The sequence below is a fragment of the Pseudorca crassidens genome, chromosome 7 (genome assembly GCF_039906515.1).
Source record: "Pseudorca crassidens isolate mPseCra1 chromosome 7, mPseCra1.hap1, whole genome shotgun sequence".
NCBI lineage: Eukaryota > Metazoa > Chordata > Mammalia > Artiodactyla > Delphinidae > Pseudorca > Pseudorca crassidens.
Window position 1 is genome coordinate 19,313,374 of NC_090302.1, and position 72,089 is coordinate 19,385,462.

Sequence of the window (72,089 nt, forward strand, 5' to 3'; positions counted from 1 at the left end):
GGCAGGGGCCTCGAGGGACAGGAAGGATCTGAAGCGGTGGAAGAGTGAGGAGAACACGGCAAGAAGCCAGAGTGTGCCTAGAATACCAGCAGAGAGGGGATAAGAATGAGCACAGGGACTTCTAAGTATGTCTCTACCCCTCCCCAAGGAAACTCCCCCGAGTCATTTCCATTCCTTTGTCTCTGTTTCCTGATTTGAGGATTGAGGGCTTTGAGCTAAATCACAAGTTTCCAAATTTTGTTCCATCTTAGAGAGATCCCAGGTTATTAAATGGTAAATGAGCAGTCTGTGCTCAGCCCTTGTCATCCTGCTTCTGCTTCAGCCAGAGAACTCCACTTTCCTGCACTGTTACACTCATTGTACAGTTTCACTTCCAGGAAGGATTTGAAAATCACTGAGCAAGAAACTCTGTAAAAGCTCTTTCCATTTGTACACGGGGTGGCTGGAGAGAGAGGAGAAAGCAGCCAGTCAGCACAAGGGATGGGACCACTAGGTGGGCCGGGCTAGCTTCCGGTACAGCTTGACAGCAGAGAGGAGTTCAGGCCAATGGAGGTTAGAATTAGGAAACCATTGATGGTTCATGGGTAGAGGAGTAGCACAGGGAGAGGAGTGGAATTGCGCCCACAAGCAGCCAGGGAAGCAAAATCTCAACTGCTCAGAAGGCTCTGAGTAAAAAAAAACAAAAGGGTGATTTTTCCCCCTTGTCAGCCTTCCCTCCCAGGACATTGTACTGTATGCAAAACGTGTAACTGTAAGACAAACATTTTTTTCCACTGCCCTTCTGAGCCCCACGGGCCTTCAGGAAGACCTGCACTTCAAGCAAAGCCTTTTTATTTTTCAACACCCACAGCTTCCATTCAACAATCAGAAGTTTTCCACTTTCATCAAAGAGACTGCAGAGAAAGGTCGAGGGAGCAGTCTGTTCTCAGCAGCTCTGGGAAGGTTACAGAGCCCCCTGCTACCCACTCACTGCTTATGCCCACCAGAGGACACAGTCTTCTCCCCGAATCAGCCGGGCGCATACCCCACAGAACACTGGCTTGCTTCATTCCCACCTCAGCCACAGATCAAATGAAGGTGTGCACCTACTTCTTCCAAAACCGAGTCCGATGTGGGATCAAGGGAACCTCAGCTTCCTTGACTATAAAATGGGTACACTTTACACCACTCTATTTAGCCCCCCCAGAGTTACCTCTTGATGGCTCTTTCATCTCCAGAATCTATGATCTTATGGATTCACTCGGAAGGAGTATCCAGACCAATTCCTAGAGTGACCCAACTTAGGTTACGGTCAGCAGTGGGATCTCTGCAAAGGTGGCAGTGGTAATAATCCAAGCTTGGCTTTGGACACGGGACCTTTCCTTGGGGGGATCTGTGATTTCTGCTTGCTCTCAGAGATATATGGCAGCCAAACAGTGAGCAGAAAGGGGAGGGGTGCTACAAAGACCTGGGTACTTCCAAATGAAGTTTTCGAAGAGCGACATCCGGAGGCGCCAATTATGCAGTGATTCATTTTTTAAATGGTATTTTGAAGTGGAGATCATTAGTAACCACAGATGTGACGCAGCTCTGCCCCCCAGAGAATCTATCTTCTCTATCTGTCTAAATTCCAGACTATTTGGAACGTTGAACCAGAATGGTCCAATACCATCGGCCAAGTCTATTCCCGTTCATGAAGTACTCTTACATCACCATCTCATTTATCTTCACGGTGGCTGTCAATGCAGATGGGGAAAAGAGAGGGGCATAAGGATTTGTACAAGGTCCCAAGACCATTATGGGGTTGGGCTGAGACAAGACCTCAGGTTTTCAGCCTTCAAGTGCAATGAGAGTTGAACGATTTAGCATGGGTTCAGGGGCCAGACAGGTATAGCTATGCACTCAAGTTATCTTGCAACTTTGACTGAGGCAGTGTTCATCCTCTCTGCTCCTCAATTTTCCCATCTGTAAAAAAGAAATATTAGCTGCCTCAGAGGGCAGAGGTGAGGATGAAGTGAGGGATTGTGTAAATCTCCTAGCACTGTGCCTGAGACAGAAGAGGTTCAACTGTAGTGGTCACATACACACACAGCACACACAACACACACGTATGCACACATCATGCACCACACAATATGCACCACACGTCATAAAGGCACACCACACATGCACACACCATACAGAACACACACACCCCCTGCATTCCGCACCATACCACTTCCCGACACCCACCCTCACCACCAATTCCTTCCCCTTTTTCTGAGTTTTATGGCAGGCCCAAGTTTATATGCAAATTTAACAGATCCCAATACACTCTGCAGGAATTTTTGTTCAGAAGATCAGTGTCTCCAGATTCCTGCTCTCAAACAGTATCTTTGGACCTGTCACCAAATTGCATACTGCCATGAGCTTGTCTCCCTTTGGCTCAATCTCCACATTTGTGGGCTCTTCCTTCCCAGATATCTGGTAGCATTTCCAGTTTTTAGCAGGAGCCAATATTATCAACCTTTTGAGTCATTCTACCACAGTCCAAGGGATCCAGCCTCCCCAAGGCCCAGCAAAGAGACATTTTTCTGATGAGGACTTCTGAGCCACAGGCCTTGCTAAAGAGAACGCGCAGCTTCTCAGGCCGGAAGGCGTTTTGTGGCTGAGTGTGATTGAAACAGAAGTTGCTTTGTGCGCGCGCACGCACACACACACACACACGCACACACACACGTACACATCAGAGTAGGGAAACCGTCATTTTCCTACTCACCCTCTGATATCAGCCACCTTCTCTGTAGCTACAGTTTCTCTTCACTCACATTAATCCCTGGCGATGAAAAATGAACCTCTCCCCCACCCGCGCTGCTGCCTTTCGCCTCCCGCCCCCAGAGAAGCATTTCTTCATGAGGCAGACGGTGAAGGTTTTTTTCCAAGTCACGTGATCCGGGATGCAGGGGGAGAATCCTTCTTGGAACAGAGACGGGCCCAGAACCAAATCAGATGAGGAGAGATAAGGTGTGATGTGGGGAAGACTATATAAGAATGGACGCAGGGCTGCAGCGAGCACTCAACCCACTGGCCCCTTCTCAAGACACAGCCATGCATGTGCCCGCAGGCTCCGTCACCAGCCACTTGGGAACCACTAGCCGCAGTTACTTCTATTTCACCACGGCCTCACTGGCTCTGTGTCTCGTCTTTGCTGTGGCAACCATTATGGTGCTGGTAGTTCAGAAGACGGTAAGTGGACTTCTCTTCTTTGCCTTTCCTTTCTGATTTATGTTCAGTTTTCTCCAGAGAGAGACTTGGAAATAAACTTAAAAAAGAACCTGTATCACGCAGAGAAAGGGAGCAAAGAAATGGGAACTTAACTCTCTCAAATAGTTTGGCTTTTGGAGAGAAAATTTTGTTGAGCCATCATCTCCAAACTTTCCAGGCTCCCAGGAGCCAAAAGAAGGGAGAGGAGCTCTTAGCCTTGAGAAATTAATAGTTAAATGTTGCTGAGCCAGAGCAACATTCCTATCAAGGAAGGAAGTGATAAGGAAACTTGGTAACACATTTGTACAACTTGGTGTCATGTCTTCAATGCCTTCAGACCAGATTCCAAGGTTCTCTATTCTCTGTCTAAATGTTCCTGAGACTTCGGAGGCCTCATCCAATGCTAAGAGCTTTTTTTAACCTGGAGCTAAGTTTCAGAGGCCAAAGTCTATAAGGGAAAGAGGCAAGAGAGAAGACCAGGGCTTCTTAGAGCTTGGGCATTTCAGCGTTAAAGCTCACAAGACAGACTGAAAGCTTCCTCCTGAGCCACTGCTTTGAAGAGCTTAGCTCTTCCACAAAAACATAAAGCACAGAGGCAGAACCTAGAGATGTTTTTCACATCTGTTCCCTTGAGACTGCTCAGAATTCTAAAACTACAAGCAATTACGGGTACACACTGTGAGGCCAAAGGGTCTCAGGAAATTCACCTTTTTTTGAAGTAAATGGTGAGATTTATTGTGAAACCAGAAGAGATGAAGGAGGAAGCTTCTTTATATTTTAGGAAATTGGTGTTTACAGAGAATCCACCAGCATGTATTTTATAGAAAATACTGTACTGATAGGATATATTGCTCATGAATTTTTTTAATGAAATAATTTTGATAGTTTATGAACTGTACCCCCCACCAACCTGCCAGAGTAAGTACATTTCTATTATTCCTTCAAAGCTCCCATTTTGTATGGTATTATAATCCTGCAGAATTTGTTCTGGTTTCCTTCAGTTGTCTTAGGCTGAACGCTCTTTAACTTATTGATTGCTAAAAAGAACAGGGCTTTAACAGGCTTTGGTATCTGTTTCTCAAGTGTCATCAAGCTTGGAAATTTAAATGAAACTTTGAGGCTCATATCTCCACAAAAGTGAAAGAAAACAGAATTGCTAGCATTTGAGATTTAGACTGTAGAATTTATGAAGGTCATCATTTAATGGGCTCATCTACATCTACTAGGAATAATACTCTTGAAAACATTCTAGGACACTTTTTTTTTCTGTAGAGGCTCTATAATTTCTATAATTCCAATCTGAAGTAAACCAGAGGTGTAACATTTTATAGCAACAGCCAGAGCAAAGAAATTAAAGTGGTCTTTGAAAAGTTCTGTAGTTAAAGGTTGCAGCTAGAACTGCTATGAGACAGAGAGAGAGAAAAGGAAGGAAGGAAGGAAGGGAGGAAGGAAGGAAGGAAGGAAGGAAGGAAGGAAGGAAGGAAGGAAGGAAGGAAGGAAGGAAGGAAGGAAGGAAAAGAGAAAGAGATGATGGGGGTATAAGGTGTGGTGGTAACATATAAAGCTAGAGAGAGCTCCAGAATGGTCCTTATTCAAATCCCACCTTTGTATGAACTGATTCTTTCCATGAAGGAACGAGAGTGGATCTTTCTCCCTCATTTTTGTAAATGTGGAAAATGAGGAACAGAAAGGGGACAGGGCTTGACCTAAGTCGTCCTGAGAAAGTGGTAAAGACTGCTTGATTATTTAATCAGGACACCATTCCCTTTGATGATACAGCCAGCCACAGAAGCACTAAGAAACTCTGTTCCTGCTCTTCTCTTGGGAGCGCTATCTTCTTGGCATCCATCTCCTTGACTTAGCCTCACGTTGGGATATGAAAAGATCCACTTCAAAGTCTGATTGTTGGCTTTGGTGTACTGTGATTTCTTAGCCCGAGAAATGTCAGTTACTTGCGTAAAAGAACTGCGACATTAAAAGTGAAGTGTTTTACACATACCATTTCCGATAATTTGTTCAGATATTAACTGTTAGAAGAGCTAAGAAGAGAGAGTTATCCCCTTGAGCCTGAGTTATCAGGAAAGGCTTCCTACAGGAGGAGGGAATGCAGGCTGGCTTTAGGACAGGTACAAATGACAGTGAAGAGACTCTAACAGGATTTCTGATAAAGAAGTCAATGGGAGATAACCAAGGACCTTAAACTCATATCCCAATTATTAACAATGGAATGGATTGGTGGCCACATAGCACTCTGCTGTGAGGGTGGATCGGGGCAGGGGTGAGAACCATGAGAATGGTTCTGTTGGCCTAAGAGGTCACAGCTCTAAATGAAAAGGCACATGCACAGACAAAATTTAAAACACGCTTAACTCATAATATATAATAAGCGATGGAAGGTAGGCACATAGGGCTACCATGAGACCACAAGTTAAGGAGACAGAACATTTTCCCAGGCAGAGCTAAGAAAAACTTCACTGGAGATTGACATTTCAGTTTGGCTTGAGAAATGTGCACAGTTTCAAATGGGTGAAGGGAGATTAGAGGAGAGAGCTTTCCTGGCCAGTGGAACAGTGTGAGAAAAGTGATGGAGAAGAAAAGTGAAAGGCATGTAGGAAAATCAACAAAGATCGCCTTGAGATTTGGCTTGAAGACCAAATAACTCCAAGGCCAAATTCCTTGGCAGAGGCAAAGAAAGAATTAGGTTTCAACCTCAAATACTTGTTGAGCATCTGCTGTGTACAGGACATTGTTCTAAGTAATGGGTACAGAGCCTTGATCAAAGCCAACAAAATCCCTGCTTTCCTGTTACTTATGGAACTTATTGCCTACTGATGTCTTAAGTCTCTGTGGTGGCTGTATTTTATTTACCTTTAAACTATTATATTTATTTAAAATATTCTATTCTTGTGGTTTAAGAAAAGTAAATAGTAAACAAGGGAAAAGAAAGAAAAATAGAAATCTCTCACACTCTCCCCACCCAACCAGCAATCCCTCTTCCCTGAGATAATGACCATTAACAGATTCTTCCATGTCCTTCCAAAAATCTCTGCTTCTACAAATATATAGTATACACAGGTCATTATAGTAAACTCATAAATTTGCACCTTGCTTTATTGACTTGACAGTATATCTTGGAGATCCTTCCATGCCAGTACATGGAAGTCCATCTCATTCTTTTGAAGAGTCACATAGCATTTTATTGTACTTCATATTTCACCGTGCCTAGTGAAGGACACTCAGGTTTTCCTCTAGAAGTTTTGCCCACTGTGCACATCTGCAAGTATATCTGTGGGACAAATTCCTAGTGGTGGTAATATAATGTGTTTTTCATTTCTATAAATTATGTAAATCAGCTTCCAAAGAGATTGTACCAATATACTACTCTTGAGGAAGTAAAAGTCCTACCAACAAAGAGACAGATCTTCATGAGAAAGACAGAAAATGGATTTCTTACTGAGTAAGCACAACAGAGTACCTGCATATGTGTCAGGATGAAATTTCACACAATTCATACAGCAAAGAATGAAAAACAACAAAAAAAGAAAAATAATAAAATTTCTCATATCTCCTCCAGAGACAAAGGGTTATATATAGATTTATATAGGCTACAAGGTTGACACCAAAAGTGTTTACAGTTCAAGTGGCTCTGAGGTCTTCAATCTTAGAGACACCTCTGTTACAAACCAGGAGCCTGGACTTATCCAACCCCTAGAGAGATCCATTTACAGTCCACACGGTTAGCAAGGGCTCATTATGTCCTCTAGAAAGAAGAGAAAGCAGCTGCCTTCTTTCCCTTTATCAGCAAAGAAAATTCCTTTTTAAAAAAATTTATCCTTACAATACCACTCTACTTCCCCACCAAGAGTGGAGTATAGGGGTAGTGACTGGTGGTCATGGTGGTAAGGTTTTCTGGTTTGCTTTTCAGCCCAATAAAATATAGGGGAGAATTGAAATGCCCTGTGATTCTTCTCTCTACCCATGTTACTCTCTCCAATGCATTCAATTTATCAATCCAAAAAAGGCCACTGAAAATCTTCTCCAGGGAAAGCCCTATGCTGGGCTGTGAGGGAAGGACCCAAGTGGGTAAGGCAGGACCCTTTTCTCTGAGAATCTCTAAGTTGGAGAAATGAGGCCCAAACACTCAAGAGACTGAATTTGGGGCAGAATGGCACTGAATGCCATACCAGAGGAGAGGAAGACAATTTCTGCTTGGGATGAGGGAAGGCTTTGCAGAAGAGCTTAGAAGGGAAGCTGAGCCTCCTCCAAGAATTAAAAGGATCATGTCTTATGCCCAAAGTTTTATTTTGAAAAACTTTAAACCTACAGAAAAATAGAATGGTAAACACCCATATAACCTTTCACCTAAATTCACTGTGTTAATATTTTGCCATATTTCTGCTCTTTCTATATATGTGAAAGTAAGTTTCAGATAGTGTGACCTTTCACCTGCATGTATTTCAGCACCCATTTCCTACTTACTGCAGTGCCATTATCATAGCCAAGAGAGTTAATGTTAATTTGGCAATATCACCTTATTATAATATGTAGTCCATATTTTAATTTCCTCCACTTGGTCAAAAATGTCTTCTACAGCTGTTGTGCCTTGTTTTGTTTGTTGACCCAGAATCCACTCTCAGGTTATCTGTTCCAATCTAGAATGTTACTATTTAAAAGGTGGTCCTGGGAGCTTGTTAGAAATGCCAAGCCCCATTCTAGACCTGCTTTTTAATAAGGTCCCTGGTGATCTATACACACGTTAAGTTTGAGAAGCGCAGATCTAACAATCTCCTCTGCTCTTTGTTGCTTTTCACGGCATTGACTTTTTCAAAGGGTCAGTTCTGTTGTAGAATAGCTTACGTTTTGGAACTGTCTTAGTGTTTACTCATGATTATATTCAGATGAAACATTTTTGGCAAGAACAGTACACAGGCGATGTTATATACTTCTTACTGCAGCAGAGCTAGAGGCATATATGTCAGGTTGCCCCATCATTGGCAATAATGTCTAGTCCCTTCATTCAGGCGGAGACCACTGGCTATCTCTTTAGTAGAACACTTTGTTCTTTCTTATTAATAAGTCATCTATGGGGTAATACTTTGAAGACATACCAATATCCTTCACTCCACATTTTTGGCATTCTTTGATGATGACCCTCATCTGAGTCAGCTAATGTACTGAGGGTTGAAGAATGATAATTGCCTAATTCTATCATTCTTTGTGCGTTTATTAGCTGACATTCTTCAATGGAGAAGAGCTCTCCATTGGAAGGATGGTGGCAGGTGGAGATGGTGCCGGGCATTCCAGGTGAGGCAAGAGTGAGGAGACGCACAGCCTGGGAGAAGGCGAGCCCAAGTGTGAGGACAGGAGTTGCAGGGCCAGAACAGAGGTCAGTCCAGACTGCACGGGGGAGCAGCAGGACTTAGAGCTAGGTGGCAAGAAGCATTGATAGAGGAAGATGAGAGGATAGGAAGCCACCCTATCAACAGACTAGGAAGATTTCCTAAACCCATGCATGAGCTCAGCTCCGCACTCAGCCTCCAGAAGCCATTCCCCATTCCTCGGGGAAGGAAGGCCTCAGTATCCTGATTGCCTGTTGAGTAACGTCTTTAAGCCCTTGTTTTTCAAAGTGTGGACCCTGGCCCAGCAGCACAAGAATCATCTGGAAGCTCATTAGAAATGCAAAACCTAAGGGCCCATCTCACACCTACAGAATCAGAATTAGCATTTTAACTAGATTCCCCAGGGGGAGAAGCACTGCTTTAAGCCACTGTATTCCAATGACCACTTTCACTAACATTACCAAAACAAAGGCTGTCAAGGAAATTTTTCTATGACCTCCAACCACTTTCTCATGGAGTCTCAGGAGAATTTCCTGCGCCAGCTTCATCCTGCCCTACCCTAGAGAGGCAACGTGGCTTGGCATTGAAGAGCATTGCCTTCCAAGTCAACACGCCAGAGTTTGAACACTTTCCTTGCTATTCACCATCTATGGGACCTTCTATAATCATTAAGTCACTTCTCTAAGTCTTAGTCAATCACTAACTCTTGGGGTAAAGATCAAATAAGATAATGCATGTAAAGCATATAGCCCCCAAGGATTAAGCACCCTCATTGAGTGCTTAATCACGTTCACTGGAAAATAAGAGAGGCATTCCTGGCAAAGGTCTCCATGGCCCACCTTACAAGATGGGAGGCCACCTGGCATATTCCAAATATTAGTTCCTTTTGGCCACTTTCCATCAGAGAGGGTATCTTTTTTCAAAGTAAATTTGAGAGCTGACTCCCCTGCTTTTCAGCCCAGATAAAATATAGGGGTGAATTGAAATGCCCTGTGATACTTTGCTCTGCAAAAAAGAAATAAGACTTTCAAGGTATTGAGGCAAATTAAGCACCTCATTAGGAGTAACCAAAATAACTACAGTTTTCAAGTACTTGCTAACACTCTATGTATAATATCTTATTATGTCCACAACAACCCAGCGGAGGGAAGCATTATTAGCCCTGTAATCACAGTGATGAAAGGAAATGGGAAAACAGACTCCTAGGCAGGGAAGATGATTGGAACAGGCCATTCCACCTGGAAACAAACAAGTTAAATGTGACAGCTCCTCCCTCCACACACAGAAACATTGTTGAGGATACCCGTTAGACACACAGATTCTGGGGAAAAAAAGAGAGAGAGAGAAGTACACTTAATGAAATGTACCTGGTTGGTAACCTCGGAGATGAAGTTTCCTGAGCTACTCAATGGAGCTGAGAATGCCAACTTGGGAGGGTCCATTTGCTTGTGTCTATGTCTAGCCTATGTACTGTTTACCACAAAGCCAAGTTGCTAAGCAAGGTAGTTCACATTTCCCCAGCCAAGACCCGGATCCCCAGGCTAGGTATGGGAAAGAATTCTAAGACTGGGAGGTACCTCACTAAAGAGGAATAGATAGATGAACAGCACTGAGCATAGCACAGAAAGGGTCCTCAGCAAAATTTAAGTCGTCATCTCTTCATACCCTACTTCTGCACCTCCAAAAACAAGGACTACTAAGGGCCGGGGGGCCGGGGAAGAATGAGCTTTTCTATCCTTGGCTTCTGAAGACAGCATCTCTCCTGGGGCATAGAGCCAGGGAAAGAGCACTGGAGAATTTCAGTCTGGGATCTGGGATTCCACTGACTCATGAGTGTCTCAGTCTCCTTGCCTGTGAAACTTAGCTTGATGGACTAAAGGATGTCTTGGTTCCCCACTGGCCCTGATTCTCTGATCTCATCTACCATGGGTAGCCAAGGGAAGCTATGGAGACCTGTCCTCATCCCAGGAGCTCTTCAAGATAGGAATAGTCACACTTCTGTCTTGGATATCATGGGTCCTGGGTGAAGGTTCAAGCAAAAGGATTCTTTCCTGTACTATGAAGCTTTGTTTCTGACATCCTCCTGTCTGAAGCTAGAAAACCAGAAAGCCCTCAAATGGCAGAGACTCCCCCTGTACCCCCAACCCCCCATGTAAATTAGGTCTCCTTCCAGATATTATCTCTTACAACCTTTCTACTCAAATTGTGTCCTGTGGGCCAGGAGCACCGATGTCACCTGGGAGCTTGTCAGAAATAGACTCTCAGGCTCCACCCACACGTGCTGAATCAGCACTTGCATTTTAATGAGCTCCCCAAGTGATTCATACACATGCTAAAGTTCAAGACGTTCTATTTTGAAAAACTCTGCCTCTCTCCTGGCAGCTCTTGCCGCAACTTGCAATTCTAATTAGATATTTACTTGTATATCTTAAATGACTGCTTTAATGATCGAGCCATAAAATCCACAGGATGTCTTCCAATGACTAACTTAGAGCCTGGCACATACCAGGTGCCCAATTCAACATGTGCTGAATGTATGATTCTCTGGTATTTCCCAACTGCCAGTGGCCGCTGCGATGGCTCCGCGGGGACTGCCGCTCTGGCAGTCTCTCACTGTCCCTGGACATGTTCCTGGGCAGCCAATGAATTCAACGGTCTTAGCACCACATTTAAACGTAGATGTTCTTCTTCACGTATTTGCACATCACTCTAATCGACGGACATGCTTGGCAGTAAACTAGGTGTTTATTATAAATTATGAAATGCTGTTTGTTGTCTCACAGAGGCAACCGGGAGGGGAATTTTGTGACATCAGGTTCTCCTTTGAACTACATGTGCAACTGAGAGACCACAAGTGTACAGCATTGTTAATTAGGTTAAGAGCTTTCAACTAAAGCAACAAAATCATAGGCTGTTAGAGCAGGGAGGAAAGGACCTTCGAGCCAAGTTCACTTCTTCTCCCTGATAAGCTGAAGCTCCCAAATCTATACTGACTTCCATCGCCACAAGAGTGCTCTGCCGGGGCGCTGCCTCAGGAGTCTCCCTCGGACTCACTGCCACACACCTGGGCTGGAGCAGAGAGTCACTGATCAGGAGAGCTGGCAATGGAAGGCAAAGGACAGAGCCCCTAGAGCGACGGTAGAATAAAGAGAGGACTCCAGATGGTCCTAGGTGTTCATACAGGACACTAAGAAAATAAGGTGTGGGAAGCTGCACACTTCTTGCTCCGTTAGAAGTTGGGAAGTTGTTTTCATCCTTGTAAATGCTCACATTCCTCTAGGTCTTTATTAATATTTCAATCCAATGCACTATAGGAGATCCTGACCAGGAGAGGTCAAAAGATAAATAAGACACTTCATTCCTTATTGGCAGGACAACAGAGGGGTGTCTCTAATGGCTGAGGTGGGGAGAAATTGGGGGGAGACCGGGGAGGAAGCTAGTCTCTGAAGAACTAGGGGTGAAGAACTATGCCCACCTGCTTCTGTTGCTCAGAGCACCTGAGTAAGACCTCCTTTCATCCCCTCCACTCCCCAGCCTGGAGGCCCTCCTTCAGAAGACAATCCGCTATCAGAGTATCTGCTATCAACCTCTTACTTAACTATGTAAATATTTATGCATATATTTACGCTTATTATAGAATAACATAAAACATGAGACTATTAAAATAAATAATATACATTTATGCTTTTTATGTTATATATTTATAAGTATTTAGATGTTGTAGTCAAATATAAACTTGTAATAAATCCATGAGAGCAGGGACCCAATTTAATTATGTTTGGTATCTTCGCAATGCTTGGCACGTAAACGTTCTATTAACTCAGTATTTCCAACCACAGGAGAAATAGAAACGTACCTTCCCAGGTATGTTTACAACACACTTTCACTGTTTGCTGAATCAAACATAGAAAAAAAACCCACATATATTTATATAATACACTTGTTTGCTCTTATGTTAATCAAAGTAGGAAAAAATAACACATGTGGTGGTGAAAACAAAAAGCTCTGGACTGAAAGCTGAGTTGCAGATTCTAGTCCCTGAACTGCCATAAACTTTACCTCTCGGCCCCCCGTTCCTCACATGTGAAATGAGGATAGCAATCCTCCAGTTGTGTTTCTGATAAGCAGGTTGTAAAGCAAATGATGAGAAAGCCCACTGTAAACTAAGTCAGTGAATGAATTTTTTTTAAATCTAAGAGTCAGATGGAACATGAATTCTAAATTGCATAATACTTTGAGGACAACCAAAATGGAAAAGAAAAAGAATAGCTGTTTCAATCTGATGACATTCTCATGCTGCTTTTTTTTTTTTCCTCTTTCTTCTCTTCCAGGACTCCATTCCCAACCCGCCGGGCAAATTCCACCTTAAAGGAGGTAAGACTTTGGAATTAGGAATAAATGTGCAGGGACGCATGCATATCACATCACAGATGGTTACCAACCAGAAACATCACGATAGTGTCCAACAGGAGAGTGGGCGGAGGGGGGCCGTCAGGGCAGAGCTGATGCTTCTCCATTCATCCGAGCAGCCTCTGAGCTGCACTCACCTCCCCACAAGTTCTCCCACCAGCCCTCAACTCTCCCACTAGTGAAAACTGTACCTCTGGCATAGGCTGTCACACGGACACAGAGAGGAACACAAGGCAGCGTTGTGTTAAGAGCTTAAAATCTGGAGTCAGGCAATGTGGGTGTGAATCTAGGCTCTACACCCCACCTGAGAAACTCAGGTCCTCATCTGTGAAATAGGACTAATCATACCCACCTCATGAAGGTATTGGAGAAGCTGTCAGATCTCTTCCAGATATTGCTTGGCACGGTGACCAACACATAGTAATCATTAAATAACCGGTAACAGACAAAATGCATAATGAAGCTGAGGGCTTGTGAAACAGACCTCCCCACCCCTCATATTTCCTATCACTGAAGTCACTAATTAATGCATTGTCTCTACTAGCCCCAGACTGGTGATATGCAGAGTTAGGTTAACATGGAAAATGAAAAACTTTGGGATCATCTGATGAATGTTTTCATTGCACAGAAGAGGAAAAGTAAGACCAAGTGAAGGGTCTTGTTCAGAGTCATATGAAGTCAAACCTAGAACCCAGATGTCCTCATCTCTAATCCAGTGTTCTTTCAACCCAAAATCTTTAGCCCCATCTCAGTCCTGTAACCCTCAGAACCTAGCTAGCAACTGGATCACCAGACAGCTCAGAGAAAAAAAAGTAAAAGAGAAAGAGTGGGTCATTACAGGCACCTGGATAGAGACACCAGGTCATGCTTGGGGCCAGAGGACGTAAGTGTCTGGACACAGCTTCTCACAGCAGCAGCCACCACACTTGGAGTTTCCTTCAGGACACCCGTAGTCATGCTTCTCCTGCTATTTGTCATCCAGAGACTTAGAAAGTAAGGGCAAAATCCCCTAAAAGGAGCAGCATTCTGGATCTTTCAAGGCAGACTAGTAAATACAGCTTTGTCAACAATAGCTTAACTTTGGCTGGAATTACTTAGCATGTGACCTCAGTTCCCACAATGCCTCTGTAGACAGTCACATTGAGGTAAAAAGGAGATGGCATAATGCAGAGGTAAGCAAATTTTTTCTGTAAAGGGCCAGAGAGTAAACATTCTAGGCTTTGCAGGACATAAGAGTCCCTGTGGCGAGTCCGCTCCACTGCCGTGGTGCAGAAGCAGCAAATGAGCAGGCATGGCTGCGGGCCCACAAGACTTCATGCGCAGAATGAGGCGGTGGTCCGGATCTCACCCACAGACCAGGGTGTGCTGCCCCCCATCATGGAAACAGTACCGGCTTTGGATTCAGAACACGGAAGCTTGCAAGAAACCAAACACACTGAGTAAATGTCATTTTCCCTTCCCCAGTCCCACTGTTCCACATCCATCCAGATTTTCCAAGTTTTGACGAGAACTTCATTTTTCAAGACGGGGAGATGATCTTTAGGGAGAACATGACCCCAACGACAAGGACAATTTTGATCAGGCAACACGACCTCAGCCATTCTGGGTCTCAGTTTCTGCACTTCCATCGTAGGTCACCAACTACAGAGGTTCTAACCTGATCCCCCTTTTCCCATGGCCAACTATGCTTTCCTCTGAGAGCACCTCCTTTTCCACAGTTTTTTTTTATTTTTGGCTGTGTTGGGTCTTCGTTGCTGCACGTGGGCTTCCTCTAGTTGCGGCGAGCAGGGTCTACTCTTCGTTGTGGTGCGCAGGCTTCTCATTGCGGTGGCTTCTCTTGTTGAGGAGGATGGGCTCTAGGCATGCAGGCTTCAGTAGTTGTGGCACGTGGGCTCAGTAGTTGTGGCTCACGGGCTCTAGAGCACAGGCTCAGTAGTTGTGGCGCATGGGCTTAGTTGCTCCGCGGCATGTGGGATCTTCCCGGACCAGGGCTTGAACCCGTGTCCCCTGCACTGGCAGGCGGATTCTTAATCACTGAGCCACCAGGGAAGTCCTCTACAGTTTTCTGGTATTAAAATGTCCTTTCTTTTACAACATGAAGCTGATATAGATGGGAATTAAGTTGGTTTGCTTTTAGTCAGAGTTATTTTGTTTGTTTGTTTGAATGGTCACAAGGCAAAATAATAAGCTGCCCATTGTATACTGGTAACTGAATTTACATTTTGGAGTAATTATTTTGGTCCATAAAATTCAAAGTTTTGGAAGCTGTGGACTAGATCAGTTACCAGATCGCTTCTTAAATGGGCCATCACTGTAGATATCAGAACACAAACTAATCCAAAACTGACTGCAGTTTACAATTCAATGTTTCTGCAACCAGGTAGAAAATGCTAATAATTCTCACCAGGGCCATGAAACTTTCGTTAAAGACCTTCCCACACCTCCCCTGGATTTATATTAGCCTCCAACCTGTAAGCAAACAACACGGGGATTAATAGTCCCATTTTGCAGATAATGAGCTGAGGCCCAGGGAATCAAGGTGACTTGCCCAAGGTCATCTAGGGAGTGGATGGCAGAGCACGGATCAGAATCCAGGGCTCCTCTCTAGCCCCCACATGACATGCTTCAGCCATAAAATGTCAGTGACCTACTGTGCGTGGTCCCTAGCTTTCTCCTGCTTTTAATGCAAGTTTCCACTTCTCTTAACTTGGCAAACTACAGACACAGTAGCAGGGTGAGGTGGAAAGAACACTACCTTGGAGCAAGGCCTGGGCTCCAGAACTGACCTTCACACCAGCAGGCTGTGCTTCTCTGGGCAAGTCTTTCCTCCTCTTTGGGTCTCGTCTATAACATAACAACAATGTACTGAATGAACTGGAAGGGCCCTTCCAACTTTGATGCTTTATGATACTCCAATCTTTCATTCATTATGGAAATATAGAAAAGTCTAAAAAGATTATTCCTAATAGCCTTGAGGAAGTCTGCATACACAGCCTTCTCCCCCAACAAACCCCTCTTAAACAGGCAGAAACAGCAAACTCCCTTTTGAAAAGCCATTGCAAGACATTCCAGGCAGAGAGGCATCGTCCCCCAGAAACTCCAGGGAGGAAGCCCCAGGGGTCAGCATGTGGTTTGTCACGGGGCTGGAGAAGAGCAGAAGCCAGACACTTCCCAGGGAGACCTCTGCCACCAACTGATGGAAACTGCCCACCATCAGCAGGAAGCCAGCAGCAGCCCAGAGGCTGGAAAACAGGGCCATGTCCGTACACTAAAGTAATGTAACACAGGATGACACTTAGCTGCAGGGAAACCACCGAAAGCCAAGCCTTTTTTTGTAATGAAAAGATGTCTGAGTCTCAACACAAGCTTCCCGCTCCCAACCAGGAGACTTGTCACTGGCAGACTGCTACCTCACACACACTCCATCGTGCCTAGGACTCAGTGGCCCATGCGGGGGCCCAGCCGGGACTAAGGGTAGGAAGGGCAATGGGAGGAGAACATTTTCCCACACGCTTCTCCTCTTCTCTGGCAAATGCAGCCATGAAGGACTCCTGCACAGAGCTACTACGAGGGTGAAATGGGACAGCAGATACGACCCTTGTCTGCCACATGGTCGAGCATGAGTCCTCTGGACACAGAGTCCAGGCGGGCTGGGCGAGGGAGGCTTGTACTGCTTCTCGTCACTTCTTGTTCCAGTCTCCTGCCTCCACAGCGTTTTGACTCTCACCTATGCTCGTGTATGTGCCTTACTTCCCCAAACCCTGGAACACAGCCCCCTATGCCTGAGGTCCCCAGAGTTCCAGAAGCACCCGCAGCTGTGTGTAGCAAAGCTGACAGTAGCATTTAGGGTACGTGGAGAAGGCGGCGGGGCAGTGCCTTCCATCATGGAGGATGAGGCAGACTTGAGTTGCAGACCCCTCTGTGCTCGTGAGGCTTCTGCGCCCCAGCCACCAGGGCCTTCTGGAGGGACTGCACTGCTCCCTGAGGTTCAGCCCTGTGGCCATGCTCTCCTTCTTCCCATTTTCACCACGCCTTCACTTCCCCTCACAAACTCTGCAGAAACTCAAATTCTACTGCTTTTACTGCAAAATAATTTTGGTCACCTTGGTCTCAGCCCCAGGCCTTCCTAACTTCCCAACAACAAAATATCAATTCTTAGCTGTACTGGAGGAATTCTGTAGACAACCTGTAAGTCAGTTTTTCTCTTATTCCCTTACTAGGTATGTGTGAGGATCTGGTGAAGTGAAAATAATAAACACTGATGGGTCACTCACTCCGTGCCACGCACTGAGCTGAGTGCTTCGTGATTCACGCGTACAGTCTCACAACAAGTCCGGGGGATAATCAGTAGCCCCTTATTATTTATAAGTGGGGAAACTAGAGCACAGAGAGGTTTACCGACTTGACTTGCCTAAGACTGCACAGCTAGCATGGAGTGGGGAGACCTCAGAAGGCAGGCTGACCTCCTTGGAGCCCTTTTGCCGAACCAGGATTGTATGGTCAGATGCTGAGTACAACACAACTGTGCTTCCTTCCGGTGCCCCTACCAGTCCTCCAAGGCTAGGAATCCTTCCAAGGCTCTCTGCCACTTCCTGAGCACCTGCTCCTGCAGCTGTCTTTCTTCTTGGCACTGAAGTATGCTCTCTGCTGTCGAGCTTTGAGACAGACAGGGCCACTAGCACAACCACACACGTGGGTTTGCACAAGAGGTGAGGTGGTAGGGGGCATGAAGGGCCCACGGCAGGGGATCTAGAGGCCAAATTCAAGCCCCAGGAGTCATGAGACCTGGGATGATTCCTTCCTCCCCACAGCCTGCCAGTTAGAAGAGTTTGTCTTTCCTGTGAATGCCACATGGCCCCTAATATCCCAAGGTTCCCTGGAGGCCCTGAGGAAGTGGGAACAGTGGACAGACCACATGAAGTGGTCCTGTACCCCTTCTTGCATTCCCCACCCTCAGCCTGAATTCAGTCTCCAGCTGGGGATGAGGTACAAAAGGCAGAGAATTGGGTTGAACTTCGGAATACCTAGACTCCAGTCCTATGACTTGAACTCCCAGGGACTGGAGTTTCCTGTTTTTGAAAATATCAGGCATGAGGTGGGCAAGCCAGCTGTCCTGACCTAGCATGGATTTTGCTCTGAATATAACATTCCAGGAATCAAATATCTTAGGATTCTTTGACCATGTCACCATTCTAACAATTTGTAATTTGTGCATGGCTTGGCAAGCTACCTTTCTCCCCGTTTCCCCGCTAAAAAGAAAATGTGGGCATTAAAAGAGATCAAGTAAGTTAGCTCTCTAGTTGTAACCAGTGAACCCACCCCCAGGGAAATGATACAAGCTGCCCATCGAAGGCAGTGAAACTAAACCAAGGAGCTAGCTACTCACCAATGCCCCGCTAGCCCTGGTGTCACACACCTGGGATCTGGATGGCTGCAGCCGCACCAGGATGCTGCACTGGCAGCAAAAGAGGCAGGTAGAGAAGCAGCAGCCTCCTCCCCTAGAAAGAATGAAAAACAGCAGAGACCTCACTTCCATCAGGTGGACTGATCTGGATCTAGATTGCCCAGTCTACAAGTTGTTGTAGTTTATTTTTCCACAGTAAGTGGGGATACCCCTGCTCATGGGGTAACTGCTTTTCAGATAGTCACAGGCCTCAAAGAGCTTATTGGCTTCTCCATTCACTTTAAACCCATTCACTTAAAGCCCACTCTTAACCTGTCTTTTGGGTTTTTTTTGGCCTCACTGTGAGGCACGCAGCATCTTAGTTCCCTGACCAGGGATCGAACCGGGGCCCACAGCAGTGAAAGCACAGAATCCTAACCACTGGACCGCCAGGGAATTCCCTTGGAGTCTTTTCAATCCTGACCTGTTGCAGTATGTAAGGTAAAACTATCTGACTTGATAGTTTTATCAAGCCTTGCCATGTGGCTAAAAAAAAAAAAAAAAAAAAAAAAGACCTCAAAATCCTAAGTAACCTTCAAGGGATTCAAATGAATTTCAGCTTGATCCCAATTTGTACTTACTGGTGGCTTTCTATGTGCTTAACGCTGAGCATGCCGTAATGGCTATTCCCCAAATGCTCTTTGTAAATCCAGGGTCACCTAGTTGTCCTTTGTTTAACAAATAGCGCATCCTGGAGTTTCTCTGTTACTAGCTGGCCTGGTGGCATTGAGAAAACGGCTGAAATGACCCTTAGGTTAAGGATTCATTTTGATTCTGAATTCGACTGATAGCGGACTCTCCCCTAGATGTCACTGTTGGGACTCTCCTAGATATTCCGCCAAAGGGAGGAACTAAGAAGCCAGGACATGGTAGATGCAGAGTCATGAGGATGATTCCTCTCTTTCTTGGAAGCATTAAAATATTTTCAGCAGATGGGAGGAGGATTATTCACACTTCCCTGGGAGCATCAGATGGCTTCAAACACTTATGTACATAACTGAGAAACTTCAATCCATCAGATAATGCCATGAGCTCTGGTTTAATGAGCATTTCATCAGCCAGATCACTTCATCAGCTAAGCAGCACTGCTAAACTGTGCCACTGTAACAACTAGGGAAAGAGGAGTGGGGGAGGAAGGGGCTACCATGTGCTGTGCCGGCCACTTGATATCCATAATCTCATTGCATCTTTGCAACATCCATATACGTTTGGGTTGTTACCATCCCCACTTCACAGATGCAGTCATTGAGGGTCAGTAAGGGAAAGTGACAGGTCTGAAGTTAAAAGCCTTGACTAGAACCCAGGTGCTCTCTTTGAGATGCACTGTGTTTGTTTTGCCCTGGTATCAACCTGGAAGGTGCCTGGCACTCAGACCACATACTTTCTGGCTGGAATGATAAGTGTGGTTTGTTTTGCCCCCTTGGGCATTGCTGTATCTTAATGGAGCTCTGATTGCCCCTGACTTACAACTTGGCAGTGTTCAGCACACCCGCCTGAAGTCACCTGCTGCCATTCTCCCAGGAAGAGGGAGCCCAGAAGGCTCATTTGTGCTTGTTTTCCCAGCACCACCAGCTGTCTCATCAGTTTTCAGTCCAGCGTGTATGGTGGCCACAAACCCACTTCTTCCTACATTTAACCCTTCCTGCTACATGGAAAGACTGAAAAATGGGACTGAGCCCTGGACTAGGAGTCAGGAACTCTGTGCTCTGAACCCAGCTCTGCCACTAGCCTACGGTGGGGTCTTGAGCCAGACCTTCAGTCCCTCTGGGTTCAGTCTCCCCACTCATAAATCTAGGGTCTTGGTTAACTTGGCATCTAATGGTCCTCTTGGGTCTAATGTTTTGAGATCTCAAGGTGGGTTCCCATCTTCAGGTTGCCATTATTCTGACCTCTAGAACATGACCCTTTCAATCACCTTAGGCAACATCTCTCTCCCTATCTCTGTCTTACGTGCGCCTGTCCAGGATGGTTTCATTGGCACATATTTCTCCCCAGGCTTCCAAAAAAAGCCCAAGGAAGTTCCATGATCCCCCTAGAGGAGGCCAAAGCTTGGGAGAACGCTTACAAATCTTGCCCATCTGAAGGCCTTGGTCCTCAGAATTATTCACAGAGTACTTGGGTTGTCCAAAAGATGGAATGCCCCACAGAAGCACGGAGTCCTGCGTTTTGGCCCTGCCTCTGTCACTGACTCATGGGGTGACCTAGGACAAGTCTGCTGGGTGGGGGGTAACATTGAGGAACACACGTGTTACATAGTTACCAAGCCTGGACCAGATGAGTTCTCAGGGAACTTCCATTTCTATGAGCCATGGAAACCGCTAACAGAACAAGGCTCTTCATAACTTCGATTGTCCCCAGACCTAAAATGCTCTGTTCTACTGATACAGCTACCTGGAAATCTTACTATGTGAAGACAGATTCCTAGCTGGGGTAGAGCAACATGCCTCAAAAGACAGACAGTTGGAGCTGGGACTGACTTTTGGTCCCCACAGCAAGCCTGGTGGTGTAAAGCTGGGTCTACACAGCCTGCTACAATCAGCTAGAAGGGCCCTTCTAGATCATCAGATTCATACTGCTCTTCATCTAGCTAGGGACATGACAGCCCAGAGAGGGACAATTCCTAGATTCTAACTCCCAGGCCATCTACTCTGCCATGATTTGCAGATTGTTCTCATTTCCCCACCCTAGTGTTTAGTTCTTCAAACTAAACCCCTCGAGACAGCAAATCTGGTTGGGAAGTGAATGAAACGGGTGTGTTTTGCTCCCAATGTTCCCCAAATTCAAAATTCCAGGAATACTATAGGATTCCTGTCTCATAACCAAAAAAGAAAGTCAGAGCATGGATTCACAGGGTGATGAGAAGCCTCAAGCCACATGACTAATGACCCCTGAGACATTCATCTAGGTCTTGACAAGAGCCTCCCGACCCTCACATCAGTCCAACACAACTTTGAACAGCACTAACTGGTCAAATATTTGAGCTGCCAGCACTGTGACTTACAGTGTGAGTTGTGTGTCCTTAATGAACGTCTTCCCACTGCCTCATCTGAGAAATGGGAACAGGAGTGGTGTTAACCATTAGCTGAGTGCATCACCTCCTTAAACGTTCACGGAGCCTTCGTGTTTGGGCCCCAGAGAGCCGGCCCCCCTCAGCTCTGGCCCTCCTAACAGCCTCGGCAGCTGCGAAAGGCCACCAGTGTGCCCTCCCCTGGGCTCCTCTCCAAGTTCAGCGGCCCCATTCCACCAAGAGCTCCTCCGGTGTCCTGGTTTCCCAGCCCCTTCATTGAGCCGGCTCTAGCGATGTCATTCTTCAAGGGAGTTGCCTCTGTTTTCCCTCTCTCTTGAAACATCTAAAAGATTCTTAAAGAAAAACTAAGATACGCCATGGCATTTGACTTCAGGAAATGCAAATGCTTCAAAATAAGGTGTTTTTTTTTTCCATCCTTGGGTTTCTCAGAATTACAACTGAGGTCAACCCAGCAAACATGCAAAGACCAAAGGGGAAATAAAAAAACAAGAACATGCATGTGTGAGAGTCAACCCAACCCCAGGCTTGTACTTCTACAGACACCCATTTACAGAAGCTCATCTGACAGATGCCACCACAAGTGACAGGGTGTGAGGGGGTCTTCAGCCACGGAGTAGAGCCTGTTCCTGGTGCGATGTGCTGGCTTCCGCCAAGGGCTTGAATCTTAACCTCCCGTTTAATCTAACCTAACCTGCAGAACCAATGGTAGACTGAGGCCAGGTGCTATTCCAGCCCAGAAGGGAAAGCAGGCCAAGACTCTGCATTCATCCCACTCAAGCCTTGAGAGCTTAGCTGACACCCACAGAGGGGAGTAAGAGAGACACACTAGATGATCCAATTCAACATTTGCAGAGCAGCTTCTGAGCTGGCAGTGGGGATAGTTAAACAGCAGTCTCTGCCCTGAGGATTCACCATCTAACAGAGGAGGTAAATACCAAACAGACGGAGGGGTCAAAGAAGGGTTCCCAGAGGCTGTGCTTTACACAAGGAATAGCTTATCAGTGAAGAGGGGAATTCCAAGTGGAATGGAAAACCAACATGGTGTGTTTGGGGGCACCCCAAGGCCCCAACCTTCAGTAAAATGGTCAAAAATCCACTCAGGCATTAGAGTCAGATAGCCTGGGTTTGACTCTCCACTCCACCACTGACTAGCTGTGCGAATGTGAACTTTTTAAAGCCTCCGTTTCCTTATATACAAGAGAGAGGTCATTAGAGTACCTTTCTCGTGGGATGATTGTGAGAATTAAGTAAAATAATGCATGTAACGTGCTTGGCACAGTGCCAAGGAAACAGCCCTCAGTCAATGTGTATTAGCTATTATTATTATTATTATTACTAGCACTACTACTACTACTACTACTACTACTACTACTATTGGGACAAGTACAGGAGAGTACAGGGAAAGAGGGAAAGTGAGGGATGAGACCGCAGAATTCCGTAGCGATTAGAACACAAGGGAAAATGAATGCCATGTGGAGGAGCTTGGCCCTGATCCTGCAGTCACAGTAGTGTCAGAAAGGGGTTCCAAGCAGAGAAGAGATGCAGCCAGACGTGCCTCTCTGCGATTCCTTTTGACTTGATGTTCCACGTACCAAAAAGAGAAGGCTGGGCCAGGGGGACTCCCTACCAGTAGTCAGAGCACATTTAAGGATGAACAGCCCTTGAGAGTTCCCTGGTGGCCTAGTGGTTAGGATTCCGGGCTTTCACTGCCATGACCCAGGTTCAATCTCTGGTCAGGGAACTGAGATCCCGAAAGCCGCACCTCATGGCCAAAAAAAAAAAAAAAGAATGGGCAGCTGTCATCGCCTCGCTGTTGTGAATGTGGCTGGACACACCCCGAGAGCGTGGGCTGCAGGCAGGACAAGAACGCTAGTTGGAGGATGCGTGAGAGATGGGATCAGAAGAACGGCAGCTGGCCTACCAGCCCTCCTCACCTGAGACACCTTCGGACCAGAAGCTCTTCATGCCTTGAGGGAAGAAAAGGATGAAAACTGCCCCCTGCTTCTGCTGGGGGTGCCTCTAGCAGTGAGCTTGTTCAGACAGCAGAGGGGACTCCTCACTTAGCTTTCCACCACTCCAAGGACCCCACCCCGCTTTAAGGAAGGCCAGGAGGGACCTTCTCAGGCCTGGACAGAGAAGGCAATGGGGAGGATGGTGAGCCCAACATATGCTCTACTAGAAGATCCAGTGAACGAGCCTGCTAGGGTGTGGCCACTTCGACTGAATGGCTGCCTGGTCTCTGATGGATGGAATGAGCGATCATCTCTGGTGACACCGTCAAAAAGATGTCATTGTCAGGTCTTAGATCTCCCAGTTTTACAGATTAGGGAAACCAAGACCCAAAGAGAAGAAAAGATTTGCCCAGAATAAGTTGAATTCGTGAGTCTTTGAAGGAAATGTATAACTTGGTTCTTTGCATACGAAATAGTTACTATAATAAGAAGCTGAGCTGCCATCACCAGTGAATATATTTAAAATATTTTTATTTCTTAAATTCCACAATGGCATAAACATTGTCTCTTTTCCTTGCCAAGGACGCTCCAAATAGCAGGCTCCCTGCTTAGATCTCTTTGATCCTCTATCCTCTTAAAACTGAGCACCAAGATGTGTTTATCTCCTTTGTCTAGCAACATGGCCCTGAGGAAGAAACCTGATTCTCTGGAATCATATAGACATGGGGGTGGATCTAAGGGTTTCCACCAACTTGCATGACCTTGGAGCAGTGGCCAGCTCTCAACACTGTCCAGGATTAGCCTTTCAGGGTTATTCTGAGAATCAGATTAGCTGAAATATGTATATTTCAACTAGTGCACTCTTAAAGGAAGGGTGGCAATAATTACTCCCAGCCTTAGTGTTCTGACTACCACTGCCTGGCTGACTGACTGACGTAGGACAATCTACTTCATCTGTCTGGTCCACACACTTTTTTCCACCTCTCAAAGGGACATAATAATACCTCTCTCATGGAGTTGTTGCAAAGATCAAGTGAGGTGGCGTATATAAAGCAACAAGAATGCAGCCGGTACATATAGGAACTCAGGCCCTGTCTGTTTCCTCCCCCCAACTTCCACAGTCTTTTGTAAAAGCCCAAGTGGGAGCAATCACGTTTTTAAAAACCTTCTAAGGTACTTGACAGCAAAATGAGAAATAAACAGGTTTCCTTTTGTCCCCCAAATGGAAACAGAATAGTCATCGTCTCCATCAAAGGGTCACGGAGAAAGATCTGGCAGCTCCAGTTCCCGGGGCAGAGAGAGGCATTTAACACGGGATCTCCTTATTTTTAGGGAATTGTTCAGAGGACATCTCATGTATCCTGGAAAGGGCTGCATTCAAGAAGTCATGGGCCTACCTCCAAGGTCAGTAACCGCATCCAGGAACCCAACCACATGAGGGCCACTTCCTGTGGCCTTTCTGAAATTTCTAAGCCAGAGGTCACAAGTAGAAGCCCACGGCCATATGTGACCTGCATGTGGATTTTGTTTAGCCTGCATGATATTTTTTTATAATTTGAATTTAAATGCTTTAGGGGGCGAAGGGAGAGCATTACTCTCGAAAGCTACAAGGTTCCCACTTCCTCAGCCTCATTCACTGTCTCAAGTTTGCGTCCCTGGCCTGTGAGGGCATTTGTACCTCACCGCACCACCCCTCGTTACTCATCCATCTAGGGGCTGCAGGCCAAGTGTGCAGTACTTTTCCTCAGGCACGGGAAGCAGGCTCCTAACCTCTGCCTCCATCAAGTTATTCATAAGGGAGCCACAAAATTGCCCTGTGCCCAGATTGACAGCTTAATGGCCATGTTGGCACAGGGTCTATTTGCATATTGCAGCATGCTTCGGGAGAGAGGCCCCTCATAGATGAAATAATAAGAGGCACTTACACTGGAAGAGATGAGGTACAGAGGAGATGGCCGAGATTCTCTGAAATAGCCATTCTGCTCATTTAAAAAAATTCAATTTTGCAGTCAGCTCAGTTCTCATTCTTCAGCTGAATTGCAACGAGGTTTAAAGGGAAGCAATTAAAATGAACACGCCAGCTTCCCAATTCTGAAAGACACCCTGACAAATCAGTGCCGATTTTCACTTGTTAAGACTCAGAGACTTGGCTTCCGATGCCAACTTGTCAGCTTAGAGGGTCTGCTAATTCTTTGCTTTTCTATAAAGCCCAGCTGGGAAGAGGCCCTCAATGTGCACTTGAGGGGTCTACAAAATTATGTCTGTCTGGCCTTTTAAAGAGAGGAAGACATTTAAAAATTCAGACAATGTTAAGGGACGTATCTTAATGTGAAAGTTAACAAATTGAGATTCTCCTGGACCTCGTGATGCCTAAACTGTTTACTAATTGAACAAAGTTGAATGTTTTTTTCTCTGATACTTTGTGCAATGCCTACCAAATAGCAGTCCCCCATTGATCAAAGATTCCTTGATCGGTTGATTAAATGTCCATGATAGTCCAGAACTTATGGGGAATACAGTCCAGGAGCTAACAGTCTGAAAAGGGAAAAATAATAATTATAATAATTACAGAATGATACAATGATTAAATGGGAAACAGTTCCATAGGAGGTAAAGGTCTAATACTGTGTGTGTTCTGACCCTCCAGCTTTATGCATTAGAGAAAAGGCAGGGGGTGGTTTTGTACCTGTACCTTGAATACTCAGTAATGCCTAGGAGTAACATGGAAGATATTCCAGGTGGTTGAACCAGCAGTCAATATTATAGAAAACACAGGACTTGAATGGGGAACCTTGAATAAAGACTTCAAATTTTCCAATCCGCATCTGAAATTTACCTAATAATTCTGAGGTTCTTTTGTCCTTCTCTTTCCAGTGTCAAAGCATATAAACAAAACCAAGTTGTCTTGGAACAAAGATGGCATTACCCATGGAGTCAGATATCAGGATGGGAATCTGGTGATCCAGTTCCCAGGTTGGTACTTCATCATTTGCCAACTGCAATTTCTTGTGAAATGCCCAGAACATTCTGTCGACCTGAAGCTGGAGCTTCTCATCAACAGAGATGTCAAAAAACAGACACTGGTGACAGTGTGTGAGTCTGGAGTGCAAACCAAAAACATATACCAGAACCTCTCTCAGTTCTTGCTGGAGCACCTCCAGGTCAACGCCACCATATCAGTCAAGGTGGATAAATTCCAGTATGTGGATACAAACACCTTTCCTCTTGAGAATGTGTTGTCCATCTTCTTATACAGTAGTTCAGACTGAACCATCCCTCCTGGCCTTCAGGAAGAAAGCAACTCTCTACCATACAGCACTTCATCCTTCCAGATACTTGGGGAAAAAAGAACACTTTAGGCCAAGACTGAAACCACAAAGGGAATTAAATAGTACACTTCTCCTTCTGTTTCCTGGGAAGATACAACTCTGGGTTAAAAAGAGAGTTCTGAGTGAAGTATCTTCCAGATAGAAGGCAGGGACGCAATGTGGTGTGGTAGGCAAAGCCACACACGGGCATCAGAAGGGATGGGTTTAGGCCCAGCCCGATCACTAACTCACTGTATGACCTGAGCTAGTCCTTTCCCCTCCCTGGAACTCAGATTCCACGTCAGAAAAATCAAGGGGCTGAGTTTGAATCTCTCCAAAGCCTCTTCCATCCCAGAAGATCAGGCTCCCTCATCACAGACCTGTGAACTAAGATTCCAGGCAATGTTCTCGAAGCCCCCGACCAAAGGCAAGTTCCCCGCACTGGCAGAAAACCGATGGTACTAGCAGTATCTGGCTGCGTGTCACCCCAGCAGAGTCAGGATTTGGGCACAAGGTTCAGGGCACCTTGACAAATGGTGTGAACAGTAGGATCTAAAGTGTGTAAAACTGACCATCCGGAATCTAATGCCTTCTGGGTATTTGGAAAACCACCTGACCAGGCTTGACTCCATTGCAGTTAAGACTGACAATAAGTCACCAACAGACAGCTTTTGTTTCCTGTCAGGAAAGTGCTGTGAATTCGGCAAGCGCTCAGTCCAGGTGATCAGTCATTTGCTCAGAGAAGAGCTGCTGCCATCGCCCACATGAACTCTTTCCTGCTTCAGATACTCTCGGAGGGCTTTTAAGGCCCCACAGCATTGATGATAGACAGTGATGACTCTGAAAATGGTGAGAAGGACTTCTGAGCAGCGGCCACCTCCTCTCCTGACGTTAGGCACGACATTTCAACCCACATTTACATTTGTCCATCTTCGAAGGAGCACCTTGTTTGTTTGAGGGAAGGACCACTGACTTGAAATATAAGCCCGTGAGGTTATGCTTCCGAAGGAAAAGGGACCCTTAACTGCTGTGCAAAAGAATGGAGCAAAATTTACATTTTTCTCAATTAGCAGGAGAGAGAAACGAGTAGGAACTCAGGAAAGTTTGTCAGAGAAAGACTAGAAATGATTTACAGAAAAAAAAAAAAAAACCAGCAGTGGTGGTACGGATGAGAGGGACTTGGGAGAACAAAAACGGCTAAGGGAAAGATTTAAGCAATTTGCTGAGCAGGGTGTTACGTCGACCCCTTCCTAGGTCTCCACTATGAAATATTCAGTAAAGTCTACATTTCTCTTTAACACTTTCTGTGAGTAGATTCTTTGGGAGGAGCGGGCACTGGAAGAAGTGTTGAATTCATCAAGCCAAGTGGTATGTGGTAAAAGCAGACAGGCTTTGAGGACCCGAAGCCACAGAATAAGGGGGCACCTGGCATTTATACCCTAACTCTGTAGGACAAATGAATCCTGCTTAAACCAACTCACGCGCTCTTGAAAAGATATCTGCAACCTAAGCATGTGTAACCTAAGCAAGTTTTCTACCGTCTCGTATTCTAACTTGAGAAAGTTTCCATTTTCGTTTTTCAGCAACCCTCCTCTGAGCAGAGGTACCTGACTGTCACCTCGTGAGGGGTTCCTAATCTCAGTCTCTGTCAAGCAATGCCCTGAAAGTCAACATCTGAAGACACAAGGGGGCACAGAATTTAAAGGAATCCAGCAGCACAACAAAAAAGTATAAGAGAATAATCATTAATAACCCAAGGTACGGCTAACCCACAGGGAGAGCACAGCCTAGGAAGTTTAAAATGAAATTCTGTCACTCCCCAAGGGTTACGCACCCCCTGGAAATGCTGTGAGCAAATGACACCATCTACACAAGTAAAACGAATCATTTTTCTAACTGGGAACCCAGGTTACCTGAAACATATGCCTCTTTGGTAAAAACTCATCTGGAGCTCACTGATTCTGCCCTCTCCCACCCCCAACACACACACACACAGTTTACTCGCAGAACTTGGACAAGAGGGTGATGGGTGAGTTGATGAAAAATAATGAGTGTAAATGTATTTCTGCCTTTGGGAAAATTCATAGGGCTTTCTCTATACTTGGTGACTTTCTCCACCCCGTTTCTCCATCACACACCAATGTCTCCTGGGACTTCCCTGTCCAGTTCCTTCTCAGAATCCCGCTATCACACAAAGGTTGGCTCAGAGGAGGGCCCAGCACCTCCAGGAGGGTTGATATGAACAGGCACTAAAGCAAGGAAGTGCTGAGGGAAACTGGGCAGCATTCACCAAACAAGGGAGGCTTCCAGAATCCCTGGAATACCACCGATTGTCCTGGCACTGGGGGACAAAGCCCTTAAGTTAAGACGATACAGAAGTCAGTCAGTGTCATCTCTGGAAAGATGCTGAGAGATCAGCTGAGCCAGTGTTTGAACGGAAGCCCAATATGGGACAGAGACTAAAATCCTCGCATGTGGCTGGGACCTGAGTGGGGATTTGAGCCCAGACTCCTCATGCCATTACTCCCCAGCAGGCCATACTGGTCCCCACTGTAGCCTTCCTGTAACCCCTCAGATCACATCTTTCCAGCCCTGCACTGCAGTAGGCCCCAACCTTCAGGGATTCTTCTGTTTCTCCCTGCACCTCTCAAAACAATCTGGGATCATCAGGTGGTCTGTAGATTTTGTACATGGTCAAATCACAGAAAAATGTTAGGGTCCCACGATGTCAAAGTTGTCTCTCTCAGAAACTGAAGAAATATATGATAAGGACAATATTTTGCAATAAAAATATTAAAAGCTTGTCTTAATTTGAGGTTATGCATATATGTGTGTATGTATATATATGTATATATGTGTGGATAAGTAGGTATGTGTATATGCATGTACATATATGTATATTATATATACACATATGTGTACATGTGTGTATATGCTTTCCCCTAATAATTGTTGTATAGGTCATCTGCTTAACCTGGGGTCCCGGGAAGAAACCTGATTCTTGCTCTGGACATTGCAAAATTTATATACTCTTGTATTTATTTTTAATTATGAAAAGAGCAGAAAGTAATATTTCTCCCATGCCTCACCAGTGTATTTAATAACTATCAATATTTTGCTGTATTTGGTTCTGCTTCTTTTAAAAAATAAAATAATACAGAGAGAGCTGAAGTCTCACCCCTCCCACCATTTCCCTATGCCCTCCCCAGAGGTAACAACTACCTGGGAGTTTTCATGTCCCCTTCATTTACATAATTTCATATTTCTTGTCCCATAAGAATATACAGTACAATTTTGTGTTTTTTAAATTTCCAATAAATATCATACTTTACATAACATTTGTGACTTGAAATTTTTCATGTAACGTTAAGTTTCTGTTTTTCCAGGCTGACCCACGTAGATCTAGGTCATTCATTTAACTGCTATCGTACTATTTCATTGTTTGGATACACCACAGTGTGCTCATCCTCCTATGGATAAGCACGTAGTTTGTCTCCCGCTTTTGCTGCAATAAGGATCTTCCTGTACAGCTCCCCCTCCTTTTAGCCATTTTTCAATACAGCAGAAATCCTCTTTGAAAATTAGAAATAGTACCCTAAAGCTACCGAGTTAGCCTTGACCAGTGAGGGTTTAGACCCCTCTGTGGTCCCAGCGCATAGGCTGGAGCCTTGGAATCTAAAGAGCTCTTTCCATCTTTCCTAAGAACCTCTCTGCTCTGTACAACCATTCCACGTGAAGTCCCAAGTGCCAGTGTGGTACCAGGCCCCGGGCTTCAGCACGGTGTGTGCCATGGCTCTTCCAGGCTGCTGAAAAATCAGCTCTAGTTAGCGTGTGCTTAAAACACGCTTTTCCAAAGCACTCTGGGGCTCCCCTGGGTCCAGGTCTCTTTCTGGAGGATAAATGAAAAATCCCAGACTGAAAGATGAATGAGCACAACCCCAGAAGGAACCTTCTGCCCCAAGACCAAACGTCCATGTTCCTTGGGCTCTGTTCCCTTTGCTCTTCAGACTCCACACTGTCTCCCTGCGTGACTTAATCAACCCCCTTGTTTTCAAATGACATCTTCTTGCCAATGACTGCACCATCTCTACCTTCAGTTTGGTTCTTGTCCTAAAATCCAGCCCCATACATTGAGTAGCTATTGCACTCTATCCATTAGTTCTCTCCGAGACCTTGCAGTGGAAGATTGGAGTCAATGTCTAGTGCAGTGGCTTTCAATTTTTTTTTTTTTTTTACCATGACCCAGAGAAAATAACACTTTAGTTCGCAAATGATTGCATGTACATGTGCACACACAAAAAACAACACACACACCTAAGACAAGCATTTCATTAAGTAATGCCTACCCTTACTATTTATGACTAAGGAAAAAAATCTTGTTATGACCACCTGAGTTGATTTTATGATGCTCTAATGAGTCACAACCCACAACTGTTCAAGCTTGCCTTTCCCTGCTCCAGAGGTGGGGACGCTAAAGATATACTTTCCTTACTCTCTTGCAGCTTTTGGGCTTTAGAATAGTTCTGTCTGAGATGGACAAGATTTAGGAATGTTCGTCCATTCACCCAGCAAGCACAGCTGTGGAGGCCTGTGGGTTTTCTGTAGCTGCATCTGCATAGCTTCCAGTGTTCAGATACGAGCTTAGTAGGTATGGCGAGCCTGGGTGTAGGGAGAGAAGCATCCATTCTGCTGACATGGTCTGTTGCAGATTCACATTGGTTCCACACCTGGCAGCAGCAGTGGCTTCCTTACTGGGGTGGTTTCCTGTTTGAAACAGCAGTGTTGTGGCTGTAGAACAGCTTCCTGACTGCAAGACTGTTGAAGAGACAGCAGCGACCATGGTGGCTCAGTGCCTAGGAGCAGCGTTAGAGGTTGCTCCTGAAAGCTCAACCTGGATTCTGTTTGCTCAGCCCTCTGACAATTCTGTAAGCCATTTAATACCCTGGGATACATGCCTTCCTGCTAAAAAGCTGGAGAGAAGTCTGCTCCCTGCAACTGATCCCTGATGGATACAATCAATATGTATAAAACTGACCTCATGATACACACCCCAGACTTGTCACTATCCCCATGTTCCAAATCTCAAAGACTACCTGAGACTCTCATGACCCTTCTTTCATGTCTCCCATCCAATCAACATCTGTCCAGTTTATCCAGTTCTCTGGTCCTAGCCACCACCATCTCACGTGCACTATTCCCATCACCTCCTAATTCACATCCCTGTCTCCTGACTTACTCCTTACAAATCACATCTCCAGACAGAATAACAACTTTCCCTTGTTCCTGGAATGATAGTAATAATTATCATTTATCAAACTTTTACATCTTATGCATTTGTCATGTACTCACTCATTCAATCCTCAAGTCAGCCCTATGAGGGAGGCACTATTACCGCCACACTGCAGGCAACAATGACATTGAGACTCTGAGACACAGTGGCACGGTCAACATCACACAGCCAGGGGTAGCAGAGCTGGGATTCAAGCCCTGGTTTGTGAACATTCCATTTCAACATTCATGTTCCAATCACTTCGAATCCAGCCTTCCTAAATTCCAAGCTCTCCAAACCAGCTCTATATCCATCTAGATCCTGCCTTTCTCTTCAGTTTCATGTGTTCATACCCACCTCCCACCTCCCATGCTCTATGCTCAGATGACATTGAACTCCCAATTCCTCAAACCTTCTGTGTTCAGCCTTGCCGCCAGGTGTTTCCACATGTTCTTCCTTCTGCCTGGAATGCTCGTTTCACTCTCTTTTGCCTGGTTAACTCCTAACATTGTTCTGAGCTCCTCAGCAAAGTCTTTCTGACTCTTCTGGTCTCACCTAATTTCCTGCTGTCTTCTCTCACGCTTGCCCCATCCTTACGTGCATGACACTTTATCGTCCACCCCTGGTTCTCTGTATAGCTCTTCTCCAACATCCAAAGTCCTTGACAGTAGGAACCTTATTCAGCACTGGGTCCTCTATAGCCCAGCACAGTTTCTGATATAACAGATAGCTATATTTCTTAACTATAGATAGCTCGATAGCTATATTTCTTAAATAAATAATTGAAAAAAAACTCTTTAAACATGGGCCCCATTCCAGGGGAAAGATATCAAATAAGCCACCAAAATAATTTAAAAACTTAAAATCCTTACTAAATATGGAAATGTAAATTGAAAGTCACCTTTTCTCTTATGAACGTTTCTCAGCACTCAGGAGAGTAAGAATGTTGATTAAACAGAGGTGAAATTTTCAGAAAACAAAATCCACCTGTGCCATCAGAAATTTGGAAGGGGAAAAGACAAACGCTCACTTACTTTATTGAACCTTTTCTATAAGCCAGGTATAATATTTGCTACATAACCTGTCTCTTACTATCCTTATAAGACAGCTATATGCTATTGGAATCATTTCGCAGGAGGGGATACTCACCCTAGAGAGTTTAAATCAAATTTAACACCTTAGAACCAACTGAAGGACTTCTTAAAACCCTCGTGCCCAGGCCACATCTCAGACCAATCAAGTTAGAATCTCTAGAGTTAGGACCCAGGCATTAGGATTGAGCTCCCAAAACTTAAGCTAAGTTTAAAAGTCAACGGTTTAAATCCACGCTATCCATACTGTGCTCTGGACCAGCAGCCTTAGTATCCCTAGACAGCTTATTCAAAACGCAGACACTCACACTCACCCAGACCTACTAGAAAAGAATGTGCGTTTTAATAAGATCCAAAAGGGATTCATGGGCACTGAATGGTCTCAGCAACACTGGTTTCCATGACTTTCCCTGGTAAGTGGAGATTACCCTGAATCCATTATGCTTCCCTGTTTCCCTCAAGCTGATTTTGGAAAATGGATTTTCCATTCCCTTCTACTGCATATGCAGATGTGAGGGTTTGGACACTGCCAAAGGCATAGTTCAGTCACTATGATGGTATTCATTTGTAATTATCATCACGGAGTTTTTAAAATTTGCTTTTGGTCCAGCTCTCTCCCCTGGGAATCTTAGGCAAGAGCTGGGACAAAATTCTGGCCAATATGTTGAAAGCTCTGGATACAGTACAGAGAGGGGGATGTACTTTCCCTGTGGCCAAGGAACAGGGAAAACAAGTTTGGGGGCAGCAGGTGGGAAAGAACACTTTGGAAACCTGACTTTGAATCCTAGCTCAGGTAATTGTTAACATTAGGATTTTGATGCGTCACAAACACTCTTTAAACTTAAATTTCCTCAGCTGTGAAATGAGGCGCATAATCCTTCCCAAAGCTGTGGGAGAAGAAACATGCAATAAGCTTGAAAAGTACACAGATGTGAGGTAATTGTATTATATTCCATATTCACAAAGGAGTTTGACTGTGGGAAAAGGAGCAGGGGGAAAGGTTTGAGAGGAATGAAGTTCCTCAAATTCACCGAAGCCATGTCTCCCTTCTGTGGCCAGAAAAACTAGCCATTTGACAAACAAAGGTGTCCGTGAGACAAACACCCGGACGTACTTTTATACTGTCCTGGATAACTGTCCTGGATAAGCCAGTGGAATACTTGGGAGATAGAGTGTTGACAGTCCCCTCCCTGTGTCTCCCTCATGGCAGCAGTGGACTATTGGTATTTGCATGTCTTTTTTCCTACCTAGAACATCTAGAAGGCAAGACTCTTCCTCTGAATCCCCGGCACCTAGATTAGTGTCCGGCACAAAGTCAGCACTCGGAAAAAGGAGATTTCACTCACAGCGAGACAGAGAATTAATGGGTGAGGATGTCAGTGCAGCTAGTTAGGAACATGCTGAAAAGAAGTTTTATCCCTCCCACTCCTGGAAGGCTCCAAGGGAAAACCAGCTGAAGTACGTCATCATTTCACCCCCTCTGCTAGGGGCACAGATGACGTAACTGCCATGACCTTCTGACTTTGCCTTCTGCTCTCACAATTAGTTTCATTTTACCAGCTGGCCTCATGCACACAGCATCACGCACAGAAGAAGACAAGGGAAGAAAGGCCATCCGTCACGGAACTGACACATCAGGATGAGGAAAATCAAGAAAATGCTTAAGGAGGCTTGATTCCTACAAAGTTACATTCTTACACTCGAATATATAGTCTTAATTGGATCTGATCTTCCCATGCTCCTCCTTCAATAACTATGGTGTGTTTATTTAAACAGCTTTATATTATATGAATACACATAACTGATAACACTTAATGAATGCTTCCTTACCAGGTTCCCAGGCATCGTACTGAAGCCTTCAAATACTGTAGGCTATTGCGTTCTCATAGCACCTTATGAGAGATTGCCATTCCCGTGTTACAGATGAGGAAACTGAGGCTTGAAGAAACGCATCAGCAAGTCCAAGTTTAAGCAGCTCAAGAGCCAGGATGTAAATGCCCGAAGTCTGACTCGAGAGCCACATCCCTAAGGACACTGCACTGCTCCGCTGTGAAGCCCCCTGACTTTGCACATGTGATTCCTTTGTCTACAAGGTCCTTGCCCTCCCTTGTCAGCTTGGTTAATGACCTCATCCATAAAATCTCAACTCAAACATTATTTCTCAAGAACCATTCCCAGGCTAAGTTAGGCATTCCACCTGGGCCTTGATATCCTCACCTCCATTAAAACACTTATCACCTTGTACTACAGTTGTATGATTATGTGTTTGCTTCCCTTGTTAGACTGCAGACTTCTTAATAAGACAGTGCTTAAACAGAGGACACTTCTCCAGCCAGTGTCTACAAAATAAAGTGATTCTTGCTTCTAAATTATTTTGGCATGATACCCCACCATTCACACCGTACTCTGGACTCTGGAAGGGACACTGCTACCTTGAGGCTGGTAACCGTACATCACTTAGCCTTTATGCTTCATTCTGGCTGATCTTCCCCATGGTCACTGTCATTGCTAAGTGGAAAACCATGAACTTGAAGATACCAATCACTCTAGGCCTAACTCCACACAGCCAGGCAACATCTCACTTCCCACTATCATAATTACCCAGGCCTTTTCATGACTGAGAATCCTAACCCAACTCTTCCTGGCCCCAGAGAAAGAAAGAAGAGTGACCACCCCCAACCCAAAGTGCCAACTCATTTCCTGCCCAGAATTAAACACCTCCCAAATTGAATGACTATGTGAACATCCATTCCCTTCAGGGAAAATCCCCTCCCCACCTACCAGGTTGTCATCTTACCCTACGACCCCAACCTGACAATCACCTAACAGTCCAATATTGGTACCCCTCCCAAAGTTTATCTTTATCTGCTACCACCTTGTTGTTCTAGGATAGTTCTTTTTTTTTTTTTCATTTTGGGGGTAGTTTTTCTTGGACATGGGAGCCAACCGGAAAGAACTGAAGCTAGAACAATTTGAGCATCTGAAAGGCTATTAAACCTTTTGGAGATGAGGCACCAGGGAAGGTGATATACATGTATATATTTCAGTCTGAAGGGGATGGATACATGGGTGTATTCGCTTTAAAATTCTGTTGAGCTGTACACTGATGATTTATGCACATACTGTATGCATGTTATAGTGTAGGATCATTCTTGATGCACAATGGGAATTTGACAGATATTTGTTGAATAAATGAAGGGTTTGCTGAAAACCATCTCAGATGTCTGTACAGTACTTTAGAGTTTACAAAACCACTCTTTCAAGTGACAGATGATGCACTGAGCTGGTAGGGGCAGAGCTGGAAGCCCCTAGTGTTCTGATTTCTTGCCCAACCTATACTATATTCTGGGGTCAGCAAACAATAGCTTTGGGGCAGCTGCATGTTTTGTAAATAAAGTTTTATTGGAACACAGCTGTGTCCACACATTTATATACACTCTATGACTGCTTTTCTGCTACAATGACTACAAACTGAGTAGTTAAGCCAGGATGCAAGAGAAGCTCTATGGCCTGCTAAGCCTGAAGTATTGACTATTTGGTCCTTTGTAGAAAGTGTTTGCCAACTCTGCTATATACTGCTGGTGACTCCATATATGTTCAGATATACATACTTACATACCACACACACACATCCTAAATTCACTCACAAACAGAACCATTTGGCCACTGCCTCTATCTGAACTTCTCAATATTATTAGCTGTGAGAAGGGAGTATCAAGTATGTTGGAATCGTGTATAGAATATGTCTGTGAACACTGAGTGACAGGTTCTATGGGCCCATGCATGGGCTTATCATGGCAGTATCTATTCTAAAAATATGAGTAACGAACTAAAAGAAAAGACTTCAGAGGCAAGTCCACCAAAAACAATGAGAAGGAATAACTTCCAGTAAGAGGAGACAGAACCATGAAAAAACGGAATAATTTTAAATCACAACTTGGACCCCTTAGCTCACAGTTTTGTGAAAGCCCTACACACCCTTATAATCGACCCAGTTCAGTCCTGTAGTAATATGATGGCTGACACTGAAACACATTTCTTGTATTATTTTCATTTATTATTATTATTAAATCGTGATGACTTGAGTTAGAGAAAAAACTGCCAGGAGCTTTCTAAGTCAAGAGCCTGAATTAACCTTTGAGGACAATGAGTTTTTTCTTTTGGGAAAAAACATTAATGGACCTTTTAGTTACACAAAAACAAAGCAAAGATCTTGTTCTAAAAAAGAGGCTTGAGATGTGAAGATTTGAAGTTCTTTACAATGATGAAAAGGTTTTAAATGGATGTCTCTTTCTAAAATAGGGATTCAGAATGCACTGCTCCAAGAAAATTATTGTTTGCTCTTAGATGTTTTTCTTCAATCAGCTACCCAGCGGAGTTTGGATACAGAGACAAGATGGTGGCTGGAGGGGTAGGAAAACATAACTTCCATTTACACTAGTAAAGGGGACTTAAGTGAATTCTATGTGAATTATGGAAACCAATATATGGCTATTTTCTGGACTCAATTATCCAGACTCCCAGAAACATACTATCAGACGTAAGGTCCTACTCAAACATGGGGCCAAACCTAACACTGTGAGTAGTGGAACATTATTGGTGCCCAACAAAGACAAGGTATCATTATTACTCCTCTTTGAATCACATAGTAGGTACTTAGGAAATATTTACTGATTTGAATAGAAGCTGAAATCACCTTTAAAAACAACTTCCTATATTGAATTTTTTCCTTTTAGTTCAGTCTCTCTTAAACTGAAGATATTCTACGTAAATACTCATTAAATGAGCTCTATATTGTTATATTTTTAAAATAAGTAACTAAAGGCTCCTTTTAAATAAAGGACTGCCAAGAGTAGCATTCTATTTCAGAGAACATGTGGTATAGGGAAAAACTGTGAAAGACTGAAATTTAGTGGAATTACTGACTAGCTCATAAATTCTAATTATTTCAAGCTTTTGTTATCTCTGATATTTTTACAACCCTTAAAGCTGCAGAAAAATGATAGTAATACAAATAATTCTTGTCCATAAAAATGCAAATTATGCCCCCATGCAATGCGACTGATTACCTTTCTGTGGATACTGAACAGTTCTGCAAGTTTTTCATCTACTGTAACCCTCTGCCTGACCCAGGGAGAGTCAGGTCTATTAGCACCTCAAGAGAATTCTCTTTGGTAAACACTGGTCTATACCCTTTTCTGGAATTGTTAACTCAATAACAATTGGCCAAAAATTTCCTTTGGTTTTTAAGTGAAAATAAAAGACACGTTTTTTATTTTCACCAAGATCTTTATTGAACAAACTCTTCACCGTTTTGTTCCACTACCTTCTGCCATTTTTCAGGCAACTTCATAATTCCACTTCCCAAAACTTTTTAACTTTTTGAGCAAAGAACTGTTCCAGGTGCCTTTTACAGTCTTCCAGGAATTGACGTTTTTTCCATTAAGAGAATTTGTAAAGACCGAAATAAATGGAAATTTGAAGGTTCAATGTCTGGTGAACATGGTGGACGAAGCAGAACTTCCCAGCCAAGCTGTTAACAGTTTTTGCCTGGTCATCAAAGAAGCATGTGGTCTTGTGTTATCCTGATGTAAGATTATGCATTTTCTGTTGACTAGTTCTGGACTTTTTTCGACGACTGTTGCTTTCAGTTCGTCTAACTGGGAGCAGTACTTGTTGGAATTAATCGTTTGGTTTTCTGGAAGGAGCTCATAATAGAGGACTCCCTTCCAATCCCACCATATAAATAACATCACCTTTTTTGGATGAAGACCGGCCTTTGGTGTGGTTGGTGGTGGTTCATTTCACTTGCCCCACAATCGTTTCCATTCCACATTGTTGTACAGTATCCACTTTTCATCGTCTGTCACAATTTGCTTTAAAAACAGAACGTTTTCGTTACATTTAAGTAGAGAATCGCATGCAGAAATACGCTCAGGAAGGTCTTTTTCGCTTAACTTATGTGGAAACCAAACATCAAAGTGATTAACATAACCAAGCTGGTGCAAATGATTTTCAGTGATTGACTTGGGTATTTTGAGTATGTCCGCTATCTTCGGCATGGTATAACGTTGATTGTTTTCAATTAATGTCTTGATTTGATCACTATCAACCTAAGCTGGTCTACCTGACCACGGAGCATCGTCCAGCAAGAAATTTCCAGCGCAAAACTTCGCAAACCACTTTTGACACATTTGATCAGTCACAGCACCTTCTTTGTACGCTGCACAAATCTTTTTTTGTGTTTCAGTTGCATTTTTACCTTTCTTGAAATAACAAAGCATAATATGCCGAAAATGTTGCTTTTTTTCTTCCATCTTCAATACTAAAATGGCTACACAAAAATTCACTAATTTTGATTTTTTTTTTACATGCATGCTGATATGACAGCTGTCACAATACAATCTAACAAAATTGTTTCAGATGAAGTAAAGGAAAACTAACCGCTACTAGAGCCATCTTACTGAAAAACCAAACGAACTTTTTGGCCAACCCAATACATATATGAATATACATATACATGTATATCTCATACTCACAGACGTACATGTACTAGTGACTGTGGTCCAGATTTATAGCATTCAGGTAGTCCAGCTATTTTTAAGTAGTATTTTTGTCTAACAAATAAGATTTTTTGCTATTTTTAATCTGAATATTAAAATACAGAAGAAAGCTAAATGCTGCATTGAAAAGGAGGCCTATTGTCCCTATTTTACTGAGAATCAGAGATGAAAATCACCTAGCTAATAAATACTAAATGGAAAAACCAGGACTCTAACCCAGATTTTCAGGAACCAAATTAGTTTTTATTCTATTTGAGAGAAGCTTTCTACATCTCTTTCTCTGAATACTTAAAGAAGTAAAATCTCCAACAATAGAGACACATACATATCCCAGAAATATCACCACTTCAAAAAGGATCAGGCTAATGGTATTTCAGAAATACAGTTACAAAAAATACTGAAATCCCAATATTATCATTTTGCTGTTCTATTACAGGTAGTAAATTTGACTAGCACAAAGGAAATGCAAGAAAAGTACAAGACTCAGATGTGCTTTTATAGAGCTTAAAAACTAATTTGGAAAATAAGTTATATGTACACAAAACAACCAGATAAAAGTATGGAAGAGTATAAAATGATATATTAAAAAGCCCAGTGAATGTGATAGTATCAGCTAATAATAATATCTAACATGTAATGAGAGCATACTGAGCCAGACATTAATCTAAGTGCTTTACATCCAAATAACTCTTTAATCTTCACACGTATCCTATGAGGTTGGTTCTATTATGATCTCCAATTTAAAGGTATGGAAATGAGGCCCTGAGAGATAAATTTACTTCAGGGCCTGTGGTGGGAATGTCTAACTAAGGGGTGGAACTTCTGTGATACTTGTGGGATTTGACTTTGCAGACTTTGCAGGACCAGTGGGGAAGAAGGGGATCCACAGGACAAATCAGCTGTGCAGATGCGGTGGCGCTGAGGGAGAAGCCGAGGGCTTCAAGGAGGGAAGGGTGCTGGGCAGTTTCCTGTCTGGGGGTAAAACTTGGCTAAGGCACAGCAGGAAGATTGTGGAGAAGGAAAGGTTATCAGCAAGAGGGCCAGGATAAGCAGAATAAGGAAGGATGCTCAAATGGCTCATGAAGTCATACCTTGAAAACATCCTGTCCTTACAGATTTTTTAATTCTTTGTGGCAAACTTGTTTTATTTAAAAATAATACAAGTAACAGTATCCCTTGCTTCCCCTGTTTAATTTTCAGTTTCTTCCAGAGCCTAGGTATAAAAAGGAAGGGCTCTGGAAGAAACTGAAAATTAAAACAAAAATTAAGACAGATGGGAAATTAAAGTAGCAACTTTGTCATTGTGAAAGGCCAAGTCAGATGATGTAGCTTGGCTTCAGAGCCAAACAGGCCCTTCTAGCTAAATTCCTGATCTAGAGAGAACTGCCTGTTGTAACATTCCTGAATCCTGGACAAGAACATGGGACCACCAAGAGGAAGATCAAGAGAGCAGTTGAAGGAACATGCCCACTGTATTCTTCTCAGATTTAGCAAGCAGATAAGGCCACTCCACCATTCCTGCAGCAGAATGAACCAAAGAACAAAAAGAAACATAATGTTATACTAACTGAGCTTCCTTCATGTGAAACATCCGGAAAAGAGAAGTGTTCCTCACTAACACTCATCATTTTAAATATTTCATACTAAGAAACAAAAGAATTATATTTACAAAAGCCTACAATTAAAATCATACTCAGTGGTGAAATACTGAACATTTGTCTACTGGTTGGCAACAAGACAAGATGTCCATTACCACCACTTTTGTGCAATGCTGAACCAGCAGTCCTAGCCAGAGCAATAAGGGAAGAAAAAGAAATACACTGTGCAAAGATCAGAAAAGAAGTGAAACAGTCTATTAATAGATGATACAAATACTATAATTATAAAATCAAAAATAGTTTATAAACAAACTTAGCAAAGTTGCTGGTTACAAAGTCAACATATAAAAATCAATTATATTTCTACATACTATCAACAAACAATTGGAAAACAAAATTCAGAAAAATATACCATGTACAGTAGTACCCCAAAATATCAAATATCTAGGACTAAATCTAATGAAAGGTGTACAAGACCTCCACACAGAAAATTATAAAATATTGCTAAGAGAAATTAAAGACTTAAATGGAGAGATATTTCAAGTATATGAGTTGGAAGACTCAATATATTATGATGTAAATTCTCCCCAAATTGACCTATAAGAATAAATTTTATCCTCATTAAAATCTCTGTAGGTATTTTATGTGTGGAAATTGGCAAACTGACTGTGAAATTTTTTTGGAAATGCAAAAGAACCTAAAATGGACAAGATAGCCTTAAAGAAAATGAGAATTTTGCAAGACAAACTATCAGATTTCAATTTACTACAAGGTTAAGATAATGAAAACAGTAGGGTCTAACAATAGATCCACACGTACATGGTTATTTGAATTGTGACAAAAGGCTCAATCGAGAAACAGTGTTCATTTTTTTTTGCAGTACGCGGGCCTCTCACTGCTGTGGCCTCTCCTGTTGGGGAGCACAGGCTCCGGATGGGCAGGCTCAGCGGCCATGGCTCATGGGCCCAGCCGCTCCGCGGCATGTGGGATCTTCCCAGACCGGGGCACGAACCCGTGTCCCCTGCATCGGCAGATGGACTTTCAACCACTGCACCACCAGGGAAGCCCATGATCATTATTAAAGAGAAATTTGTTGGTGGTAGCTGAAACTGTGGTAACAGTCAAGTAGTGTTCTGGGGAAGCCATAAGCCTTCCAGTGACCACTTGATGAGCCAGTCTTTTAGGAATCTAGCTGTGTGACTGGGATTCTATTCTTCTTACTCCTACATGTACCCTTAGAGTAGGCTGAGGGCTCTCCTAGGTTCCCTGGAATTTGGTTTGTTTATTCAAGTAGTTCTCTGATATCAAATATCTTCTGGTCTGACCCAGGAGGGTCTCTGTTCTTACAACTGGAAAAATAACACACTAATAGAGTCTATATGTCTCGTCCTAGAGTTAGTGTTCTGTCTCGTTTGCAACTCTGTCCCCGGTTCTGGCACATAGTAGGAGCCTGGAAAGTCTATGTTGAGATGAATTCAACTGATCAGTATGTTCCAAGAAATGGATTAGTTCTAGATTTTTTGTGATTCCCCCCTCTCTTTTAAAACAAAACAGAGAATAAATTCTGGTGAAAGTCTACTTTTCAGGTAATGAAACTTCAGCTGCAATGTGTCCAAATGTGAAGTCAGTATTAGAGCAGTACTTGGACAGACAACCCAAACTCCAGGGAACTCTTAATAGGACACATGTCAGGAGTGTCCCATATGTGTGACGGCATGCTATACCATGATGGTGGGGAAGGGCCTTTTCTGGCAGATACCAGTTATACCCATCACACACATGAAAACTGACCTGCCCAAAGCACCTTTCATTGCTACCTTCCAAAAGAGGCCTTAAACAATGACCTATTTTTGTTCCCTTGTCTGATAAAGGAGGAGACTGAAGTTCCTACAACTAAACTAAGGGATACCAACGAAATCAAGGTGAATCAATGCTTTGGACTTTTTAATTCTCTCACTTCTGAATTCCTATCCAGTACCCCATGGACTCTAAAACAAGCAGCTGAACGTTTTATGAAATCAGTGTGATGAACTGGAAACAGCATGGGCCTTAGAGACAGAATTCCAATCACACACATCTACTATTTTGTCTTGAGTTCTTGAAAAAGTCACTTAACCTAGCTGAGTCTGTTTAATCACCTGCAAAATGGGTATAATTATGCCAATCTTGTAGTGTGTTTGAAAGGATTAGAGATAATGTAGGTGAGCCCCTGCTGCTTGACTCACAGGAGATACTCAATACTGAGAACAACCAGACATCCATTGTACACTGGCAGACTTCTTTCTCTGGACCATAAGACCCCTGGAAAAATGTAGTTTCATTTTCCTAATTTCTTGAGTTGACTGTTGACTGTTTTTAATTTATTTCCACCTTTTCTTATTTAGTACTGAAAATATTTAGGGCTCTTCCTTTTCTTTTGGGTAAATCACATACCTTTTGAAATAAATTATTTTTATCCTCCAAATTTACTTCCTTAAATGTTCTGACATTGTCAGTTTGATTTCCTCTTTGACACAAAAAGATTTTTAGTTTTCTGAAAAATTTTTTATTGAAGGCAACAAGATTTTTAAATGGGAGTTTATAATTTGTATTTTTATTTTTTCAATTTCTAAGTGGTTTGGGTTTAAAAAATTATTATTATGCTTTAGATTTTGTCCTCTATCACACTGTGGAAAATAAGTATGGCCTATACAAGTGTTATCCAATAGAAATATAATGCAAGCCAAAAATAGGAGTCACATATGTAATTTTAAATACTCTAGTAGTGACATTAAAAAAGGTAAAAAGAAAAGTGAAATTAATTTTAATATTTTTATTTAACCCAATATATAAAAAATATTATCATTTGAACATTAGTCACTGTAAAAATTTTAATGACCTATTTAACATTCCTTTTATTTGGAATGAATTCTAGTGTGTGTTTCATACTTACATCCCACCTCAATTAAAACTAGCCACATTTCAAGTGTTCAATGGCCAGATGTGAACTGTGGTTATCATATTAGAAAACTCAGGTCAATACTCTTTGTTCTTTAAAGAAATTATTAGAGTAGTTTTAGGCTAAAAGTATGGTAAAATTCTGTCCCATAGGTGCTTTAAAAAAGGTTTATTCTTTGTTTGTAGGGATCAATGTATTTCTATTAGAAACAGCTTATAAATTATGTTCATGCCTCTTTCTTTTAACATCTTTATTAGAGTATAATTGCTTTACAATGGTGTATTAGTTTCTGCTTTATAACAAAGTGAATCAGTTATATATATACACATGCTCCTATAACACTTCCCTCTTGCGTCTCCCTCCCTCCCACCCTCCCTATCCCACCCCTTGAGGTGGTCACAAAGCACTGAGCTGATATCCCTGTGCTATGCCGCTGCTTCCCACTAGCTATCTATTTTACGTTTGGTAGTGTATATATGTCCATGCCACTCTCTCACTTTGTCCCAGCTTACCCTTCCCCCTCCCCATATCCTCAAGTCCATTCTCTAGTAGCTCTGACTCTTTATTCCCGTCTTATCCCTGGGTTCTTTATGACCTTTTTTTCTTAGATTCCATATATATGTGTTAGCATACGCTATTTGTTTTTCTCTTTCTGCCTTACTTCACTCTGTATGACAGACTCTAGGTCCATCCACCTCACTACAAATATCTCAATTTCATTTCTTTTCATGGATGAGTAATATTCCATTGTATATGTGCCACATCTTCTTTATCCATTCATCCGATGACGGACACTTATGTTGCTTCCTTGTCCTGGCTATTGTAAATAGAGCTGCAATGAATACTGTGGTACATGATTCTTTGAATTATGGTTTTCTCAGGGTATATGCCCAGTAGTGGGATTGCTGGGTCGCATGGTAATTCTGTTTTTAGTTTTTGAAGGAACCTCCATACTGTTCTCCATAATGGCTATATCAATTTACATTCCTACCAACAGTGCAAGAGGGTTCCCTTTTCTCCACACCGTCTCCAGCATTTACTATTTCTAGATTTTTTGATGAATGGCCATTCTGACTGGTGTGAGATGATATCCCATTGTAGTTTTGATTTCCATTTCTCTAATGATTAATGATGTTGAGCATCCTTTCATGTGTTTGTTGGCAATCTGTATATCTTCTTTGGAGAAATGTCTATTTTGGTCTTTTGCCCATTTTTGGATTGGGTTGTTTGTTTTTTTGTTATTGAGCTGCATGAGCTGCTTGTAAATCTTGGAGATTAATCCTTTGTCAGTTGCTTCATTTACAAATATTTTCTCCCATTCTGAGCGCTGTCTTTTCATCTTGTTTATGGATTCCTTTGCTGTGCAAAAGCTTTGACGTTTCATTAGGTCCCATTTGTTTATTTTTGTTTTTATTTCCATTTCTCTAGGAGGTGGGTCAAAAAGGATCTTGCTGTGATTTCTGTCATAGAGTGTTCTGCCTATGTTTTCCTCTAAGAGTTTGACAATATCTGGCCTTACACTTAGGTCTTTAATCCATTATGAGTTTATTTTTGTGTACGGTGTTAGGGAGTGTTCTAATTCTATACTTTTATATGTACCTGTCCAGTTTTCCCAGCACCACTTACTGAAGAGGCTGTCTTTTTTCCACTGTATATTCTTACCTCCTTTATCAAAGATAAGATGACCATACGTGTGTGGGTTTATCTCTGGGCTTTCTATGCTGTTCCATTGATCTATATTTCTGTGCCAGTACCATGCTGTCTTCATTACTGTAGCTTGGTAGTATAGTCTGAAGTCAGGGAGCCTGGCTCCTCCAGCTCCATTTTTTGTTCTCAAGATTGCTTTGGCTATTCGGGGTCTTTTAGGTTTCCATACAGATTGTGAAATTTTTTGTTCTAGTCCTGTGAAAAATGCCAGTGGTAGTTTGATAGGGATTGCATTGAATCTGTAGATTGCTTTGGGTAGTAGAGTCATTTTCACAATGTTGATTCTTCCAATCCAAGAACATGGTATATCTCTCCATCTATTTGAATGATTTTAATTTCTTTCATCGGCGTCTTATAATTTTCTGCATACAAGTCTTTTGTCTCCTTAGGTAGATTTATTCCTAGATATTTTATTCTTTTTCTTGCAATGGTAAATGGGAGTGTTTTCTTAATTTCACTTTCAGATTTTTCATCATTAGTGTGTAGGAATGCCAGAGATTTCTGTGCATTAATTTTGTATCCTGCTACTTTACCAAATTCATTGATTAGCTCTAGTAGTTTTCTGGTAGCATCTTTAGGATTCTCTATGTAGAGTATCATGTCATCTGCAAATAGTGACAGCTTTACTTCTTCTTTTCCGATTTGGACTCCTTTTATTTCTTTTTCTTCTCTGATTGCTCTGGCTAAAACTTCCAGAACTATGTTGAATAAGAGTGGTGAGAGTGGGCAACCTTGTCTTGTTCCTGATCTCAGTGGAGATGCTTTCAGTTTTTCACCATTGAGGACGATGTTGGCTGTGGGTTTGTCATATATGGCCTTTATTATGTTGAGGAAAGTTGCCTCTATGCCTACTTTCTGCAGGGTTTTTATCATAACTGGGTGTTGAATTTTGTCGAAAGCTTTCTCTGCATCTACTGAGATGATCATATGGTTATTCTTCTTCAATTTCTTAATATGGTGTATCACGTTGATTGATTTGCATATATTGAAGAATCCTTGCATTCCTGGAATAAACCCCACTTGATCATGGTGTATGATCCTTTTAATGTGCTGTTGGATTCTGTTTGCTAGTATTTTGTTGAGGATTTTTGCATCAATGTTGATCAGTAATATTGGCGTATAGTTTTCTTTCTTTGTGACATCTTTTTCTGGTTTTGGTATCAGGGTGATGGTGGCCTCGTAGAATGAGTTTAGGAGTGTTCCTCCCTCTGCTATATTTTGGAAGAGTTTGAGAAGGACAGGTGTTAGCTCTTCTCTCAGTGTTTGATAGAATTCGCTTGTGAAGCCATCTGGTCCTGGAATTTTGTTTGTTGGAAGATTTTTAATCACAGTCTCAATTTCAGTGCTTGTGATTGGTCTGTTCATATTTTCTATTTCTTCCTGGTTTAGTCTCAGCAGGTTGTGCATTTCTAAGAATTTGTCCATTTCTTCCAGGTTGTCCATTTTATTGGCATAGAGTTGCTTGTAGTAATCTCTCATGATCTTTTGTATATCTGCAGTGTCAGTTGTTACTTCTCCTTTTTCATTTTGCATTCTATTGATTTGAGTCTTCTCCCTTTTTTTCCTTGATGAGTCTGGCTAATAGTCTGTCAATTTTGTTTATCTTCTCAAAGAACCAGTTTTTGGTTTTATTGATCTTTACTATCGTTTCCTTCATTTATTTCTGACCTGATCTTTATGATTTCTTTCCTTCTGCTAACTTCAGGGTTTTTTCTGTTCTTCTTTCTCTAATTGCTTTAGGTGTAGGTCAGGTTGTTTATTTGCGATGTTTCTTGTTTCTTGAGGTAGGACTGTATGTATGGCTAAAAACTTCCCTCTTAGAACTGCTTTTGCTGTATCCCATAGGTTTTGTGTCATCGTGTCTCCATTGTCATTTGTTTCTAGGTATTTTTTGATTTCCTCTTTGATTTCTTCAGTGATCACTTCGTTATTAAGTAGTGTATTGTTTAGCCTCCATGTGTTTGTATTTTTTACAGACCTTTTCCTGTAATTGATATCTAGTCTCATAGCGTTGTGGTCAGAAAAGATACTTGATACTATTTCAATTTTCTTAAATTTACCAAGGCTTGATATTTGACCCAAGATATGATCTATCCTGGAGAATGTTCCATGAGCACTTGAGAAAAATGTCTATTCTGTTGATTTTGGATGGAATGTCCTATAAATATCAATTGAGTCCATCTTGTTTAATGTATCATTTGAAGCTTGTGTTTCCTTATTTATTTTCATTTTGGATGATCTGTCCATCGGTGAAAGTGGGGTGTTAGAGTCCCCTACTATGATTGTGTTACTGTTGATTTCCCCTTATATGGCTGTTAGTATTTGCCTTATGTATTGAGGTGCTCCTATGTTGAGTGCATAAATATTTACAATTGTTATATCTTCTTCTTGGATTGATCCCTTGGTCATTATGTAGTGTCCTTCTTTGTCTCTTCTAATAGTCTTTATTTTAAAGTCTATTTTGACTGATATGAGAATTGCTACTCCAGCTTTCTTGTGGTTTCTATTTGCACGGAATATCTTTTTCCATCCTCTCACTTTCAGTCTGTATGTGTCCCTAGGTCTGAAGTGAGTCTGTTGTAGACAGCATATATGTGGGTCTTATTTTTGTATCCATTCAGCCAGTCTGTGACTTTTGGTGGGAGCATTTACTCCATTTACATTTAAGGTAATTATCGATATGTATGTTCTGATTCCCATTTTTGTAATTGTTTTGGGTTTGTTATTGTAGGTCTTTTCCTTCTCTTGTGTTTCTTGCCTAGAGAAGTTCCTTTAACATTTGTTGTAAAGCTGGTTTCGTGGTGCTGAACTCTCTCAGCTTTTGCTTGTCTGTAAAGGTTTTAATTTCTCTATCAAATCTGAATGAGATCCTTGCTGGGTAGAGTAATCTTGGTTGTACGTTTTTTTCCTTCATCACTTTAAGTATGTCCTGCCAGTCCCTTCTGGCTTGCAGAGTTTCTGCTGAAAGATCAGCTGTTAACCTTATGGGGATTCCCTTGTGTGTTATTTGTTGTTTTTCCCTTGCTGCTTTTAACATGTTTTCTTTGTATTTAATTTTTGATAGTTTGATTAGTATGTGTCTTGGCGTGTTTCTCCTTGGATTTATCCTGTATGGGACTCTCTGTGCTTCCTGGACTTGATTAACTATTTCCTTTCCCATATTAGGGAAGTTTTCAACTATAATCTCTTCAAATATTTTCTCAGTCCCTTTCTTTTTCTCTTGTTCTGGGACCCATATAATTCGAATGTTGGTGCATTTAATGTTGTCTCAGAGGTCCCTGAGACTGTCCTCAGTTCTTTTCATTGTTTTGTCTTTATTCTGCTCTGCAGTAGTTATTTCCACTATTTTATCTTCCAGGTCACTTATCCATTCTTCTGCCTCAGTTATTCTGCTATTGATCCCATCTAGAGTATTTTTAATTTCATTAACTGTGTTGTTCATCATTGCTTGTTTCTTTAGTTCTTCTAGGTCCTTGTTAAATGTTTCTTGCATTTTCTCTATTCTATTTCCAAGATTTTGGATCACCTTTACTATCATTATTCTGAATTCTTTTTCAGGTAGACTGCCTATTTCCTCTTCATTTGTTAGGTCTAGTGGGTTTTTACCTTTCTCCTTCATCTGCTGTGTGTTTTTCTGTCTTCTCATTTTGCTTATCTTACCGTGTTTGGGGTCTCCTTTTTGCAGGCTGCAGGTTCGTAGTTCCCGTTGTTTTTGGTGTCTGTCCCCAGTGGCTAAAGTTGGTTCAGTGGGTTGTGTAGGCTTCCTGGTGGAGGGGATTAGTGCCTGTGTTCTGGTGGATGAGGCTGGATCTTGTCTTTCTGGTGGTCAGGTCCACGTCTGGTGGTGTGTTTTGGGGTGTCTGTGGACTTATTATGATTTTAGGCAGCCTCTCTGCTAATGGGTGGAGTTGTGGTCCTGTCTTGCTAGTTGTTTGACATAGGGTGTCCAGCACTGTAGCTTGCTGGTCATTGAGTGAAGCTGGGTCTTGGTGTTGAGATGCAGATCTCTGGGAGATTTTCGCCATTTGATATTACGTGGAGCTGGGAGGTCTCTTATGGTCCAGTGTCTTGAAGTTGACTCTCCCACCTCAGAGGCACAGCACTGACTCCTGTTTGGAGCACCAAGCGCCTTTCATCCACACGCCTCAGAATAAAAGGGAGAAAAAACAGAAAGAAAGACAGACAGAAAGAAAGAAAGAAAGAGGATAAAATAAAGATAACACAAAATAAAGTTATTAAAATAACAAATAATTATTAAGAAAAAAATTTTTTTTAAAGTAAAAAGAAAAAGAAACAAAAAAATGGATGGACAGAACCCTAGCACAAATTATGAAAGCAAAGCTATACAGACAAAATCTCACACAGAAGCATACACATACACACTCACAAAAAGAGGAAAAGGGGGAAAAAATAATATATCTTGCTCCCAAAGTCCACCTCCTCAATTTGGGATGATTCGTTGTCTATTCAGGTATTCCACAGATGCAGGTACATCAAGTTGACTGTGGAGATTTAATCCACTGCTCCTGAAGCTGCTGGTAGAGATTTCCCTTTCTCTTCTTTGTTCATATAGCTCCCAGGGCTCAGCTTTGGATTTGGCCCTGCCTCTGCGTGTAGGTCACCGGAGGGCGCCTGTTCTTGGCTCAGACAGGACGTGGTTACAGGAGCTGCTGATTCGGGGGCTCTGGCTCACTCAGGCCGGATGGAGGGAGGGGTACAGATGCGGGCGAGCCAGCGGCGGCAGAGGCCAGCGGGACGTTGCACCAGCCTGAGGCGCGCTGTGCCGCTGTGCGTTCTCCCGGGAAAGTTGTCCCTGGATCACGGGACCCTGGCAGTGGCGTGCTTCACAGGCTCCTGGGAGGGGCAGTGTGGATAGTGACCTGTGCTTGCAGGTCACTTGGTGGTGGCAGCAGCAGCCTTAGCGTCTCATGCCCGTCTCTGGGGTCCGCGCTTTTAGCCGCGGCTCACGCCCGTCTCTGGAGCTCCTTTAAGCAGCGCTCCTAATCCCTCTCCTCACACACCAGGAGACAAAGAGGCAAGAAAAAGTCTTTTGTCTCTTCGGCAGGTCCAGACATTTTCCCGGACTCCCTCCCAGCTAGCCGTGGTGCCCTAACCCCTTTAGGCTGTGTTCACGCAGCCAACCCCAGTCCTCTCCCTGGGATCCCACCGAAGCCCGAGCCTCAACTCCAGGTCCCGCCCGCCCCGGCGGGTGAGCAGACAAGCCTCTCAGACTGGTGAGTTCTGGTCGGCCCTGATCCTCTGTGCGGGAATCTCTCCGCTTTGCCCTCCGCACCCCTGTTGCTGTGCTCTCCTCCTCGGCCCCGAAGCTCCCCGCCTCCGGCACCGCAGTCTCCGCCCGCGAAGGGGCTTCCTAGTGTGTGTAAACCTTTCCTCCTTCACAGCTCCCTCCCAGTGGTGCACGTCCCGTCCCTATTCTTTTGTCTCTGTTGTTTCTTTTTTCTTTTGCCCCACCCAGGTACGTGTGGAGTTTCTTGCCTTTTGGGAGGTATGAGGTCTTCTGCCAGCGTTCAGTGGGTATTCTGTAGGAGTTGTTCCACGTGTAGATGTATTTCTGGTGTATCTGTGGGGAGGAAGGTGATCTCCGCGTCTTACTCTTCCACCATCTTCCTCAACTCCCTATGCCTCTTTATCTTTACTTCTGTATCTACTGGATCTGCCGAAGTTCCAAAGGTGTATAACAAATGTTCCCACTACAAATTTGATTCTGTCAGGGGTTTTGCTCTTGTTGTTTGTATTTTCTGATGATTTTGTTTTCTATATTTTAGTGCCATGTTCATTGGTGCATAACTATTCATGCCAGTATATTCCATTATGGATCACACACTCCATCGCTATAAAAGGTTCCTTTTTGACCTGTTTAACACCTTGTATTCCAATTTCCTGACATTAATACTGAGATCCCTCTGGATTCTTTGGGGTTTCCTTGGCCTGTATACCTCTGCCCAGTCTTATACTTTCACCTCTCCATGTCACTTTATGTTAAATCTGTTCTCTGTTATCACTTTAGTAAGCTCAGTAGTGAATCTGTGGGCCTACAGGCTCTGATTAAAGAATCTTCTCTCTTCTACACTGTATCTACTGAGCCTTGTCTTCTTAATAACATTAATTCCCTATATATTTATAACACACTGCGGCCTGAAAAATCACTTTCTTACCCCTTCTTACCCCTTAATCTTCCCAACCACCTTTAAAGTAGAAAGAACAGATATTGTCACTCATGGTGAATCTGAACATACAGTGCAAGCTGTTCAAGTGTTATAGTCCCAGGTGTAAATTAGCTCAGGTGCTTCAGCAACAAACTACTTCAGTGGAAGGAAGGTGGGTCAGACAAACATGCAGATCGGGGAATAGGGTGACTCCTAGAGTGTTGTACCTTTCCTCTATTTTCTTAAGTATAGAGAGGTTTAGCCTTTTATTCATTCAGAAAACATGTATTGAGCACGCTGTATATTTAGAACTTTGTTAGGCAGTGGGAACACAAAAGTTGAATAAGACATCGTCCCTGCTCCATGGCACTCACAGTAGTTTAGTGGTTCTCAAATCTGGCTGATTGTCAGAATTGACTAGAAAAAATATTTTTGATTATGGGCTCCCTTGGTGCCCCTCAAGACACTCTCAACAACCATAGGGCTAGAACCCAGAAATCTGTTTTAAAGCTCCGCAGTCCCAGACAGAATTGAGAACACTGGACATGCAAGTGAAACAATAAACTACCGGTTGGTTCACTTAGAAATTCTTACAGTATTTTTCCTTATAGCAAGTCATTTAAGTCTCACAGAGAGGCATAAGTGGGTTATATTCACTTATAAAATTGTAAAGCAAAGTCATTTCCCAAATCCACAGCCAGTGAATGATGAAGTTGAGCCTGGAACAGAAGTTCATTTCTCCAAGTCCTATACTCTTTACTCTCCATCACACCTTATGAAACCAAAGAAAGGAATGGTGGTACATAAACAAAGAGCTGAGGAGGAAAGAGAGAGATTCCTATTCTTATTACCAAGAGCCTGGCCAAGAGCCACAGATACCATAGTATCTGGCTATAATAAGAGCTCAATAAATGTTTTTCAATTGAAGTGAAGGTCTTGTGCCTACTACCAATGGAAAAAGGCCAAGCTAAATTAATGCTGCAACTTCCCAAGCCCAGAACCCAAGCCCTGGGATGATGATAAGAGCCAGTCAGTCACTCCAGCTCACCAAATGCCAGGTACTGTTAAAATGTTACATTAAATATTAAATACACGTTACATTAAATATATATGTTACATCAATATATATACATACATACAAACACAAATGCACATACACAAATAAAGTTTAATCCTCACAATAACTTTATGAGATGGGAAACATTATTAACCCCATTTTCTAGGTGAGAAAACTAAGGGACAGAGAAGTTAATTAATTCATCCACAGTCACAAAGCTAAAAACTATTAGAGGCAGAATTTGAAGGCATCTAGCCTCGGCCCAGACACCACATTTGTAACCATTTCACCATACAGGACCTCTGTACTATACTGGATTTCCAGACTTCAGCCATTTTCACGGTCAAATTAAATTAAGGCAGTTTCAGGGTCTATAATTTTTTTTCAGTTGTACCATACTCTCCACAACCCTGAATCATTACTCAGCTAGGAGAATCACATTTAGTCACATCCCTTTGACCTTGGCCTGATTTCAGTACACAACAGGCTATGGCATGCACACAGGCAGGGTCCCACCTACGCGTCATGTAATCTCTCTGCTTTTTTGCCTCAGGGATTTCTCCAAAACCACAGAAGGCTGCTCAGCCTTAATTCAAGTGCAGCCTACTGGTCTGAGGACATTTACACTCCCAGAGGCAACCTTTATCCGGTGGGGGGGTGGGGGTGGGGGGGGGCAGTGAGAGTTAATGGACAGATGCCAGGCACATCTCCATAAGAGGGAGAATTCTGAGACAGGTTTCTCAACATGAGCCCTACTGACATTTTGGGCTGAATAATTCTTTCTGTTGCAGGGTCTGTCCTGGGTATTGCAGCATGTTTAGCAGCATCCTGGATGCCAGTAGCCCTTCCCGGTTATCTCCATACACCACCAAATTCCATTGCGAGAAAAACCACGCAGTTGAGAATCACGAACTACGCGGATTGACAGAGGGTCCCCAAGGCATTAAGCCCAGCTGCCCACAACAGTGAGTAATTCAGTGACATAGTCTTTATTGGCTTTTCTCCCATCCCTCCTTTCTATAATACTTCATGGGGTCACCTTCCAAATAAACTTCTCACCTAAAAACTTTGCCTTAGGTTTGCTTTCAGGGGAACCCAAACTCAGATATTAGATTAACAGGTAGTCTTTAATTACATAAAAGATCCCAACCTATGGAAATTTATGTCACTAACCTCCTAAAAGTAAAATAAGACTCACATGTGATTCTAAGACCTTCAGATAAACCCTCATGGCTCACTGGAGACCTGGAGACCACACTTCCAGAACCACGGCCTGGATGGCGACACTGTGCAAGAGGAAACTTGCTTGAGTTCTCTCACTTCCATCAGGAGGGTGAGTCATGCCACATACCATGAATGGAGGACATCTAGGATTTTACGGGGTCAGGAGCAGTGGCTCTCAACTCATCTTTGACTTTTCTGAACCAGGATCACTGAGAGTGAGGTCTGAAACTGTGTAGTTTTAATAAAATATTCTTCGGTAGTCCTGATGTATGGAAGCTCACATCCATTCCAACCTGCCCATTCACAGGTGCGGGTTCTGAGTGAGGCTGATGGGGCAAGCTACTCACTCAAGGACCCACAGAAAAGATGAAGCTGAAGAATCAGCACTAAATCCCAAATCTGGACATCAAGGCCCAGCACGTGGCAGCTGTGTCGCAGCTGTGGACTCCCTGCTATCATTGCTCCATTCCAAGGGACTGGGGCTGGGAAGGTGAGAGGTGGAGAAAGACGGCAGGAAGGTCCTGACTGCTGCCCTGCTCTGGAAGCTGCCCTTAGCAAGAACCCAGATGTTCTTTGATTCATGTCAGTTGTTTGCACAGAAAGTTCCTGCTCAGGAAACGAAGGTCATAAAAGCACAGTGCTAGGAGGCAATCCTTCACCCAGAGACCTGTTCCCCTGCCAAAATTCTGGACTCTACTTCCGTCTCCATTTCATAGCATTAAATACAGGTAATTTTTCACCTTCTTTGATCTTACCATCCAGGTATACTCTTTGTTCTTTAAAACGTGACTTCATAAAAAACATTTCCTTTCTTCTTTCCTTAGGTGAACCAGGCCAAAATAATTATACAGTAGAAAGAGAATAAAGATGCATTAACAAAACTAATCTAGAACAGTACCAAGGGATACACCAAGGAAAGGAGAAAACATCCACTGCAACCAAATTATAAAGGGAAAATAATGACAGCTAGTTTTTATTGAGATACTAAGTAGATACATCTTATCTACTTGTCAGAACAACAAGTTATCATTGTTATCATTCCTATTTTATAAATGAAGAAAACGGATCCCATAGAGAATAATTCACAAGCTCAAGACCATACAACCCACCAGGGAGATGAATCAAGAAGGTCAAGTTTCAGAACCTTACTTTCTTCAGAATTTCAGATATGCTTTCCTGAATACTCAGACTCTTTTCTAAGTCCCTGCACAGATCCTGTTCCACTGGGACACATTACAAGCATAGTTCTTTCTAGATGCAGTTCAACCCTTTGGCTCTATAAACTGGGTGTCCTTTTTCTAGGAAGGAGCCAGAAAAATGTCATAATTGAGGCTTATATTTTTCCAAAGATGCAGCTAGAAGGGCTCAACAGATTAAAGCACACCTTTCTTCAAACAGATATGGAAGCTGAGGCCCAGAGGGTGCAAGAGGTTTGCTCAAGGTCACAGAGCAAGCCAGTGCCAGAGGCAGCTCAAAGTTCACTGTCTCCTGGTACCCAATCCAGCTGCATGAGGAAGAGCAGAGAGAGAGAGAGTAAGCAGTAGAGCCAAGTGGCCTCTCGCATATTTTGTGGCTCTGTGACCTCCCAGAACTTGGAGTCCATGATTTCATAAATGGAAATATACACACACTTTCTCAGTAAAACTAAATTGATTTCCTGTGGGATCAGATGGCACGCACTTTGCATTTACTCAGAAAGTTCTCAGGAACAATGAGAGCCCTGGTGTGATTTGTTTCTCTGCTTCCTCCCAAAGGTTCCAGTTAAGTGGAACCGGGAGGATAATTTCCCACGTGGCCTCAGTGGGATGCTTTTAACTTTTGCTGTGACCTGAACAGACACTGACAGCCCAAAGCAACCATAAATGTTCTTTTATTTTTCTTCAAAGCAAGTGATGTAACTCCCCTGCCTCCACCCCACCGATAAACACACCCCTAGTTCACAGTGCTGTGTTCTTGGCCTGTTGAAACTAGAAAAACACTGTTAATGGAGCCAGATGTGATTTTCCTAGCTGATTCTGGGATTATGGGAAATATGGTGCCACTGAAGGAATAATTATGGACCCCAAAACTCTCCTAATTTAATTCCAATTATTATTAGTCTATCTTTATTTTTATCATTTTGTTGTTATTAACTAGGTCACTGTGGGTAGGGCCTCAGCAGTAGTATTTTTTTTAAGTTTCCCAGTGTGCACCATCAGGGTTGGAACCATTGGTAATGAGATGAGTTACATTTCCCAAACTTGCATCTAATTAAAAAAAAGAAAATCACCTTGTATACCTAATAAAAATTCAGAACGCTAGGCCCCTGTCCAGACCAGCACATCTTGGATGAAGCTCTGGAATCCGTGTCCTTAACAAGTACTTCCAGATAACTATGCCATTTGGGAAAGTTTCAGATCTGGCAAGTTTGGGAACACTGAGTGATGGCACAGATTTCTAAGTACACCCAAGAGAGACATCTGATGACCAGCAGCTTAGAAGACATAAGGAGGTTTCCATCAACTACAGAAGCAAACCCAGTCCTAGACCAGGAGTTCCCCTCCATAAGTCTCTTCCATTAGGCAAGCCCCTTTCCTTCCCTACATGCCGACAGTGAGCAATGATTCACCTCCACAACCCAGCCTGGCCCCTTCCTCTCAACTGAACTCTCTTAAACCTGCCTATCCTTCTGGGTTTAAGTCCAGTCCCAGAATCCCTTATTATACCAACCCACACTGATTTCTCCCTTCTCTGAGCTCCTACATCATGAGAACTGCTAATGATGACGTCGTAACTGTATTCATCCTGATTTGCTTAAAGATTCCACACAGGTGTCTTGCCTCCCTAGATTATAAATCCTTTGGGGGCTCTTCTAAGACTAGAGTAGACCCTGGGTATCACTGACAAAGGGAAAGCTGCATGAATGAATGCCAAAGTTAAGCTTTGGGAGGGTAGGCTATCTTGCTCCCCACTATATCCTCAATGCTTCACCCAGCACCTGGCACACAGAAAGCGTTCAACAGATAGCCACTGTATACGTGAACAATTAAATGAATATATTTCAAGCTTTAAATATTTCAGCACATACACAGAGTTGAAATCATGATCTTAGAATCTAACCTAAATATAACTCATGACTTGGATCTGTTCTAGTCTCTTTATACCCGTGGTTCTCACACTTTGTGGTCTCAGACCCTTTTCCATTCCTAAAATGATTGACGATCTTAAAGAGCTTCTGTTTATGTGGGTTACACCTATTGATATGCACTGTGTTATGAATTAAAACTGATCACTTGAGAATATTTATTTTAAAATAACAGTAATAAACCCATTACATGTTAATGGGTTAACACAAACACCATTTTTATGAAAAATATTTTTCAAAAACAAAAATAATGAGAAAAATGGCAGTGGTTTCTGGTTTTTTTTTACATTTTAGAAATTTCTTTGATGTTTGGCTTAATAAAAGTAATTTATATTGAATGGCTTCGAAATGACTATTTATCTCCTTAGTGGTCAGTAAAAATATAGCTCAGAGTTCACTTCGGGGTGCAAGTTCAGAAATTCAACTGCCTGAATTTAAATCCTGCTTCCTCCACTTACTAGCTTTGTGACTTAAAGCAAGTTACTTAAACTCCCTTGCCTCAGTTTCCCATATCTATGATGAAAATGATCATTGTACCTATCTCTTAAAAGTGTTATGAGGAATAAATTAATTCACACATGTAGAGTGATTAAAATAGTGCATGACGTATAGCAAATTGTCAATAACTACCGGTTATTATATACCTATTAAAGTTTCTTGAAAAGAACTAGAAAAGTAAATTTCTACAATTGATCCCACTCCCCATAATTTAGCATGACTTCTAAAGACCTGTTTGTAGTTGTAATTTCCAGGCTGAATTCACTTAAACTAGCCTTATGCTAAAAGGATCGATTGACTGAAGTACCGTCAGGGAGCCGTCTGCTGACGAATCGAAAACGAGGCTTGAAAATCCACACTACAAGCAGACTGTGGAAACACCTCCTCTTCCAAAAGTGCTCTTGCAGGCAGTGGTCATCAGCCTTGCTCCAGCAAGTGCTAAACGGCAATTAAATTTAAGTTCACCCCTAGGGTAACTGCACGCCAAGAGGAATTGTTAATGTCAAGCATTTCCTGAGCACTGACAGATTCAGCAAAGCTCACACTGAACACCACTCCACATAAACTCTAGGAGGCGATGCGGACTGGTGGAAAGCCCCGCACGTGTGGGACAGTGATGCAGGTAAGATGTCCTACACACTCAGACACACACAGTAAAAATGCTTATGAAAGAGGAAGGAGAAGGTCATTCCGTCTTGAGGAATCTGGGAAGACTTGGCTTAGGTGGTAGCTCTGAGGTGGGTGCTGAAAAATGGGTGAGATTTCACCAAAAGGACATGATAGAAAGGGAAACGGCGCTGGCAGAAAGCAGGATTAGGCATGGTAAACTGATATAATAAGAGCACAAGGCAACAGTGAAAAGGGATTATTTGGAATTGAATGGAGCAGGTCTTACAGGCTACGCTTAGAAGTCTAGACTTTACTGAATAAGCAAAAGGGCAGCCTTCGCAACAAAGGGCGGAAAGCCGTGTCATCCACACCTTGGTGTTTCTTCACTGAGATACTGCAGGACGGAGGAAAAGGAAGGCACTAGAGGAGAGGAAAACAATTATGAGGCCATGGCAACAGTCCAAAGGCACATATACCTTCCTTCTATAGGGTGGGAGTGGGACAGGCCAGACGCCTTTCCTTATTTGGGACAGGTCCCGGTGCCCAGGTGGGCGTTGCCCAGGTGGGCATCGCGCAGGTGGGCTCAAGAATTCCATAACCATGGCAACATGGTAGCGAGGTCGAGGAGGGAGATTAACAGTCCAAAGGGAGAAGTGGTTGGGGCATTTTCAATTGAAACAGGATATTTATTCTAAAAGAAGAATACAGTAGACTGGGGACTAACTAGATGGTGGTGGGAAACTATTCTGTGCTAGACCAGGGATGTGTGCATTATAAAGGCAAGAATTTTTGAAACAGCTCCAAGAAGGTAAATTTGGAAGGTATACGGGACTGTGGAAAAGAAAGAACTCAGCATTGCCTGACTCAGAGTAAAGGAATGGGGAAGGAAATAATACTCCCACTAGAAAATAAATAAACAAAAAACTCTTAAAAATCAATAAGAAAAATGAACATACCAGTAGAAAAACAGGCCATAGATATGAACAGGCTAATTATAAAAGAAGAAATAAAAATGGCTAAGAAATATGGAAGAAATGCCTAACTGAATAAAAAAGTAAACATAAACAAAAATATAAGATATCACTTTTTGCCTCTAAGATTGGCAAAAAATATAAAGATTGGTAAGGCAAACACTTGGTTGCCTACCCAACAGCATCCTTCCTTGCCAACAGAACTCTGGATCTGTTGAGTTATCCAGACTCTTCAGACTGCCTTTATTTTCCTAGATCCCAGCCAAGCCCCATCCAAGTAAGGAAGAACTTTTCTACAGTATGAGCCGAAACTGGTGATTCCATTCACTTTATCAGTGATTGCCTTGGGAAGGGACATATGTTCCAATTCTGGCTAATGATATTTGACAGAAATGTCGTGGTCCAAACGCGGGTTGGAAAAGAATTTCCAGACACAAGGCAGAATGTAAACAAGACAGAATTCATTAGAGGGAAGGGTGGCTGTCAGAACAGCAGGCCGACTTCCTAGTAGTCTGGGAGAGTCGAGCCCAAACATGTGATATCGATTAGCTTTCACAGCCAGAAAACAAAGGAATGGTCCAAGGTGAAAATTTTGTTTACTAACTGGTCGAGGCACATGTACCTTCCTTCTATAGGGTGGGAGTGGGACAGGCCAGATGCCTTTCTTTATTTCGGACAGGTCCCATTGCCCAGGTGGGCTCAGGAATTTCATAACCATGGCAACATGGTGGGGAGGGCAGGGAGGGCGATTAAGAGTCCGGTAGGGGAATCAGGAAGATGGCGGAAGAGTAAGACGCGGAGATCACCTTCCTCCCCACGGATACACCAGAAATACATCTACACGTGGAACAACTCCTACAGAACACCTGGTGACGCAGGCAGAAGACCACAGACCTCCCGAAAGGCAAGAAACTCCCCACGTACCTGGGTAGGGCAAAAGAAAAAAGAATAAACACAGACAAAAGAATACGGACGGGACCCGCAGCAGTGGGAGGGAGCTGTGAAGGAAGAAAGGTTTCCACACACTTAGAAGCCCCTTCGCGAGAGGAGACTGCGGGTGGCGGAGGGGGGAAGCTTCGGAGCCGTGGAGTAGAGCAAGGCAACAGGGGTGCGGAGGGCAAAGCGGAGAGATTCCCGCACAGGGAATCAGGGCCGACCAGAACTCACCAGTCTGAGAGGCTTTGACTGCTCACCCGCCGGGGCGGGCGGGGCCTGGAGTTGAGGCTCGGGCTTCGGTCGGAGCGCCGGGAGAGGACTGGGGTTGGCGGCGTGAACACAGCCTGCAGGGGGTTAGTGCGCCACGGCTAGCCAGGAGGGAGTCCGGGGAAAAGTCTGAACCTGCCGAAGAGGCAAGAGACTTTTTCTTCCCTCTTTGTTTCCTGGTGCGCAAGGAGAGGGGATTAGGAGCGCTGCTTAAAGGAGCTCCAGAGACGGGCGCGAGTCGCCGCTAACAGCACGGGCCCCAGAGACGGGCATGAGACGCTAAGGCTGCAGCTGCTGCCGCCACCAAAAAGCCTGTGTGCGAGCACAGGTCACTATCCACACCTCCCTTACGGGGAGCCTGTGCAGCCCGCCACTGCCAGGGTCCCGGGATCCAGGGACAACTTCCCCGGGAGAACGCACAGCGCGCCTCAGGCTGGTGCAACATCACGCCGGCGCAACATCACGCCGGCTTCTGCCGCCGCAGGCTTGCCCCGCCAACCGTGCCCCTCCCTCCCCGCGGCCTGAGTGAGCCAGAGCCCACGAATTAGCGGCTCCTGTAACCCCGTCCTGTCTGAGCGAAGAACAGACGCCCTCCTGCGACCTACACACAGAGGCGGGGGCACATCCAAAGCTTAACCCCTGGGAGCTGTGAGAACAAAGAAGAGGAAGGGAAATCTCTCCCAGCAGCCTCAGAAGCAGCGGATTAAAGCTCCACAATCAACTTGATGTACCTGCATCTGTGGAATACCTGAATAGACAACGAATCATCCCAAATTGAAGAGGTAGACTTTGAGAGAAGATTTATTATTTTTTCCCCTTTTCCTCTTTTTGAAAGTGTGTATGTGGATGCCTCTGTGTGAGATTTTGTCTGTATAGCTTTGCTTTCACCATTTGTCCTAGGGTTCTATCCGTCCGTTTTTGGTGTTTTTTTTAATTTTTTTTCTTAATAATGATTTTTTTATTTTAATAACTTTATTTTATTTTATCTTACCTTCTTTTCTTTTCCTTCCTTCCTTCCTCCCTCCCTCCTTTCTTTTTTTCCCTTTTTTCTTTCTCTCTCGATCTCTCTCTCCCCCCCTTCCTCCCTCCCTCTCTCTCTTTCTTTCTTTCTTTCTTTCTTTCTACTTTTTCTCCCTTTTATTCTGAGCCGTGTGGATGAAAGGCTCTTGGTGCTACAGCCAGGAGTCAGTGCTGTGCCTCTGAGGTAGGAGAGACAACTTCAGGACACTGGTCCACAAGAGACACTGGTCCACAAGAGACCTCCCAGCTCCACGTAATATCAAACGGCGAAAATGTCCCAGAGATGTCCATCTCAACACCAGCACCCAGCTTCACTCAATGACCAGCAAGCTACAATACTGGACACCCTATGCCAAACAACTAGCAAGACAGGAACACAACCCCACCCATTAGCAGAGAGGCTGCCTAAAATCGTAATAAGTCCACAGACACCCCAAAACACACCAACAGATGTGGACCTGTCCACCACAAAGACAAGATCCAGCCTCATCCACCAGAACACAGGCACTAATCCCCTCCACCAGGAAGCCTACACAACCCACTGAACCAATCTTAGCCACTGGGGACAGACACAAAAAACAACGGGAACAACGAACCTGCAGCCTGCAAAAAGGAGACCCCAAACACAGTAAGATAAGCAAAATGAGAAGACAGAAAAACACACAGCAGATGAAGGAGCAAGGCAAAACCCCACCAGACCTAACAAATGAAGAGGAAATAGGCAGTCTACCTGAAAAAGAATTCAGACTATGATAGTAAAGATGATCCAAAATCTTGGAAACAGAATAGAGAAAATGCAAGAAACATTTAACAAGGACCTAGAAGAACTAAAGATGAAACAAACAATGATGAACAACACAATAAATGAAATTAAAAATACTCTAGATGGGATCAATAGCAGAATAACTGAGGCAGAAGAACGGATAAGTGACCTGGAAGATAAAATAGTGGAAATAACTACTGCAGAGCAGAATAAAGACAAAACAATGAAAAGAACTGAGGACAGTCTCAGGGACCTCTGGGACAACACTAAATGCACCAACATTCGAATTAAAGGGGTTCCAGAAGAAGAAGAGAAAAAGAAAGGGACTGAGAAAATATTTGAAGAGATTTGAAGAGATTATAGTTGAAAACTTCCCTATTATGGGAAAGGAAGTAGTTCATCAAGTCCAGGAAGCACAGAGAGTCCCATACAGGATAAATCCAAGGAGAAACATGCCAAGACACATAGTAATCAAACTGTCAAAAATTAAATACAAAGAAAACATGTTAAAAGCAGCAAGGGAAAAACAACAAATAACACACAGGGGAATCCCCATAAGGTTAACAGCTGATCTTTCAGCAGAAACTCTGCAGGCCAGAAGGGACTGGCAGGACATACTTAAAGTGATGAAGGAAAAAAACGTACAACCAAGATTACTCTACCCAGCAAGGATCTCATTCAGATTTGATAGAGAAATTAAAACCTTTACAGACAAGCAAAAGCTGAGAGAGTTCAGCACCACCAAACCAGCTTTACAACAAATGCTAAAGGAACTTCTCTAGGCAAGAAACACAAGAGAAGGAAAAGACCCACAATAACAAACCGAAAACAATTAAGAAAATGGGAATAGGTACATACACATCAATAATTACCTTAAATGTAAACTGATCAAATGCTCCCACCAAAAGACACAGACTGGCTGAATGGATACAAAAAGAAGACCCACATACATGCTGTCTACAAGAGACCCACTTCAGACCTAGAGACACATACAGACTGAAAGTAAGGGGATGGAAAAAGATATTCCGTGCAAATAGAAACCACAAGAAAGCTGGAGTAGCAATTCTCATATCAGACAAAATAGACTTTAAAATAAAGACTATTAGAAGAGACAAAGAAGGACACTACATAATGATCAAGAGATCGATCCAAGAAGATATAACTATTGTAAATATTTATGCATTCAACATAGGAGCACCTCAATACATAAGGCAAATACTAACAGCCATAAAAGGAGAAATCGACAGTAAAAAAATCATAGTAGGGGACTCTAACACCCCACTTTCACCGATGGACAGATCATCCAAAATGAAAATAAATAAGGAAACACAAGCTTTAAATGATACATTAAATAAGATGGACTTAATTGATATTTATAGGACATTCCATCCAAAAACACCAGAATACACATTTTTCTCAAGTGCTCATGGAACATTCTCCAGGATAGATCATATCTTGGGTCACAAATCAAGCCTTGGTAAATTTAAGAAAATTGAAATTGTATCATGTATCCTTTCTGATCACAATGCTATGAGACTAGATATCAATTACAGGAAAAGATCTGTAAAAAAATACAAACACATGGAGGCTAAACAATACACTACTTAATAACGAAGTGATCACTGAAGAAATCAAAGAGGAAATCAAAAAATACCTAGAAACAAATGACAATGGAGACACGACGACCCAAAACCTATGGGATGCAGCAAAGCCAGGTCTAAAAGGGAAGTTTATAGCAATACAATCCTACCTTAAGAAACAGGAAACATCTCGAATAAACAACCTAACCTTGCACCTAAAGCAATTAGAGAAAGAAGAACAAAAAACCCCTGAAATTAGCAGAAGGAAAGAAATCATAAAGATCAGATGAGAAATAAATGAAAAAGAAATGAAGGAAACGATAGCAAAGATCAATAAAACTAAAAGCTGGTTCTTTGAGAAGATAAACAAAATTGATAAACTATTAGCCAGACTCATCAAGAAAAAAAGGGAGAAGACTCAAATCAATAGAATTAGAAATGAAAAAGAAGTAACAACTGACACTGCAGATATACAAAAGATCATGAGAGATTACTACAAGCAACTCTATGCCAAAAAAATGGACAACCTGGAAGAAATGGACAAATTCTTAGAAATGCACAACCTGCCAAGACTGAATCAGGAAGAAATAGAAAATATGAACAGACCAATCACAAGCACTGAAATTGGGACTGTGATTAAAAATCTTCCAACAAACAAAAGCCCAGGACCAGATGGCTTCACAGGCGAATTCTATCAAACATTTAGAGAAGAGCTAACACCTATCCTTCTCAAACTCTTCCAAAATATAGCAGACGGAGGAACACTCCCAAACTCATTCTACGAGGCCACCATCACCCTGATACCAAAACCAGACAAGGATGTCACAAAGAAAGAAAACTACAGGCCAATATCACTGATGAACATAGATGCAAAAATCCTCAAGAAAATACTAGCAAACAGAATCCAACATCACATTAGAAGGGTCATACCCCATGATCAAGTGGGGTTTATTCCAGGAATGCAAGGATTCTTCAATATATGCAAATCAATCAACATGATACACCATATTAACAAATTGAAGGAGAAAAACCATATGATCATCTCAATAGATGCAGAGAAAGCTTTCAACAAAATTCAACACCCAGTTATGATAAAAACCCTGCAGAAAGTAGGCATAGAGGGAACTTCATCAAAGAAATGCATCTTCCAATAAGATACCATTTTCTACTTGTTTAATTGCCAAATATTAAAACTAATGGCAATGCCCATTGCTGGGGTCACTTCAATGGTATGAACTTCCTCAACTGCAAAGAGGCAACATGTGTTAAAAGTCTTAAAAGTTATACACATACTCTTTGACCCCAGTATTTTATTTCTGAGAATGTATCCTAAAGCAGGAAAGCAAAACATAAATGTGCACAAATATTTAGCTGCAAAAATGCTCCTTATGGCACTAGTCATAATAGCAAATAAAGAAAACAACAGAAGCCATCTAAAAGGCCTGCATCCAGGCAAATAAGTGAACAAAGTAGGATTCATCTTTAGCAGAATATCATGCAGCTATTACAATAGAAATATTTAATGGCAAGAAAGATTTCCATGATATAGAAGGTGATTAAAGGAAGGTTATATAACACTTTATATGGTATTTAAAATGATATACATATTTGAGAAAATGTAAAGGTATATATGAAAATATTATAGAATTATGGCAAAATTATAGGAGGCTGTACTTTGCTCCTTACTGGTAAATTCTGAAGTATTTACAATAAACAGCTATTTTTGAAATGATTTTTTTAAACAATAAACTTTTTAAGGCAACTTTTACTAAGCTATTATAAAGAGTGAAAATCTATCAAGACTATTCTCTTTAAAGTATTCTAAAAAACTAAGAAAAAACAATTACTCAGGTGGGTTTTCTCAGTCTACTCCCAGTTTTTTTTCACTAATTCATTTATTTATGTATCACATTTTCTTTATCCATTCATCCATTGATGGGATTGTTTCCATATCTTTACCATTGTAAATAATGCTGCAATGAACGGGGGGGGGGGGGGGGTACATATATCTTTTCAGATTAGTGTTTTTGTTTTTTTCAGATAAATATCCAAAAGTGGGATGGCTATAAAGAAATAGCCAGAAAAGCTGGTTTGGTCAAGAGCTGGTTTGGCATTTTTCTTAATTTATAGAGAGAAGTATTGAAGCTTTACAGAGCTCCTACTATCCTATTCACGTTTGTGAGCAGGGTACTATTACGAACTCCTTACCTAGTGGTCTGACCCTAGTGCCCTGAGCTGAGGCTCCAAACCCCTTCAGAGAAGAGCCATAGAGGCCTCACTGGGCTAAGTGAACACTAACAATGGATAGCAAGTGTCTTTGTCTGGGCCGCTATAACAAACTACCGTAGACCGGGTGACTTATAAACCACAGCTACTTATTTCTCACACTTCTGGCAGCTGGAAGTCCAAGATCAGGGTCCCAGCATGAAGGATCTCAGATAAATGGCAGGTCTCAGATTCATGAAGACTTTCTGACCTTTATTTCAATTATGGTTGTATATCACAGGATTAAATAAGGCGCTCATTATGCAACTTTTAACTTGTGCCAGTAACCAAAATCTCTGCTTCCTAGGGAGCTCAATGAGTGCCATATATGACCACATATAAAGCAACCCCATATATAGGGAGAGGCCTTACTATCCCTGACAAAATATCAATAAAAAAGATTTTTGATCAAGCTGAATATACAACCTTTTAGGGTTATACAAGAAATAGTCATATTTCTACTTATAATATTTAGTACAGCAGTTAAGTTATACAAACACATCTAAGACAACCCAGTACATAAAATTATATTAATGTGGAAATATACTGTTTTCACCCACTCTCATGTATATTGTAATAACTTTATTCAAAGTCTTCATGTGCATCTTCAACTTCATTGTCTTTGTCACCATCAGAGCCATTTTTTGAGTCATCTAACTCAGTTTTTCAGAGTGTATCATCTGTACTTCTGCTTCAGGACTATAAGTTGGCCCACAAATCATACTCACATCTCAAATGCAACCCAAAGCAACAATTCCCATTTTCAGAACTCTGGAAAAGTTTGTTTTTATTTGTCTTCTGGTGTATATTTGTGATGCTCAAAGCATAACCACTTTAATTCTCTTGGTTCGTGAAAACATCTGTTTAACTTTCACCCATCACTTACGTTTGGGAAGGCAGAACCCAAGAAAATTTATTGAATTTGGGTTAGATTCCTTTGCCTATCATTCTAAACGACTATATCCGGTTGTATAATATTTGGGCATACAGAGTAATACTTTTTATGGAGTCTGTTTCATCTTATGAATAGCACAAATATATTGCAATATATTTTTGGTACTACAAGTTCTAAGTTGTTCAATATTTACAATTAATATAACACATAAATCCTGTATTTTTGCTTTTTAATCTTTGCTTAAACTATGAGGCCCTCACCACTGTAAATAAAACCTGCCTACATCATTCATCCTCCCCAAATACAAAGATCTGCATCCTTCTTGTCTTGCCTTTTTGCTTTCTCATTCACAACTCTGAAATTCATTCATTCGTTCATTCACGGAACTCATCAAGTGTCTTAGCTCATGAACATCAAAAGAAAGGCTGACCTCATGCTGTCACAAGTCCACGGCATGGGACGCAAATTCATTTCATAACACTTGTCATTTTCACTAAACTTATGTTTTTTTCTTGTTCTAATTCAAGTACAGTTCAGTAATTTCTCTTGTTCTCTAAATAGTACTTAAGTCAGGTTCCTTTAACAGTCTCTTGACTTTTCAGATAGCTCTCCTACGTCTTTGATTCTAGGTCTTTGATTCATATAAACTAGGGAAATAAATTATTGGTAGAAAACATCTTTCAAAACATAGAGTTTTTAAAAAAAAAAACATACAGTTTTGTTGGGCAGCAGAACTGCAGAGAAATAAAACTGTCCCTGAAGGGGAAGAGTTGGGAGCTGCTTGTGACAGGGATTTCAAAGGAGAAGGGATGCATGCAGTCAAAAGCAACGAAATGGTCAAGAACTCTAGAGGACAAACACTGCCCCTCCCTGTGTGTGTGATTCCAGCTTGGGGAAACAATCCCATTTGCCTGAATTACTAAAACAGGACCCCGTTGGGATGGGGGGAGGGGTCTATCAAAGAGGATTTAGCCCATGTTCTTTTTTTTTCCCACACATACACACTGTATTTTTACAAGAGATAAACAGACTGACACCAAGCATTGTAAATGGATGACCATAACAAAAGCAACAATGACTGCAATTACCAAACAGGAAGCACTCATACTATGTCATAATATTGACATTCAGTCCAGTATTAGCCCTTTTTTTTTTTTTTTTTTTTGCAGTACACGGGCTTCTCCCGTTGCGGAGCACAGGCTCCGGACGCGCAGGCTCAGCGGCCATGGCTCACAGGCCCAGCCGCTCCGCGGCATGTGGGATCTTCCCGGACCGGGGCACGAACCCGCGTCCCCTGCATCGGCAGGCAAACTCCCAACCACTGCGCCACCAGGGAAGCCCTAGCCCACGGTCTTGACAGAAGGGAGATGAAGGCAGGCTGAGGCGGAAGATCAGTTCGGCTCTGACCACACCTGCCTCTGCAGCCCCTCCCCGCCAGGCTGGGAATCTCTGAGCTCACACTTCACCAGCTTTGCAGGGTGCTTTCCTTTCTTTCATTTCTCGACTCCCAGCCTGACATTTCCTAGTACCAATGGGCCACTCTCATCATTCCTTTGGAATGAAGGCCATCTTCTGGGTATACTTTTCAAGTAGAATCAATACTCACCTCTCTTTACAAATGGCAAGAGGGGAAGATGATGCAGCCACGGAAAGCCCAAATCTTCTGATAACTGAAAACCAATCACAGTTGGATGAGGCTGTGGTCAGATATGTTCAACAATCAAGCTTCCTGAGGGACTTTCCTCCGTAGGTTTCTAGGCTTTTCAAGATGTTTCTATCATCATCACAACAGGAGAAATGACTCCAGGTAGCCTAAGGAAATCAACATTACGTAGATCAAAATGACTGCATCCCTTCTACCTACCAAAACAGTGCTATTGTATGTTTCCCAGCCAAAATATAGGCTTCAGGAAATATCTCCGTTAGTAACTTCAGTGTGGCTGCAGTAAAGCACTCTAGAATGGCCTGACCTTGCCCATGAAGAAGAAGAAAAAATTCCCGAAACAACTAGCTTTGCTTCTCCTCCCCCAAAAGAGGGATGAAATAATAATAAATCACACACCTCTCCCCTCTAACATCAAAATCTGTCCCGGGGGGTGTAGAACTGACTCACCTGTGTGACTAGCTGGTCTATAGCTGACGTAACTGCCAAACATAGGGATTTAAACCACAAACCCAAACAGGAAACCACGATTTGAGGAAACCATGGACACATCCCTCTCTGATCCCCTCACCCGGAAGGGGAAACGATCTTCAGACAGTGTCCAGGGCCACTTTTCCTATTCTGCAGCAGTACCAAATTTGACAACTGGTGACCAAGCTTCTTTCGAAAGAGGGGAGAGAGAGGGAGTTCTGCTAACCCCAAAGGCGGATATTGCCAGATGTAGGCAACGCCTGGTGACGGCAGGAGAGCACATGATTGTTGCCCAGTTTTCTGAACACAATAACCTCAGAATAAGACCTGTGTGTCACCAGGCCTAAAGTTGACTCTTTGCTGGTCCATTAGCTCCTCAAAAGCACGGATATTGTCTGTCTTGTCCACTGCTGGCTCCCAAGCCCCTAGATAGTGCCTGGTACACAATATGCACTCAAAAACTTGTTTGGATAAATGAATAGATGCCTCAAATTTGGCTTCTATTTGGAATTAGTGATTAATCTTAATGAAAGACACCTGAAATATCATTGATCCACAGCAACAAAAGAGCTTCTAGAGGCAAGAACAGATGTATAGGGTGGTCCCTAGGGTGTCGATGACTTCCCTCCTATCAGCATTTCAGAAAAAGCACTGATTTGGGATCAGACCAACCTGGCCTCAAAGCCTGGCCCTACCTCTTTCACTCTGGGTATATCTGGGCAAATTATTCCACTTCCCTGAACTGTGGGTTTCCATCGCTAAAATGGGAACAGTAATATTCACCTCATACGGCCTTTGTGAGATTTAAACAGTCTAGGGTGTGTCAAACAGCTAACACAGTACCTGGCCCATAGCAGGTGTTAAATGTTATATACCTTTGCTGGTGTTATTATTACCACCAAGGTAGAGGAAGGAAGGGCAAACAGTGAGTGACCGCCTAATGTCTATTTTCTCCATTCTTCTCCATTCCTCTCTAGACATCATTACCCTTCTGCCCAAGTTCCTGCTGTCAGGGAGGAAGACCAAGCTGGGCACTCAGGATTCTGGAGGCCCACTTACCATAAACTTTCACCTATCCTAGCCAGTGCTGGGCTAGTACATGTTTAATAACTGGTTCTCTAAGGAAGAAAAAGGGCCTTGATTTGTAGCTTTTGCCAATTTCCATGGTGTAAATATTCCCATGGCCAATTTCAAGCTGCCAAGGTGATGATATGGAGCACAGAGTTGGTAAGAGATGAGTAATATCATTATATCATATTTTTACCATTCAGCTACAACAGACGTAAATAACCTCAAGAGTAAAATAATCATAGTAACAGTAAAATGTAGTAAAATAATTAAGAAGTGCTGTCTTGAATATTCCCTTACCTTTGTTTTCATTATAATTCATTTGATTATAAGTTTATATAATTTTCAATAATGGCTGTGTTTCACAACCAGCTTGCAAAATTCCTGAAAATTTAACAAACGGACCAGTGTGAACTGGCTCCAGCACAATGCTGATTCTAGTCTACTTCTGCCCACAGTGTCAGTATCATCAGAATGGAGTTTGGGCAAATGCAGTGGGCCTGGACATTAAAAGACTCCGATGGCCAGTGAGACTTCCGCAGAATTCAAGAAAACTTTCAGGGAGACAAATTCTCCTTTGACCTTCTCTAAAAATCTCTCCAGAAGAAAGCAATCATCCTTTGGGGTCTTTAAATGAGGAGATCATTCGGTTTCTTATGTTCAGGGAAGATCCAGCATAAGTCAGCACACTGGAATACCAGAGACTTAATCTATAAAGTTGGCGTGATGGAGTGATATCTGGAGAAAAGAGCATGAGTTATCACCTGCCTCTGGCCACCACATGGCTATGCGTCTTTTGGCAAGTGACTTCATCTCCCATAGCCTCATTTTCATCATCTGCAGAATGGGGACAGCACCTTCCTATAAGTGTAGCTGTGAGGTTTTTGAGATCATGTATTCCAACTGACTCTGTGAACTGCAAAGCATCATAAACACATAAGGCATTGCCTCTATATGAGGAATGAGACAGAGACCTGGAGTGAGAAAGAGCTGGATGGGAAAAGGAGGGAGAAGTTAGCCAATTTAGACAGGGGACTATGGGGAAAAAACAGGAAGAAGAGCTTGGGAGTAGGAGGAAAATAAAGGAAGTAGGGGTGAGAGATGGCAGTAAGCAGTCCGTTGCGTTTGGAGTCATTGCCTCAATGGTTTTCCCACCCTCTAGTCACACTCACTGCAGCAGGTTCTTCCTTATTTCTTAACAGTTCCCATGTTCATCCTAGGACAGGGCTTTTACACCACCCCTAAAATACCAAGAATGGATTCTGGCTTTCTCAGCCTGTACCCTGTGGCCTTCCTGACCCACGTGTACTCCTTCCTCATCACAGATGGACCCACCTCAGCTACAGCTGGCATTAGAATTATCTGACACCCAGAGCTCTATTTTGACAAAAATCCTCCTTGAGCTCAACCATGTTTCTGTCTCTCTCTGACATGAAGCTAGAAATACTACTGGGTCTCAAAAGAGAAAAAAATGAAAATCAATTTCAATCAAGGCAATGGCTTGCTTTTGTAATGCCTTTGTTAATCAGGCATTTTTGTGCAAGGATTCTTAAGAAAGTCTCTTTCAAAAACACTCCATTCCCTGGCCAAGGCGGGGTAGAAATGGGATAGATGGGTTGATGTTCAGTGTTGAGACTTTTCAG

The 72,089-nt window shown here is 42.8% G+C and overlaps 1 protein-coding gene across 1 annotated transcript; it reads left to right on the forward strand.

The window, feature by feature from the left end:
- The first annotated feature begins 3,009 nt into the window (after positions 1–3,009).
- Positions 3,010–26,979, forward strand: TNFSF8 (TNF superfamily member 8). The gene is made up of 4 exons (XM_067742396.1): positions 3,010–3,204; positions 12,893–12,935; positions 24,727–24,798; positions 26,269–26,979. The coding sequence occupies exons 1-4, from the start codon at positions 3,010–3,012 to the stop codon at positions 26,661–26,663; spliced, it is 705 nt and encodes a 234-aa protein (XP_067598497.1). The 3' UTR covers positions 26,664–26,979.
- Positions 26,980–72,089: the final 45,110 nt, after the last annotated feature.

Bases quoted from the DNA above. Each gene is read 5' to 3' on its own strand.
- TNFSF8 (XM_067742396.1), top strand. From the start codon at position 3,010: ATGGACGCAGGGCTGCAGCGAGCACTCAACCCACTGGCCCCTTCTCAA. The intron at 12,936-24,726 runs GTAAGACTTTGG...CCTTATTTTTAG, and splicing joins CAAATTCCACCTTAAAGGAG to GGAATTGTTCAGAGGACATC. The intron at 24,799-26,268 runs GTCAGTAACCGC...TTCTCTTTCCAG, and splicing joins GTCATGGGCCTACCTCCAAG to TGTCAAAGCATATAAACAAA.